Genomic DNA, 72,089 nt, shown 5'->3' with positions numbered 1-72,089 from the left:
CGAGTTCACAGACTAGCGGCACGCTCAAAACGGACATCCGGTTAAAAAGTTATGGACGTTTGAAGTTTACCGGATACTGTATTATTTTAATGTTTTTGGGTCGGTGAACAGTGAAATGCCACGTGTCAGCTTCTGAGTGGTCCACGTGGCATGAACAGTGTCATGCAGGGTTTTAATTTTGAAAAACTCTCGGGGAAGAGAGAGAAAGAGAGAGAAGAGAGAGAAAGAGAGAGAGGAGAGAGAAAGAGAGAGAGAGGACCCGCCGGCCGCTGGTCATTTTCACGTTTTCCCGGCCGAGTTACTGTACACGCGCCGGACAGAAAGCTTGCCCACCTCATTTCCGGCAAAACCTCCAAAGTTTGGCGGCGATTTTTCCCCCTCCACCGCCGGCCACTGCGAATCGGCACTATTCCGGCCGATATACAGTACACGCGCCATACACCCAGCATCCTCTCCTCAAGTCCGGCCTACCCACCAAAAATCACGGCCATCGGACCACCGACGCGCCGGGATCGGAGCGTTTTCCGGCGAGGGGTCGAAAATCTTCAAACGGTGATTTCTCCGCCGTCCGACCTCCGTTTTGCTCACCGTCGGTCCCGTTGGATTGCTCTCCTCACGATCTACAAATCTGCAAAATTTCACAGCAAACGGCCACCGTCGGAAATTACTGTTCCGGCGACGGTTGCCGGTGACGTGGCGGCCGGCCGGAAATTACTGTTCCGGCGAGTACCCGAAAATTCCGGCCAGCTCCAGTCCGCAGTGTTCGACCTCCTGAACCCAAATCCGACTTCCGTTTCCACCAATTCGCGACGGTTTGGGAGAATTGCAGAGCCGAAACCCGAAAAGCTTCCCGATAAAATTCCGACCCCGTCGGGTACGATCATCGGAAATTAAGACCGGATCTGTGATTAGCATCACTCGAGCTTCGATTCGGTATATAATTCGTAAATTTTAGTTATCGTTTGTGTTTTGACCCCCCGGGTACCGGGTATTATTTACCCGAATAAAATATTAATTTATTTGACTGTCTGTGAATTTTGTTCTAGGAGCACCGGTGAGTCGTAGAATTGATCCCGTAGTGGATCATGGGTTAATTGCGTGCTCCAGGTGAGTGACCCACCTTCAAATTAATTTTGGGGAATTTAATTGATGAATATATTTATGTCCAAATAATTATTATTTATACTTATTACTGTGATAATATATGGTATAGTAGTAGGGTCGCTCACTGAGATGATTAGCATCTCACACTCTTAAATTCCGTTCCTCTAGGTACCAGGTTGTCGGTGTTCACTCGGAGCGGACTTGATCTTCCTCGCTGTTTTAGTTCGGCAGTACCCTGTTATTCTTTTATTGCTTGTTGTATTTATTTTGCACTGGATTACCGTATTTATTTTTTTTAAGTACTGCAATTTGTGGAACCAATTTGTAGTTTGTGGGAGGAATAAGGGGATATTTTTGAAGTGTGTTTTCAGTGCAGGTAAATTTGTGGTAAGTAAATCCCTTAGGGGAGGTGCTGCCAGATTTTCCGTTGGAAGGTTCGGTGGTATTTCCCTGGGATCAGGGCTGTCTAGGGTTCCGGGGAAGGAATTCTGGACGGGTCCTGACAGTTGGTATCAGAGCTCTAGGTTCTAGTATTCCTAAGGGACTGTGCATTGTTGTGCATCCCATCCGTGTCTATTCTCTCGTGTTACCCGTCTTGAAGCGTTCCTTCTGTTGTCTTGAAGTAAATTCGTTGCCCGAGTTTGAATAACTCTAATTTTCGAGAGTGTCAAAATATTTTTTCCGATCGATTATTACAACTCAAATGCTTTTCAAAGTGGTATTTGAAATTAAAGGTGTTTTATTCAAGTATTTTTGGTTTGTGTTCGTACATGTATTTGTATGTATATTGTTTGTTATTATACTGCACCATATGGAGGCGGCGAACTAATGTGGTCCATGTAGAGCTAGCCCCATGATCATGTTGCCTACGAGCCCGGGGAATTGGACGGCCAATATAGGCAACCACCCTGGTTTGTATTGGTAGCAGAGTGTCGGTGACAGTTGGAATCATGGATTACGTAACATGTAGAAGGTGTCGTACGTACCTCCATTACAAGCGTGCATATTTTATTTTATGCTATGGATTTTAAGATATGATTTTCAATGTGGAGTTTTAACAATTGCCTATGCAAGTTAGGTATATTTGAAAAATATATTTTATTATTTGTTTTATGTTATGTTTTTTTTCCAAGAGCGACTTAAGGGTTAAGTATCGCCAGTCGAGAATCCAAAGCAGGGTATCGTTGAGTTCAAAAAGGAGATCCTAAAGGAAGCACGCGATTCAAGGTATGCGATACACCCCAAGGGTACCAAGACGTATGGAATGCTCACTAGATGACATTGTGGTTTGGCACGATAAAGGAAGTTGCAAGATCCGAATAAAGGTACTTAGGTCACCGATAAGTAAAAGTAGGGAGATGTAAACATGGATTTCGTGCTTAAACTATCATTCACAAAGAGAAGGTACGACAGCGTTTAGAGAATCAAGCAAGATCCGGATAGCGACTAAAGTTCTACTTGGTGGTTGATGAGGTTAATGAGATGAGGATGATTCCTTAGGCATGGTTGGATGTTTAAGCATGGTTATTTTTCATTCTAGAAGCTAAGATCTTGATATCTTATTTCCTTGGAGATTTAAGGTTCGTATTGATGGTGCTTCATCGATTCAAGGTGGTTGATATTGTTGGTGATAATTTAAAATGATAAGGAGTATGATTTTTGGGACGGAGTTAGAATTTAAGAAGTGTGGAATACTTTATTGGGTTAAGGATCTAGTGATTGTTCATAGTATTGGTGGTGATGCTAGAATTAAGATTTAAATTTCTTATTGCTTGAGGTGTGGATTCATGGAATCTATTTGAAATGGGGGAAACTTAGGGTTTTCAAGAATGGTATTTGGATGTTGAGAATTTTATTCATGACCTTGATGAATTTAGTTAAAAGAAAGATTGATGTTTGTCGAGGTTAAGACTATTGGTTAATCAATGAGGAGCAAGGGTTTTATAATTGTAAGTACTAGGAGGGTAATCGAAGACAAGTGAATTAATCTCAACCTTAACTTGGTGATACCAGTATTTGAGGAAATTAGACTTAAGTTCTAATCTAACCTTTTAAAGTGCTGATCGAGTCACGAGAGTTGGTTGTTGGTTTAAGGATGCATGCTTTAGAAGCACCTTATGGTTAGCGTTCGACTATGACCAAGACTTGTAGATCGTGTTCTCGTGGACCAATTTGACTATCCTTAATTAGTGGGCATGAGAAGGAAAGTTGCACAAGAGGGAAGTTAAAGTCACTATTAGGCGAATGTAGTGGCAGATGCTTTGAGTAGGAAGGCTACTGGATCCCTTGCTCACATCCAAGTCATCCAACTACCTCTCATGGTGGAGTTGAAGAAGATGGGGGTGTTAATGCATATGCATCCTTCAGGAGTTCTCATGGCTAGCTTCCAGGTACGACCGGTGTTGGTGGATCGTATAGTAGAGACCCAAATGGAAGATCCTAAGTTGAGGACAATTAAGGGCAAGGTACAAGAAGGTCTTGATCCGGAATTTTCCATAAGGAGGGATGGAGCCCTCGTGTATAAAGGACGACTTTGTGTTCCGGATATTCCAGGACTCAAGAAGGAGATTTTAGAGGAGGCGCATAGCTCGATGTATGCGATGCATCCGGGAAGTACCAAGATGTACCGGACGCTTGTTAAGTATTATTGGTGGATTGGTATGAAGAGAGAAGTGGCAGACTTCGTATTAAAGTGTTTGATTTGTCAACAAGTGAAAGCAGAAAGACAGAAGCCTTCGGGACTACTCCAACCTTTACCGATTCCCGTGTGGAAGTGGGAAGAACTCAATATGGACTTCGTATTCAAGCTTCCTTCCACACCTAGAAGGTACGACGGCATTTGGGTAATCATTGATCGTCTCACCAAGTCGGCACACTTCCTACCGGTACGAGAACATTTTTCACCCGAGAAGTTAGCCCAGTTGTTCGTGCAAGGCATACGTGGGATCAGTTCAAGATGGCCTTCTCTACTGAGTTTTGTCCTCCTACCTACCGTGAAGCAAGAAGGAGAGAGTTCGAGGAACTACGACAGGGGAACATGACGGTGACAGAGTATGAGAGGAGATTCCGAGAACTATCAGAATTCTACATACACCTAATTCCCGACGATCACACGAAGAAGGTGAGGTTCATAGACGGATTGAAAGAGAGTATCGGCTACACCCTTTCTGGATCAGTACATCCCACCTATCAGTCCGCCAGGGATGCAGCGCTCGAGCTAGAGAGACAGGAGGAGATACACAGACCCGCGAGGCGCAGATCATTCGAAGGTTCGTATAGCGGAGTACCTCGACAGGGGGCAGCTAAGAAGAGCCATAGCTCAGGCTCAGACAGTGATGGGTTAAGCCCACGAGGCAGATTCCAGAGGAGAGATAGTTATCGCATGCCCCAGCCAGCTCGCCATTCGATCAGTGTGGAAGCAAGCTCGTATCAGCAGTCACGCATTGGTTCTCCGCGGATTTGTCCACTTTGTAGGGGGAATCATTCTGGGCAGTGTCAGATGGATGGTTTATGCTTTCGGTGTGGGCAGCCAGGCCACATAAGGAGGGATTGCCCTTATGGTAGCAGCAGTGTGCTAGAAGCAGGTCGACGGACACAGCATACGGGGATATTTCCAGGACAGAGTTCCCAGGGGAGTCAGCCAGTAGGAGTTTCTTCGGGATCAGTCCAGCCGTCTGCAGGATCGAGTCGAGGTAGAGGACGGAGACCCCAGCAGACAAGTCAAGGCCGGGTGTTTGCTATGACGCAGCAGGGAGCCAGGACTACGCCCGACGATTTCACAGATCAAGTGATGGAAGCAGACCTGATCCTGTTGGATCTATCCGGACTTGAAGTAGTGTTGGGCATGGATTGGTTGGCAAGGAACTACTTAGTCGAGGAAGCGGCATGGGAGCCCGAAGCGCAGGTGCGTGATCAGAACCCTTGTTTGTTCCAGTGACGCGCGGAAATTTCGAGGACGAAATTTTTGTAAGGGGGGAAGGCTGTAACACCCCGTCCCAAATCGCACCGGAATCCGTGCACGTTGACCGAAGTTGACCGTTGACCGAAGGGGGTCAAAAGTTGACTTTTTGACTCGGTGAGAATTTTGAGTTTACTAGGGTACCGTGGCGAAGTGCACGATGCCACGAGTTCGTAGACTGGTAGCACGTCGAAAATGGAGCTACGGTTTGAAAGTTATGGACGAAACAAGTTGCGGTCCAAACTGTCCAAGGGGTGCCGGAGTTGACTTTTTGTTTATGGGGAATTGAGCTTTGACTCATGCATGGTTGTGAAGTGCTCGTCGATACGAGTTCACAGACTAGCGGCACGCTCAAAACGGACATCCGGTTAAAAAGTTATGGACGTTTGAAGTTTACCGGATACTGTATTATTTTAATGTTTTTGGGTCGGTGAACAGTGAAATGCCACGTGTCAGCTTCTGAGTGGTCCACGTGGCATGAACAGTATCATGCAGGGTTTTAATTTTGAAAAACTCTCGGGGAAGAGAGAGAAAGAGAGAGAAGAGAGAGAAAGAGAGAGAGGAGAGAGAAAGAGAGAGAGAGGACCCGCCGGCCGCCGGTCATTTTCACGTTTTCCCGGCCGAGTTACTGTACACGCGCCGGACAGAAAGCTTGCCCACCTCATTTCCGGCAAAACCTCCAAATTTCACGGCGAACGGTCGCCGGACGCGCCCGGATCGGACGTCCGAAGTTTGGCGGCTATTTTTCCCCCTCCACCGCCGGCCACCGCGAATCGGCACTATTCCGGCCGATATACAGTACACGCGCCATACACCCAGCATCCTCTCCTCAAGTCCGGCCTACCCACCAAAAATCACGGCCATCGGACCACCGACGCGCCGGGATCGGAGCGTTTTCCGGCGAGGGGTCGAAAATCTTCAAACGGTGATTTCTCCGCCGTCAGACCTCCGTTTTGCTCACCGTCGGTCCCGTTGGATTGCTCTCCTCACGATCTACAAATCTGCAAAATTTCACAGCAAACGGCCACCGTCGGAAATTACTGTTCCGGCGACGGTTGCCGGTGACGTGGCGGCCGGCCGGAAATTACTGTTCCGGTGAGTACCCGAAAATTCCGGCCAGCTCCAGTCCGCAGTGTTCGACCTCCTGAACCCAAATCCGACTTCCGTTTCCACCAATTCGCGACGGTTTGGGAGAATTGCAGAGCCGAAACCCGAAAAGCTTCCCGATAAAATTCCGACCCCGTCGGGTACGATCATCGGAAATTAAGACCGGATCTGTGATTAGCATCACTCGAGCTTCGATTCGGTATATAATTCGTAAATTTTAGTTATCGTTTGTGTTTTGACCCCCCGGGTACCGGGTATTATTTACCCGAATAAAATATTAATTTATTTGACTGTCTGTGAATTTTGTTCTAGGAGCACCGGTGAGTTGTAGAATTGATCCCGTAGTGGATCATGGGTTAATTGCGTGCTCCAGGTGAGTGACCCACCTTCAAATTAATTTTGGGGAATTTAATTGATGAATATATTTATGTGTGAATTAAATATTTGGAATTTAATTTCTATGTGCCAAATATTTATTGGATTTATTGTAGAATTATTTATGAATTTATTGGATTTAAGAAAATGCGAATTCTACAAATTTATGCCGTGTGGAATTATTTTATGATTTTGAGGATTTTGAAATTGGTGTGGTTTTAATGGTAAATTGGGCACGATTTGAATTTCAAATATTTCAAGGAAAATATTTGGTTATGTTGGTGATTTCAATTTTTATAAAATATGCCCATGAAATATTATGAGATTTGATTATGAGATTTTGAGCATTATTTATGCTATTGGGAAAATGTGGATATTTGAATTGATGGATTTGAAAGTTGGTGGATTTGAAAATCATGGAATTTATGGCATTGATTACAAAGAAATTGTGGGAAAATTCCCGGTTCAAGCGGATGGATTATGCCCGCTATGTTTATGAAAAATGTGAAATTTGTTTTATAATTTAAATTGTGGATTTTATGATTTTTAGATGCACCGTGCACGTACTGGTGTTCTGATTATGTGATATGGTATATGTGATATGGATATTGTGCACACGGATATGATTAGCGCGCAGGTGGGTGTGAGTAGCGCGCAGGTGATATTATGAGGGTGTCCTGTGGATGCCATCGGAGAGGGCGGCCACCCCCCTTTGGCCGGGACACCAGGTTAGCAGCGGCGCAGTGGGACGCCACGCGACCGTATGCCGGTTTCTTTCTATAACCTCCTGTCTGGCGGTACCTTGGGACGCTGGGTACTGTTGGCGCCACTGGTATATAGTGGGTGCATCAACTGATTTTTGGAACTGTGTTTTAAAAATAAAATGTTTGGAAACTGTATTGGAAAAATAAAATTAATTATTACTGTTCGGATATTTATTTGATGTCTTGGTTTTCGGGGAATATGGATAAAGGGTTTTGTGAAATTGTTTTAAAAGGGGAACCTTTCCAACTGAGTGAATTGTAAGGGTTTTGAGAGAAAATATTATTTCCAAATAATTATTATTTATACTTATTACTGTGATAATATATGGTATAGTAGTAGGGTCGCTCACTGAGATGATTAGCATCTCACACTCTTAAATTCCGTTCCTCTAGGTACCAGGTTGTCGGTGTTCACTCGGAGCGGACTTGATCTTCCTCGCTGTTTTAGTTCGGCAGTACCCTGTTATTCTTTTATTGCTTGTTGTATTTATTTTGCACTGGATTACCGTATTTATTTTTTTTAAGTACTGCAATTTGTGGAACCAATTTGTAGTTTGTGGGAGGAATAAGGGGATATTTTTGAAGTGTGTTTTCAGTGCAGGTAAATTTGTGGTAAGTAAATCCCTTAGGGGAGGTGCTGCCGGATTTTCCGTTGGAAGGTTCGGTGGTATTTCCCTGGGATCAAGGCTGTCTAGGGTTCCGGGGAAGGAATTCTGGACGGGTCCTGACAAATCACATCTTGAATCTCCTCCATTTCGCAGCATAATCTGTGAGAGTTCACTTCTTGGAACTCTCATCTTTATTGGAAGATTTTTGCAAATGACAAAAGAAAAAAAACTTCCAGGGTATAAATATAGAATGAACAAAACCAATTCATAAGTAAGTTACAAAACTGCTCATTAATATTAATGAAGTGGACGATTTTTCCATTCAAAGGTTTCTCTAATATTTACATGTTAATAATTTGTTAGGCGCGGTTTTTCCGAGCAACAATAATTTAAGAAGGAAAGAAGATCTGAAAAAAAGAAAAAGAAAAAAAGGGGGCAAAGCCAACGAGACGTGACTATGTACGCCTTGCATCGGCTTTGCTTTGGTATACTTTTGACAAGCTTGGATAATTTGCTAAATTTTGTCTTTGATTTTGCATCTTTTATGAAAAATCCTTCGTCCTTATTTTGGTAAAATCAGTATAAAAGTTTACAAGCATAAAAGCGACTTACAATGCTTAGGGAAAACACGAAAACCAAAAAAATAAAATTTAAAATAAAATAACAGACCAAAGCCGACACATCTGAATTTCTTTAGCGTCAGCTTAGGTGGAATAAAATTTTGTTTGATTTTTTGTAATGATGTTGTAACTTTTGTTTAAATACCTTTGCACTTATTTTGTCCAAAATCTTTAGAACAATTTACATAGGTACTCTTGCCAGTGCCAGTAGTAGCACCCACGCTTCAACTCCTTGGTAGTCGTAGACTGATTCCAAAGCGGCATAATTGTCACTATACATGAACAGATGGTAGATGCGAAGAATAATATTGGGTTATTATTATTTTTCCTTATTATCCTTCACTATTTAGTTAGACTAGACGCGTGTGCTTAGATGGGACATAATATTTGGTTTTTGAGCAAATCAATCAACAGTCTCAACTACTCTATTTAATGGTAAAACTTATATTAAAGTTTATATGAATTTGTCATTGTTTATTTCATTTTAGAATTTGTGTCCATGGAGGTGAAGAAGGACGTTAAGAATCCTCCTTGTCGAGGCATTGACTCTGCGAAGAAAAACCTCATCATGATTCTCCGAACATCTTTTAGAACCAAGGATTTTGACAGGGTCGAAGGGATTCTAGTGGATAGAGATGCGGAGATGAAGCTAGAAATAGAGATAGTGAAGGAAGATTTATCTGTTCTAGAAAGAAAGGGATTTTCACAGGTTAGAGAATGTGAAATAGGAGATTAAGTTGAAAGTCGTGAATGAGAGAGCAGCTAAAGTGGAGGAAAATTACGAGAAGCTTCTCGAAAAGGTTAATAAGGGAGTCGAAGATGAATAAATCGCCCTTGACGAAATTAGAAACAAGAACGCCAAGTTGGAATTGCGATGAATTTAGTCAAAGAGGAACTGACATTAGATTGGAAAGCAGAAGTGAACTTTAAGACTTAGTTCAAAGATTTGAACAACAGAGCGAAAAAAGGTTAGAGAGAAGCTTTGTCAACTAGTTAAAAGGCGATTCGTGGATTATACAACTACCATTGAAGAGTAGCATAAGAAAAGCTGTGAGTTGGACAAAAGAAAAAAAACTGGGCTTTACAATAGTGAAGAATATCAGGAAAACAGGAAAAAAAAAAAAAAAAAAAACAAAAGGGCTAATGCCAATTTTGTTCCATGGCTCCATAAATTTGGCTTCCATGCATTTTTCAATCTATTTGATTTTTGTTGTGAATATTGTTTATGATGATTTTGTATATTTTGTTTAAAATCCTTTGTCACTATGTTGTTTCAAATAATTAAGAAAGTATTTTGTTTGTATTTTTTTTTTTGTAATGATTTTGCAAAATTTTTTTAAATTACTTTGTAGTTATTTTGTCCAAATTAAGTAGAAAAATTTACAAGCATCAGAGTAAATTAGATTGGTGAGGGAAAACAAGAAAAATAACATCAAAAAAAAAAAAAAAAGACCTACCCCGACAACACGTCACCGTTGTGGCGTCGGGTTTGGTGCATTTTTTATTTTTGATGTAATTTTTCATAAATTTTGTTTGCAATTTTTAAGTGATTTAGTAAATTTTGTTTAAATTCCTCCCTAAATATTTTCTCCAAAATCAGTACAAAAATTCAGAAGCATCAAAGTAAATTACAATGGTGAGGGAAAATAGGAAAAATAACATCAAAAATAAAAAAAGGACCTAACCTGATGCCACGTCACCATTGTAGCATCGGGTTTGGTGCATTTTTTATTTTTGATGTAATTTTTCATAAATTTTGTTTGCATTCTTTAAGTGATTTTGTAAATTTCGTTTAAATTCCTTCCTAATTATTTTGTCAAAAATCAGTACAAAGATTCTGAAGCATCAAAGTAAATTACAACGGTGAGGGAAAACAAGAAAAATAACATAAAAAAAAAAGGACCTGATGTGAATCCGCCCGTGCCCACACAATTGACAACCCGCTGGGGTGCTGATCCGATATGGATGAAGACCGGGCCAATCATTAGGGCCCAAGCCAAGAGATTTAAGGACAACCTGGGAGCATTTATATAGGAAGTAATTAATTCTCAAAAGGGCTTGTCAATATCTGAATATACAAAACCTGTTCTAAGCATTCAAGTGATGGAAGCCGTTACGGACTTGGGTAGCTGTTTTCGTGCAAATATGGACTTCGGGCAGCAATAAATGGTTCTAACACTTTATGGGTTCAATTAATATCACTAAGAGATCATGGACTCAAGTCAAGGCAGCTTCAAAGGCAATCAAAAAGGGCTTGTACGGACAGCATCTACAATTTGGCCGAATTTGTTGTATCACTTGCTGGCTTTACTGCATTTTACTGAGTTAGCATTTTCTCTTTGATCCAAGCAAGGGCAACGTGTGGGACTCCATGATAATCATATTTTGCATCCTACAAGGCATGTGGAAGCTAATTTGGAGCTTAATTGGTTCAAAGAATAGTTAAAGATAGCTTAGTCAAAAAGCTAATATTTTAGTTTCCTAATTTGATTTCTACTTTTTGTTTTAGGAAATTACCTTTAATTTTGGTTTTTATTTGTTTATTTTCTGGAAAAATAACTTTAGGAAAGTTTAAATTTTATTATTTTTGGTTGTAAATTAATTAATTCTTAATTCAAAAAAGAAGGAATTAATTAATCAAATTAAAGATTAGGAAAGGTACAAATTTCGGCCACTTTTAGGAAACTACATTTATGGCTGATTTGGTCTTAGCTATTAGGGTTTTATTTTGTAACTTTTCAGCCTATTTAAAGGCTTGTTTTTATCAATAATATTCAGACATTACTCATATAGAAAATTATTTGTGAAGATTAAATTCTCATTGTTCTCTTTGAACACCTAAAACACCATTAGTGAATGAGTGTTTTAGTTCACTTATCAATGGGACATCCATAACCTATTGTGGTATCTTCATCATATACCAAGATTTTTAATCACAGGTTGGTTAGAGGTTAAGGCAACCATTAGAACTTGAACATAATTAGATTTGAGCTAATATAAAAAAAAAAAAAAAAAAGATGTTCCGGCACTGCTGAATTGTCTTTCATCGTTATTCTCTTTAAATCACAGGTTGCTGTTTTAGTCTTAATTATTTGCATTCAATATATTAAAAAAAAACAAAAAAACAAAAAAAGAAGAGAAGGGTTTGCGGAATTATTAAAAAAAAAAAAATGCAAATTTGGATTTTTTGTTGTTGGAGGCCACGGGATTGGTTGAACTTTAGTGTTGGATTTGCAATTTTATTGTTTATTCTTGCTACTGCAGTGAGTTTATATTTTGTGAGTTGAAAAAAAAAAAAAAAAAAAGAAGAAAAGCCGAAGATTAAAAAAAATAAAAATTACTGCACTTTTTGGAAGTTTGGAAAATTTGCTTGCTGGAAAATTTGTTGAAGCTGCTGAATTGTTGAGTATTTATTCATTATTTGGAGTTGCTGGAAGTTTATTGGCTGCTGGAAATTTTTATTTGTGAGTGCTAAAATTATTTGGATTAAAATCAGTTAAAAGATTTGATACAAAGACTTGAATTACAAGAACAACAACCAACAACTATTCTATATTTTTGTTCGATTTGATTCTTGTTCGTGTTTGAAATTCATTTTCCTAAATTTTATTCTTGAATCCTTACTTTCTTACCATCTGGTCCAGTTCTTCTTAATTCCAAAATTTTCCTTGTTAATTTGCTTTATTTTGTCTAGAAAAGCTGAAGATTAGGTGTTTAAAAATTCATTTGGTATTGCTTGCTTTTTGCTACTGTTTTGTTGATAAGTTTAATTAAAACATACTTGTGATCTAATTGCTGGTTAGTAGATGATTTAATTAGAACTTTGAGATAATTCTTTGAGTGGAAAAAGGCAAAAGAGTGAGCTTAAAAGAGGGTAAAAGCCGAAACTAGTGTGCAAACACGAGTATCAAGACCTTGATTGAGTGAACCACGTGAGGGAGTGATTTTTAGTGAGAATTTATTTTATTTTGTATTATTTATACTAACATGGCAGATTCAAGGGTAAGAAGAGGAGATCCACCTTTAAGAATTAATGAAGAAGAGTCCGTAGGATTCCATGGTGGTTCTCGAGCTACGGGAAGTGGTGAGCAAACGGACATGAGAGATATATTGGAGCAATTGCAACGGATGAATGCCCGGGTTGATAACATAGATTAAAGGATGGACAGGATAGAAACATCACAAGAAGGGCTAAATACAAGATTTGATGCTCATGGAGGCCGAGGTCGAGGTCGACTTAGAGAAGAATTCGGGGAAGGCAATTTTGCAGATGACCTTGATGAGGGGTTTGATGAAATTTTTTAATCTCAAGGAAGGCCAATCCATGGGAGACCAGCAAGGAATGAAGATGATGATCTAGGAAATATCAAGGTAAACATTCCACCTTTCATGGGAAAAAGTGATCCGAAGGCATATTTGGAATGGGAGGAGAGAATGGAGATGATTTTCATTGTCATAGTTATTCAGAGGCCAAGAAGATGAAGTTGGCAGCAATAGAGTTTGGTCATTACATACTCTAATGGTGGACCAATGAGCAAAACACCCGAAGGAGAGTTGGTGATGACTTGATCACTACATGGCGACAAATGAAAGGAGCCATGAAGAAGCAATTCGTACCATCACATTATCATAGGTTGCTGCATCGAAGACTTCAATCTTTATCTTAAGGAAGTAGGCCCGTGGAGGATTATTACAAGGAGATGGAGATGCTTATGATAAGTTTAAACATGAATGAGGATAAAGAAGCAACCATGGCAAGATTCTTTGGTGGTTTGAATCATGAGATAACCAATCAACTAGAATTGGAACAATATGTGGAATTGGAGGAGATGTTGCATGTGGCTATTAAATTAGAGCATCAATTCAAGAGGACACATCGTTTGGGGGTGTTTCCAACAGCGGAAGATCAAATCCAAGTGCTTGGAGAAGCAATCCCATCTATGATTCAAAGCCAAAACCGAAACTTGGTGAAGAAAGTTCCAATTGGCCAAAAAGGGAGTCCAAAACTAAATCTGTCCAAGCACCAAAGAATGAGGTAAGATCTGATCCTAAACCTTCAAGATCATTGTTTTAAGTGCCAAGGACATGGACACATCACTAGCCAATGCTCGAATAGAAGAATCATGATGTTAAATGGTAATGGTGAGCTAGAATTGGAAAGTGAAGATGAAACCGAGCAAGAAGAGGAAGATCTTGAGGGTGAGGCCGAAACTTTGAATGCTTCCCATGCTGAATTATGCTTGGTTTCTAGGAGGATACTGGCTGCAACAAAGATGAGGATCAAATTCAAAAAGAGAACATTTTCCATACCAGATGTGAAATCCAAGGTAAGATTTGTAGCATGATTATTGATAGTGAAAGTTGTACTAATGTGATTACAATGGCTTAATGATAGTGGTAAGATGAAAGTTGATAAGCAAGTCAAAGTAAAATTCAGCATAGATAAATATGTGGATGTGGTTTTATGTGATATTATGTCCATGCATGCCGGACATATTTTGTTAGGTAAACCATGGCAATTTGATAAAGATGCTATTCATTATGGTCGAGAAAATTCTATTGTTTTTAAGTTTAAGGGAAAAAAGGTCAAGCTGAAGCCATTGATTCCCAAGGAAGTATATAGAGATCAACTTCAAATGCAACAAAGGAGGGAGGCCGAAAAGCTTAAAGAAAGAGTTAGTATGGTACCTACGGCTTCTTTACCTTTCCAAAGGAACAAGATCGAACAAGACCAACCAGGTAAGTCTTCCAAACTCAATGGTGAGGGGAAAAATCATGACAAAGCCGAGAAAGAGAAATTAAGAGAAAAAGCCGAGAAAGAGGATAAAAAGAGGGTGTCCGTGAGAAAGAAAAAGAAAGAAAAGAGAAGAAAATTTTTTTTTTTTACCTTGGCTTAGGTGAGTTAAAAATGCATTTATGAGTAAGACACCTATGCTGGTCATGATTTATAAAAATGCTTATTTAAGGATACTTTTGTTGTATATAACCTTATCTGCATTGTTGAGAGCTTTATTTAGTGGAAATTTGAAAATTTGAGAGAGATTCTTTGCTAACTTTAAAAAGTTTGATTTATGTAAAGATAAATTAGTATTTATAAGATTTTTTTGATAGTGTTTGACCCAGGAGATTGGATTTAGCTGCATTTAAGAAAGGAAAGGTTTCCCGAGCAAAAAAAATTCAAGCTTATGCCGTGTAGGGATGGATCTTTTCAAGTCTTGGAACGGGTCAATGAAAATGCCTACAAGCATGACCTACTAGGTGAGTATGGTGTTAGTGCTACCTTTAATTTTGCTTATTTATTACCTTTTGCTGCAGGTGATGACTTTGATTTGAGGATAAATTCTTCTCAAGAGGAGGGGAATGATGCGAATCCGCCCGTGCCCACACAATCGACAACTCTCTGGGGTGCTGACCCGGTACGGATGAAGACTAGGCAAATCATTAGGGCTCAAGCCAAGAGATTTAAGGACAAAATGGGAGCACTTATATATGGAGTAATTAATTCTCAAAAGGGCTTGTCAATATTTGAAGATACAAAGCCTGTTCTAAGCATCCAAGTGGTGGAAGCCATTACGGACTTGGATAGCTGTTTTCGTCCAAATATGGACTTCGGGCAGCAAGAAATGGTTCTAACACTTTATGGGTTCAATGAATATCATTAAAAGGTCATGGAATCAAGTCAAGGTAGCTTCAAAGGCAATCAAAAAGGGCTTGTACGGACAACATCTACAATTTGGCCGAATTTGCTGTATAGCTTGATGTCTTTATTGTATTTTACTGAGTTAATATTTTCTCTTTGATCCAAGCAAGGGAAACGTGTGGGACTCCATGATAATACTATTTGGCATCCTACAAGGCATGTGAAAGCTGATTTGGAGCTTAATTGGGTCAAAGAATAGTCAAAGATAGCTTAGTCAAAAAGCTAGTATTTTAGTTTCCTAATTTGATTTCTACTTTTTGTTGTAGGAAATTACCTTTAATTTTGGTTTTTATTTGTTTATTTTCTGGAAAAATAACTTTAGGAAAGTTTAAATTTTATTATTTTTGGTTGTAAATTAATTAATTCTTAATTCAAAATAGAAGGAATTAATTAATCAAATTAAAGATTAGGAAATGTACAAATTTCGGCCACTTTTAGGAAACTACATGTATGGCTGATTTGGTCTTAGCTATTAGGGTTTTATTTTGTAACTTTTCAGCCTATTTAAAGGCTTGTTTTTATCAATAATATTCAGACATTACTCATATAGAAAATTAGTTATGAAGATTAAACACTTAAAACACCATTAGTGAATGAGTGTTTTAGTTCACTTATCAATGGGACATCCATAACCTATTGTGGCATCTTCATCATATACCAAGATTTTTAATCACAGGTTGGTTAGGGGTTAAGGTGACCATTAGAACTTGAACATAATTAGATCCAGGCTAATATAATATAGATTTAGGAGAAGGTCTTCCTAAGTTCGTATCAGGACCTAACCCGACGCTACGTTACCGCTGTAGCATCGAGTTTGGGGCATTTTTTATTTTCGATGTTATTTTTCGTAAATTTTGTTTGCATTTTTTTAGTGATTTTGTAAATTTTGTTTAAATTCCTTCCTAATTATTTTATCTAAAATCAGTATAAAAATTTACAAGCATCAAAGTAAATTACAATGGTGTGGGAAAACAAGAAAAATAACATCAAAAATTAAAAAAAAAAGGACATAACCCGACACTACGTCATCGCTGTAGCATTGGGTTTGGAGCTTTTTTTTAAATTTTGAAATTTTCGTAAATTTTGTTTGCATGTTTTAAATGATTTTGTACATTTTGTTTAAATTCCTTCATAATTATTTTGTCTAGTATCAGTACAAAAATTCACAAGCATCAAAGTAAATTATAATGGTGTCAAAATTATACTCGTCATTATTTTGTCTAAAATCATTACAAAAAATTTACAACCATTAGTGGAATGAGTGATGGTTAGACACAACATATCTACGTTAAGCTTAGAAACAATGTGTTGTGCTAAACGAGTATAATTGAATGAGCATACTTATTTTGTCCAAAATCAGTAGAAAAATTCAGAAGCATCAAACGGAATTACAATGGTGAGGGGAAACAATCAAAGATAATCAAACGACAAAAAGGGGCCTAAGCCGATGCAGGATCGTTTCCGTAACATTAGTATTCACCCTTTTTTTTTTAAAATTCTGAATAATTGTTTAAATTTGGTTTCATTTTTTATATGATTTTGCAAAATTTGTTTAAATTACTTTGTAATTATTTTGTCTAAATTCAGTAGCAAAAATTTACAAGCATCAAACAGAATTACAATGGTGAGGGGAAACAATTAATACTCTCAAAACAGCTTTTAAAAACAATTTGCAAAATCATATAAAAAATGAAAAAGAATTTGAAAAATTATTAAAAATGTTACAAAAATGGGCCAAAGTTGACGCTGCGTTGATGTTAACGCATTGGCTTACTCGCGTCTTTTTTATCATTTTCATTTTTATTGTTATTCTTCGCTATTGGAGTTTCCATTGATCTTGTAAATTTGTGCAATGATTTTTGACAAAATAATTACAAAGGATTTTAAACAAAAGATGCAAAATCAAAATAAAAAAATTAACATCTTAGAACATATTCAAAAGCATAAAAGCCGATGCTAAGCTTTGAACTTTTTTGTCTCAATTTTTTTTTTTTTTTTGTATCTTTTATTTTACTTAGCAATGCGATAGTGATAATAGTAAAGAGACCATTAAAAATTTGTAGGCCATAATACCCACTCTTCAACTCCTTGGTATATTGCTTCCAATACAAGTTTTACCATTAAATAGAGTAGTTGACATAGTAAGAGATAGTTGATTGAAAAATGTGCCTATTAATGATGATTATTACTTTTTCCCCGCTCAGATTTTCTCAGAAACCAAATATCATGTCCACACGCGTCTATTGATCCCCATGGATCATTTAATTTCAATTATCACCATTGGAGGATAATCATGTCCATGTATGTTTATCTAGATACGGAAAGATATGAGTAAATCAGAATACAAAAGGGTGTTACTCACGTGTACGGCGCAATTGGCTTCTCTAATTCCAAGGTGTATGTTGAGCCGTAGATTGCAAGAAAGCGTAAAAATAAGGTGAGCCCATTTTGCTAATGTTCTATAAGTATGTCATAGCTTTTTCCTCCTCTTTTGCGTAAAAAAAATAGTTCAATGCCTATCTCCCTCGTTTGTTCTGTTCTCTTTCTTCTTTCCTCACATTACAAAGGTCGTTGCACTGGTTGCTTTTTGCTCGACTAGGCAATGAGATCATCATTGCTAGCATCTTCGACGTTTTCACTGGACTGTGGGAATGTTTGGAGGATGCTGGCACTGATGATCTTATTCTCTCGATGATAGCCATAGGGTATTGGCAATGTTGATCTCCATGATCGGAGACTCGTAACAGAGTCTCTGATCTTCTTGGGTGGACACATATTTTAGTGGGAAGTGTGGGAAATTTCTTTTCCAAATCAATGAAATTTTGGACACTTTCCTTCTAAGGCAGAACCACCCATCCATCTCTTGCATCCCAGCATGACTATTGGTGGAGTTCGAGAGATATATCTAAAAAATATTCCCCAGTCCTCATAGTTGTTATGGAGGAATGTTTTTGATTATCAGGGGGATGGGATCATCACGGATCCTCGGCTTTCATCTTCTGAGGGATTTCTACTCTACTCTTTTTCCACATCTCGTCTGAAGGAGAATGAACGCCGTAGAAGACATGGTGTTCCTCCTTTCTCTTTTTTCCCTAACTCGTCCAAGAGAGAATGAAGACTGTAGCAGACATGGTGTTCCACTAGAAGGAGAAGAACATAAATTTGGAACCATTTTTTTTTAAATTTTTTTGGCTTACATGTCGAATAAATTTGCTGCTTGTAAATTTTTCTATGATTTCGGATAATATAATTACAACAAAATTTAAACAAAATTTGCAAAATCATTCAAAAAATGCAAATATAAATTATGAAACATTTAAAAAATTTAATGGTGCACAAAGCCAACGCTACTGTCAATATAGAAAGGATTTTAAACAAAAGATACAAAATCATTTTTTCTTTTAAACAAGATACAAAATCATTATTAAAAAAAATTAAGATTAACCAAAAATTTCAAATATCAAATTAAAAACATTAAATTGACACTATGGACATTTACAACGTCGGCTTTGGCCCCAGTTAAAAACATTAAACTGACACTATGGATATTTACAACGTCAGCTTTGGCCCCAATTTTCTTTTAAATTTTTTTTGATAATGATTTTGTATCTTTTGTTTAAAATCTTTTGTAATTATTTTTTCAAAAATCATTGAACAAATTTACAAGATCAATGGAAACTCCAATAATGAAGAATAAAAATTTTAAAAAAAAAAGGTGCCAAAGCCTACATGATACATGTACCTTGCATTGGTTTAGGTCTTTTCTAAAATATTTTAAATTTTTTATAAAAAAGGGGCCAAAGCCGAAGTGATACATGTCCCTTGCGTCGGTTTAGGTCTTTTTTAAAATCTTTTTTAATTTTTTATTTATAATGATTTTGTATCTTTTGTTTATAATGCTTTGTAATTATTTTGTCAAAAATCATTAGACAAATTTACAAGATCAATGGAAACTCCAATAGTGAAGAATAACATTAAAAATAAAAATAAAATAAAAAAGGGGGCAAAGCCGACATGGTAAATCTCCCCTGCGTCGACACATTCAGTTTTTTAAAATCTTTTTAATTTTTTAGTGAATTTTTAATTTTTTTATAATGATTTTGGATCTTTCGTTTATAATTCTTTATAATTATTTTTTCAAAAATCATTGGGCAAATTTACAAGATCAATGGAAACTCCAATAATGAAAAGTAACATTAAAAATAAAATTTAAATAAAAAAGGAACCAAAGCCGACGTGATACATGTCCCTTGCGTCGATTTAGGTCTTTTTTAAAATCTTTTTAATTTTTTAGTAAATTTTTAATTTTTTTTTTAATAATGATTTTGTATCTTTTTTTTTATAATGCTTTGTAATTATTTTGTCAAAAATTATTAGACAAATTTACAAGATCAATGGAAACTCCAATAATGAAGAATAAAAATAAAATAAAAAATTTTAAAAAAAGGTTCCAAAGCTGACGTGATACATGTCCCTTGCGTCGGTTTAGGCCTTTTTTAAAATATTTTTAATTTTTCAGTAAATTTTTATTTTTTATTTTATAATGATTTTGTATCTTTTTGTTTTATAATGCTTTGTAATTATTTTGTCAAAAATCATTAGACAAATTTACAAGATCGATGGAAACTCCAATAGTGAAGAATAACATTAAAAATAAATTTGTTTTTTTCAAAAAAGGGGGCCAAAGACGACGTGGCAAATCTCCCCTGCGTCGGAACATTCGGTTTTCTAAAACCTTTTTAATTTTTTAGTAAATTTTTAATTTTCTTTATAATGATTTTGTATCTTTTGTTTATAATGCTTTGTAATTATTTTTTCAAAAATCATTGGACAAATTTACAAGATCAATGGAAACTCCAATAATGAAGAGTAACATTAAAAATAAAATTTAAAAAAAAAAGGGCCAAAGCCAATGTGGTAAATCTCCCTTGCGTCGGTATATTCGGTTTTTTAAAATCTTTTTAATTTTTCAGTAAATTTTAATTTTTTTTTATAATGATTTTGTACCTTTTTTTTTTTATAATGCTTTGTAATTATTTTGTCAAAAATCATTAAACAAATTTACAAGATCAACGGAAACTCCAATAGTGAAGAATAACATTAAAAATAAAATTTAAAAAAAAAAGGGGCCAAAGCCAACGTGGCAAATCTCCCCTGCGTCGGCACATTCGGTTTTCTAAAACCTTTTTATTTTTTTTATAATGATTTTGTATCTTTTGTTTATAATGCTTTGTAATTATTTTTTCAAAAATCATTGGACAAATTTACAAGATCAATGGAAACTCCAATAATGAAGAGTAACATTAAAAATAAAATTTAAAAAAAAAAGGGGCCAAAGCCGACATGATAAATCTCCCTTGCGTCGGCATATTTGGTTTTTTAAAATCTTTTTATTTTTTTTGTAAATTTTTAATTTTTTTTATAATGATTTTGTATCTTTTGTTTAAAATCCTTCGTAATTATTTTTTCAAAAATCATTGGACAAATTTACAAGATCAATGGAAACTCCAATGATAAAGAATAAAAATTAAAAAAAATTTATTAAAAAAAAGGGGGAAAAGCCGACGTGAGACATGTCCCTTATGTCGGCTTAGATGTTTTTTAAAATCTTTTTAATTTTTTTAGCAAATTTTTATATTTTTTTATAATGATTTTTTATCTTTTGTTTAAAATCCTTCATAATTATTTTGTCAAAAATCATTAAACAAATTTACAAGATCAATGGAAACTCTAATAGTGAAGAATAACAATAAAAATAATTTTTTTAAAAAAAAAGGGGGCCAAAGCTTACGTGGTAAATCTCCCTTCCATCGGCTTAGGTGTTTTTTGAAATCTTTTTAATTTTTAATAAATTTTTGCTTTTTTTTTTATAATGATTTTATATTTTTTGTTTAAAATCCTTTGTAATTATTTTGTCAAAAATCATTAAACAAATTTACAGGATTAATGGAAACTCCAATAGTTAAGAATAACAATACAAAGAAAGTTTTTTTAAAAAAAATGGGGCAAAGCCGACATGGTATATGTCCCTTGCATCGGCTTAGTTATTTTTTAAAATCTTGTTACTAAGCTATGCCAAACTAGGAAAACAATTATTTCCATAAAGGATTTGCAAGATCGTTTTTCACGCTCAGGGGGTCATCCTTAAGCTACTATTGCAGACCTGTAAAACAAAACGTTGAAGACTATAAGGACTACTTTTGAGAAAGCATCTGGGACAACATATTTCACAGGCATATAGCAGTTATAACTTAGTTTTATACATGTAGAATTAAAAGAATTAAAACTGTCAGATTCAGATTCAAATTCCAATGCTTGTTGAGGATTATTTTCTTGTTGTGAGGACCAACGTAGAAATCATAATAGTTTGTACATGATATTATTGTTCCAATTGCATAAAATTAATAAATAATAAAGTTTCTTTTCTTACCGATTGTTAAGGACTGGACAATTTCTTTTGTCATGTGATTGGTCAATTTTTCTACATCCATTGCAACATCGACCTCTATACTTAGCAGCATTTGTTGCCTTCTCTTTCCCCTCTTTTAATCTTCTTCCACATCCATTTTCCCTCACTTGAGATGGGTCTTTCAAAGTTGTGTCATTAACATTACTGCCTTTTTCAGAAATGCCTCCACTTTTTGTGCTACCAGCTACAGATTTAATCTTATCAATCATACTTTGCAGACCATCATTCACAATTATAGCTGCCTCTTCATTTGTTATGGCATTATCAAGGAGTTCTGAGAAAATTTTGAACACTTTACTTCACCACGTTAACATTGAACCACCTTTTCTAGTTATCTCTACACCTTCCTTGTCGTATATTATTTGAATTTTGCAACTCTAGTCCAAATTTTCATTATATATTCATTTGGCAAAGGAATATTACCAAAGAGTCGTAAAAATGCCAAAATATGTCTACATGGAATTTCTACACTCTCAAACTTTTTACAACTACAAGATGCATAGTCCAAAACTTTATCATAAGCAATTTGCCGAACCTTTGGAACACCTCCATTTGGACAACTCTGGACTGTATACATTTTATGTGTATCATTTTCACTAAAAATTTGTGGCATTATTACTAAGCTATGCCACAACTCATCTTGAAAATTATAAAAAATCTTGCGTGTGTATATCTCAGCCATTTGCTTTTACATTTCCCATTGCAGTTTCAAAACATGCTTCTGATTAATATCAACATGATTAGCACTTAAGTCTTCGTGACGCTGATGTGCAAATGCCATATTAAATCGAAGTATAAAATCCATCAATAAATTTTTCTTTGAAAAATACTTCTTGAAAAATGCATGAGAGCTTTCTGCACATTGGCTACTTGACAGTCCAGCTGAAAATACATGATTAACATATGCCAGCACCCATCTTGAACGTAGTTCAAATATTGACTTTAACCATTCATTGTCATATAGGTTCATCTTTTCGATGAAAGAAGCCCTTTTCTTTCAAACTCTTCCAGACATTCTGATTCTGAAATGCAGTGTTGGAAGTCCTTGTAAAAATCCCTGCAAGTGATTGCATTTAAATATGTAGAAAACTTATCAAGTATGTGCCAACTACAATACCTATGAAATGTATTCGATAACCTCTGAGCTACAGCCTTTGTCATTGCAAGATCTTGATCGGTGATAATCATCTTTGGGTTGTTTGTAGGCATGCTCTTCTTTAATAGCTCAAATAACCAAACAAAAGATTCAGTTCTTTCATCATTTAAGAATGCACATGCAAATATCATTGTTTGACCATGATTGTTAACCCCAAGCAAAGGCGCAAATATCATACCATACTGATTAGTGTTGTAAGTCATATCAAATACCACTATATCACCAAAACATCCATAAGCTCTTCTACAAACCGAATCAGCCCAAAAACAACGCTTCAATTTACAATCATCATCTGCATCTATTTCTAACATAAATGATGGATCCCTTTCTTACTCTGTTAAGAAATATTCCTTCAATAGTTCTGTATCTTGGTCTTGCATTTCATTACGCAACTTACCTTCATAGTTATAAATATCCTTCTTCGTACACCCAATATTCTCTATACCCCCAGCTTCATATTTAAGAATACTTATTTGTTAATGAGTTGGCACGTTTGCTGTTGAAAACTGCTGGGTTAGTGATTTTTTGGTTTCAGACACATTACGATGTGACCTCAATAAATGTACATTTTTAAGGCTTGATAATGGATGGCTGTGTTCTTCAACAAATACATTAATGACATATCTCCCCATTTTTGACATAACGGCTAGTTTTGCCTTCCAACTATCTCTTATTATCCCCTGACACGTTTTTTTCTCACCGCCCTTTTTAGAAGATTTTCCTTCTTTATAACAAATGAATTCCTTCCTTATAACTTCATTGGTACATTTACATATTTTACTGGAATTGCTACGAACACTGAATCCCGCCTCTTTTGAATAATTAATGTAAAAATCAAGTGCCCCATCTATTGATAGAAACTCCTGTCCAACCTTTGGTTTTAAGTTGTCCGACACTTAGGGAATGTAAACATCATCAACGGCATTTGAACATGACAGCAAGGATATGTCTACATCTCTAAGATGATTATTATTTACTTCAAACTGTACATCATTCACGTTGCCATCTAAGATAATAAAATCAACATATGATCATTATTAATTTCCATATAATACATTTCAATCCACTTCAAAATCATATATTTTACAAAAATGAAGCTCACAGGGAAGGGATGGAAGCAATCAAAATTAAAAGATGCATGACAAGAACATGTATAAAAAGGGTGAAACCTGGGCTTGCCGCAATTAGAGCTTCCTCTTCTCCTTTGTCCATGTTTCGTATGGTACTGAAGGCAGCGATGCGGTGTTTGGAATAGTGGCCAATTGGGAAGGATTTGGGATTTTTGAAATGGTCAATGGATTTTTGAAATGGTCAAGTCGGGCCGCTCGCTGAGCTAGAACATTTGGTGAAAAATTTATGATGATGGGTTGGAAATTTTAAACGGTGAGATCTGTGTGAAAAGATGGTGGGAACGGGGCATGAAATGAATAGTAATAATGTTAAAGGAATGTAAAATTTTTCGCAATTTTTTCTCACGTGTGACAAGGAGTAATCTGAGCCGTTCGTGAGACTACTTGAAATCCAATGTATGGGCATTTCCCCATGTTTTTGGACCGAACCATTATGGTCAGGACCGTCCTAACTATAGAAGGACTCTATGTGTGTATATATATATATATATATTATCTAAAATCAGGACCGGTCGGATGGTTAATATCCGAACCAAAAACATGCCAAAATGCTATAACCGTTGGATTGTCTACCATGGGCATGGATGGTTGAGATTGAATTGCAAAAAAAATCCCAAAATTCCTTTTCATCCCGCTCACACAGACCCATTTCAAAATTCCCAAATTCTCTTCTCCTCCCAACCTACCTTTCTAGGTAAACGGACTTGTCCACAAGGGTATGCCCCACAAGGGTATGCCCCGCAAGTTCTACCATGGCTACACTGGTCGTATCTAGAACGCACCAAGCGCGCCATCGACGTAGAGGTCAACAAGCAGGTATATTTCCCATCAGGGTTTTTCTTTTCCTACTAACAACTGTAGCTCAGGTTCCTTTCCTTTTTGGTTCGTACTTTGAAAGGTCTCAGCCTTGGTTGGTTAACTGGCTTCAAACAGAGACTAGTACTTCAGCGCAAGTAGTGCACTAAATTGGGCTGTTGAAGATTTCAAATGAAGACAGTCATGCTTCTTCCAACAAAGCAGATTATTGTAATAAACTTCTACTTAAAAATAATAATAATAAAAACCCAGGTATTTTAAATTTCAAAGATAGGGGTGTTATTGATCGTAGCCCCAGAAATCTATTCCTCAGCATGAGCAAATTTGGATAATGAGGGACGTGTGATGATAGAATGAGAGGTTTTGAAAAAAGTATTTCATGTCTAATTTTGTTTTCTTTTCTTTTAGCAAAGATTTTTTAATAAAAACATGAAGCATGTTGAGTACATTAATTGCTTAACCCAGTTTTAAAATGCATGTTAGTTTCCTGGTTTACGATATAGTAGGATCTTGTTGTATAAATCATAAATGCTTGAGATTTATAACTGAGGTTCTAACTCTTTGTTTTTGTTTCAATTTTTACCCCCAAAATTCCAGGTATGATCAATTCTCACTTTATTATTAAAAAAGAAAAAAAGAAAAAAAGAAAAAAAGAAAAAAAAAAACAAATTTAGTCGATCATATTTTCTCAAATGTGGAACTATTTTTCTTAAGAAAGAGAAACATGTTTCCTAAAACAGTTTTCAATGTATAATTCTGCAAGAACCCTGTATCATTTGGTAATAAACTCCATAATTTCTTTTTCACGTGGAGAAAATAGATAAGGCCAACTTTTGAGCACTCTCTTGTTAATTTCGGCCATCATATGGCCTATGCTATCATTTGCAGAACTAGCATCTATAATCGAGACTGTAATAGAGTTTACTAAAGAAAAATATTCTATAAAACAACCTCCCAACTTTGAAGTTTTGCTAGGAGTACTTTGTATTTTGAAAAAATAAGAGAGACATGTATAAATTGTATATCATGGTAACCTCAGAATTGAACAGCCAAAACACCCTTTGGGCGAATGACTAATTTAAAACTCAACTGCATAGGGCAAAAAAGAAACAAATTTATAATTTAATTTTTCCATAGCAACCATATTGCTAAGTTTTAAAATTAACAGTATGAAACAAAAATGTACCTCCAAAGATTATCAATTCCATATTCAAATGAAATTGTAGTCAAAATAAAAACATGTCCAATAATCTAATAGAGCTTACAGATCAGTTGCAAAAATAGGGAGATGTAAAAGAAAAATGAAGGGAAAAAAAGGGGGAAAAAAAAAAGAACAACTCTAATAGCCACCCATGAGATCGTTAACAACATCATAGGGAATGGGAGTAACTGTTTCCAATTTAGCTCCTTCCACCTTGAAGCCAAGCTTAGGACCTTCGGGCTGCCTGTTTGTGCTAATGACCTCTCCTCTAATCTTGGCCTTTGCCTTTATTTGATCGTTCTTCACCTTCCTCAACTGAAATTCCTCAGTGCACCTAGATGGCTGAACATGCTCAACGCAACATGGATGCTCTTCTTGATTTTCCTATTCCCAACCTGTTTCCAAATAAAGACTTAAAATAAAGGCCTGAATTCATTCATCACAAAACCTAAACTGATTATAGATGGATTTATGAATTATAGATGGATTCATGACCTCAGGCATGGTGCAAAGGACAGTCACAGAGAAGATTGGAAAATATATTGTGCCAAAGAAAAATACTTAGCAACAACAACAATCAAAGAACGATTTAAGAACAAGAATTTTAATGGATCAAAGTTCATAATCTTCAAATGCATTGAAGAGTATCTATACAAATAAAGTATGCCACACCATATAAAGGTTGCTTTGAAATAGAGAGCATTGATTGGTAAAGATATTCAGCAAAAGAAAACTGCTTTTTGACAAAAATATAATACTCAGTTTTTAGTCAGTAATAAACCAAGCTTTGACAGTTTAAACAATGCAACAATCATAGTCACCGAATCACACTGCATTGCATACTCCCTAAACTATAAGACATCACGTGCAAACCTTTAATATAGATTTTACAAACAAGATAAATAATAACATAACTTTATAACTACTATTCAAGTTCCCAAATAGCAGCAAATAACGGTATTAGGGCTTTAAAGCTGAAAATAAATAGAAATATACCCCAGTAGATGTTTAGAAATAAAATACTATCCACACTCACGAGCTTGATACCCAACTGATCCATCTAATCCATCAAAGCTTGTGAAACAATAAAATACATAAAAACCAATCAATAACAAAACTTGTGCCAAGCCTGTGAAAGCTTTGGTGGTGTATAAAATCTTGAAATTGATTAAAAAGATTATAAATTTATTCAGGACAAATGGTAAACCCAAAAGCTTATACAATGGACAAATTCACAAAACAATTTCATTTCATTTCATTAAAAAAAAAAAGTGTACAAAATTTATTTGCTTAATCCATTATAGTTTCCAAACAAGAAATTTCACTACATAAACATATCAAACACTAGCATAAATATACGGCCTCTCAGGAAAAGCTAATCAACAGTCAGTCAATCTATAAGATAATTTTTACTGAAAAAAGAGAAAAACCAACGAAAAACCCGGGTGGGAAATATACTTGCTTGTTGACCTCGATGCAGATGGCGCACTTCACCTTTGTCCCGCTCCGAACGATAAGCACATCGCAGAACGAGATCTTGGTGCAGAGCTCTTTGGGGCTCAAATTATACGACCAATCAACATTCATAAAGAGGAGAAGAGGAAGGAAGGTAGGTTGGGAGGAGAAAAGGATTTGGTAATTTTGAAACAGGTCTGTGTGAGTAGGACGAAAGGGAAATTTGGGTTTTTTTTTTTGCAATTCAATCTCAGCCGTCCATGCCCATGGTAGACAATCCAACGGCTATAGCATTTTGGCATGTTTTTGGTCTGGATATTAACCATCTGGCCGGTCCTACAATCCCTATATATATATACAGAGTGATTCTATGGCCAGATCATCAAAATGGTGCGGTCCAAAAACGTGAAAAAATGACTAGCCATTAGATTTCAACTTATCAAATGAACGACTTAGATATTTCCCTATCACAAGTTAGAAGATTGCAACCCGCTTCAAAATATCATTTCCTTTCCCACTCGCACTACTATTTCACACAAACTTTACCATTTCAAAATTCCCAAATAAAATCCACCATCTCCACCATTCCAACTCCAAATATCCTTCTATTGCTTCCACTGCCTGGGCCTTCTCTTCGACAATCCAAAATCCATTTAAAGCTTGGGTTAAAGATTAGTATCTTTAAGGCATCGGCTTTTTTTTTTTTTTTTTTTTGTGTGAGCCTTTGATTTTTTTTTTTTTTAAAGTGTGAAGAAAAAACCAAAAAAAAAAAAACAATGACATCGATAACTTGCAAAATGCCACCAGCTTATGTTCCAAACAAGCGGGCATTTTCCTTCAAATTAAAAACTGCTCTTTCTCGGTGGTCCAGAGTAGTCTCAACGTGGCCGAGAAGGAAGTCCCGATGGTGAATGTATTGCTGTCCAAAATAGAAAGGGCATCTATGGCCTTGATAATCGAGTCTCATTTGGCTTTTGAGTTTTAAATCCTCGACCTTGATCGAATATAAGGTTGAGGAGTTACTTGGAGAGTTTCGATTGAGCTGTGAGGGATTAGCCGGCGATCATAGAGGAGTTAGAGTGGTGGGGTTTCAAAGAACAAGAATTGAAATGGTGGTGTTGTAGGTTGAATTGAATATTGGAAAGAATGAGGTTTGAGGACATAGAGTTCTGGAAATTTTCTTTTTTTTTTAATATTTTTGCAAGTATCATTCAAAATAATAAAATTCAAACTTAACAAAAGAAATTGAACACCAATTAAAAATTATAAAATTGAAAAGATAATTAAAAAAAATTGGAGGATCAAAGCCAACGCTATTACATCCCAACAGTGTTGGCTTTGGTCCCTTAATTTTTTAAATTTTTTTATTATTTTCATTTTTATTTTCTTTTTTAATTCCTTTATAATTTTTTTTTATATTTTTGCGACTATCATTCAAAATAATAAAATTCAAACTTAACAAAAAAAAATTGAGCACCAATTGAAAATTACAAAATTAAAAAGATAATTAAAAAAAATTAGGGGACTAAAGCCAACGCTATTACATCCCAGCATCATTGGCTTTGGTCCCCCAATTTTTTTAAATTTTTTATTATTATTATTTTTTAATTCCTTTGTAATTTTTTTATATTTTTGCAAGTATCACTTAAAATAATAAAATTCAAACTTAACGAAAAAATTGAACACCAATTGAAAATTATAAAATTGAAAAGATAATAAAAAAATAAATTGGGGGACCAAAGCCAACACTATTCATCCTAGCAGCGCTGGCTTTGGTCCCCCAATTTCTTAAAATTTTTATTTTTTTTTAATTTCTTTGTGATTTTTTTTATATTTTTGCAAGTATCATTCAAAATAATAAAATTCAAAATTAACAAAAAAAATTTAGGACCAATTGATAATTACAAAATTGAAAAGATAATAAAAAAAAATTGGGGGACCAAAACCAATGCTATTACATCCCAGCAGCATTGGCTTTGCTTCCTAAATTTTTTATTATTTTCTTTCTTTTAATTTCTTTGTAATTTTTTTATATTTTTGCAAGTATCATTCAAGATAATAAAATTCAAACTTAACAAAAAACATTGAGAACAAATTCAAAGTTATAAAATTGAAAAATAACAAAAATAAAATTGGGGGACCAAAGCTTAGGCTTTTAGTAAAAGCCTTGGCTTTGGTCTTCCAATTTTTAAACTTTTTAATTATTTTTTTTTAAAATTTTTTTGATGAAAATATGATAATGAATAAAAAAAAAAAAAAGGGTTTGTGTTTAAAATTGGACAAAAAAAAAGATGAAAAAATTTGTTTTGATCAAAATCTGATAATGAACAAAAAACAAAAAGAGGGTTTGTCTTTAAAATTGGACCAAAAAAAAAAGAAAAATTTTTTTTTGATGAAAATATGATAATGAACAAAAAAAAAAGAGGATTTGTGTTTAAAATTGAACTAGAAAAGAAGAAAAAAAGGGAAGAAAAAGAAAACTATCACAAAAGGGAGCAAAGCCGAAGCTCCTTTTAGAAAAAGCATCGGTGTTGTACAGGTTTAAATAGCGTGGCTAAAAACCAAGTATATCAAAAAGAAGACAAAAATCTCCCTTTTGTGACAGTTTTCGTTTTCTTTCATTTTTTTTCTTCTTTTCTAATCCAATTTTAAACACGAACCTTCTTTTTTTTTTTTGTCATTATCATATTTTAATCAAAAAAAATTTCCTCTTTTTTTTGGGTCCAATTTTAAAGACAAACTCTTTTTTTTTTTTTTTTTTTTTGTTCATTATCATATTTTCATCAAAAGTTTTTTCCTTTTTTCTTTTAGTCCAATTTTCATCAAAGGAATTAAAAAATAATAATAATAAAAAAAATTTAAAAAATTGGGGGACCAAAGTCAGGGCTTTTAGGATGTAAAAACGTTGGCTTTGGTTCTCCAATTTTTTTTTTTTTTTTGGTTATCTTTCTATTTTGTAATTTTCAATTGGTCCTTAATTTTTTTTGTTAAATTTGAATTTTATTATTTTGAATGATACTTGTAAAAATATAAAAAAAATTACAAACGAATTAAAAAAATAATAATAAAGAAAATAATAAAAAAAATTTAAAAATTGGGGGACCAAAGCCAACGCTGCCAGTATGTAATAGCTTTGGGTTTGGTCCCCCAATTTTTTTAATTTTGTAATTTTCAATTGGCTTTCAATTTTTTTTGTTAAGTTTAAATTTTATTATTTTGAACGATACTTGTAAAAATATAAAAAAAATTGCAAAAGAATTAAAAAAAGAAAATAATAAAAAAATTTAAAAAATTGGGGGACCAAAGCCAATGCTGGTGGGATGTAATAGCATTGGCTTTGGTCCCCTAATTTTTTTTTTATTATCTTTTCAATTGGTTGTCAATTTTTTATTTTTTTTGGTTAAGTTTGAATTTTATTATTTTGAATGATACTTGCAAAAATATAAAAAAAAATTATAAAAGAATTAAAAAAACAATTCTAAAAAATTGAAGTACCAAAGCCAACGCTGCTGGGATGTAATAGCATTGGCTTTAGTCTCCTAATTTTTTTTATTATCTTCTTAATTTTGTAATTTTCAATTGGTCCTCAATTTTTTTTATTATGTTTGAATTTTATTATTTTGAATGATACTTCCAAAAATATAAAAAAATTACAAAGGAATTAAAAAAAAAAGTAAAAAAGAAAATAATAAAAAATTTCAAAAAATTTTGGGACCAAAACTAATGCTGTTGGGATGTAAAAGCGTTGGCTTTAGTCTCATAAATTTTTTTTTTTTTTGGTTATCTTTTCAATTTTGTAATTTTCAATTGGTGCTTACTTTTTTTTGTTAAGTTTGAATTTTATTATTTTGAATGCTAGTTGTAAAAATATGAAAAAATTACAAAGGAATTTTAAAAAAAAGAAAATAACATAAAAATTAAAAAAATTTACAAAAACGTCGAAGCTTCGAGAACTCTACGTCCTCAAACCTCATTCTTTCCAATATTCAATTCAACCCACAACACCACCATTTCAATTGTTGTTCTTTGAAACCCCACCACTCTAACTCCTCTATGATCGCCTGCTCGTCCCTCACAGCTCAATCGAAACTCTCCGATTAGGAACTTCTCAACCTCATATCCGATCAAGATCGGGGCCTTAAGACTCAAAAGAACCCAACCAAATGAGACTTAATTATTAAGGTCATAGACGCCCTTTCTACTCTGGGTACAGTCACCATCGGGACTTCGCTCTCGGCCACGTCAAGACTACTCTGGACCACCAAGAAAGAGCAGCCCTTAATCTGGAGGAAAATGCCCACTTGCTTGGTACCTAAGCCGGTGACGTTTTACAGATCATCGATGTCATTGTTTTTTTTTTTTTTTTTTGGTTTTTTGTTCACACTAAAAAAAAAAAAAGGCTCAAAAAAAAAAAAAAAAAACCAATGGCTCACAAATACTAACCTTTAACCCAAGCTCTAAATGGATTTTGGATTGTCGAGAAGAAAGCCTGGGCGGTGAAAGCAGTAAAAGAATATCTGGGACTGGAATGGTGGAGATGGTGGATTTTATTTGGGAATTTTGAAACGGTCAGAGATGATGGATTTTATTTGGGAATTTTGAAATGGTAAAATCTGTGTGAAATAGTAGTGCTAGCGGGAAAGAAAATGATATTTTGAAGTGGGAAGGTTAAAGAAAAATTTTTTGAAGTTGCAATCTTCTCACGTGTGATAAAGAAATATCAGAACCGTTCACTGGATAAGTTGAAATCTAATAGCTAATCATTTTTTCACACTTTTGAACCGCACTATTTTCATCAGGTCGGTCCTGACCATAGAAGGACTCTATATATACATATACATATATTTTTGGAATATTTGTAATATAACCCTCTCTAAAAATAATAATAATTATTATTTTTGCGATATGAACTTTGCATATATGTCTACATGATATGATGCACGGGAAAACATAACAAAAATCTACAAACTAATTTTTTATGTTTTGGGGTCTTAATTACATGTATAGAACTTGATTAGCCCATTACTTTTCTTTGCTTTTATATGATTTTGGTTTAATAATCCGAGGGAGAAGAAGGTGGTCTGAAACTGTTATTCAAATACTCTCTTGACTGTTTTTATTTCCCTCCTCAACAAGTTCATTTTCTTTCTTCTTGTTCTTCTTGTTCTTTTTGTTATTTTTTTTTTTTTTTTGGGACTCATACAGAGAATTCAAAGGATTAAAGAGTGACTGAACAGGAAATGAAAACTTGAGGATGCAGATTACAATTATCTTAGTCCACCTCTCAGTGGTGAGGCAGAGGCCCTGATCTTGGCTAGAGTTCCCAGATCAGAGTACCTGAGGTTTACTTTAATCAACAAACGGTTTCTATCATTCATAAGGTGCGGTGGAATCTTCTGGATAAGAAAGGAAATTGGGATTAAAGAACCATCTGTCTTTATATTGGCAGCTAGGGAGGAAAATTGGTTAGTCTTTGATCAGAAATTCAAGTCCCATAGAAAGCTCCCGATTTTACCATCAGATTTTTGTTTCACTGCAATAGGCAAACAGTCAATTTTTGCAGGAACCCATTTGCTTCTTTCAGGCAAAGAGCTTGGTGGCTTTGTCATATGGATATGTAAACTGGAATCAAACAAATGGTGCAAAAGTTTCCCCATGGTCAACCCCTGATGCAAATTTGCATCAGCAATCAATGGTACTTTTGGATATGTAGCTGGCGGAATTGGTTTGGAAAATGGAAGAAAATCTTGGGTCCTGCAGAAAAATGCAACTCAACTCAGAGACTGAAAATCGGGAAACTCTTCCAAAAATGCACAAAAATAGATGTCGTTGCTCTGGTTGTTTCATGGACAACAAGCTCTATATCATTGGAGATAAGAATGATGAGGAAGGAATTGGTACCAAACATGTTGGGAAACGTCACCCTTTTAGAAGCTCAATCTCCTCCACTTGTTGCTGTGGTGAACAATGAGCTTCGCTGTCTTGAAGCTTGTACCAATGAGCTAATGGTGTTCATGAGGAAGAAAAAGACATGGAAGAAATTAGGAAGTGTTCCAGTGAGAGCTGATTGCAATAGAGGCTGGGGAGTAGCTTTTAAGTCCTTGGGAAAGGAGCTACTTTTTTGATTGGTAGCGCTTCCTTGGGCCAAAGAATTGCAGTGGAGGCCTCCTGAATGTGGTCTAAACCAGATTAGAAATTTCATTAAGATTGTTGTGTAATGATAGCATGGATCTAATTAGGTCCTAATGAAAGCACCTTTTTTATTCTAAGTTGGCGTGAAGAAATGTCTAATAAAAAGTGTTTTCATTTTTGTTTTGTTTTGTTTTGTTTTTTTTTTTTTTTTTTTTTTGTTGCTAATGTTCACAAGTGACTAGGTAGTGACACTTATCTATAACATTATTGTAATAGTATCTTGCTATTAGGTTGAAGTAAATAATAGGTAAAAATCCTGCAAAGCAATCATGACCAATAACATATGGTTTTGTTGAAATGTGTTGAAATTAAATGACATTTCAACTCGTGGCCTCCCATATGAAAGAGTTATTGGTTCTATGCTTGGATTTTGTTGAAATGTGTTGAAATTAAATGACATTTCAACTCGTGGCCTCCCATATGAAAGAGTTATTGGTTCTATGCTTGGATGCTAGTCAATTTCTTTCAAAACAAAACAAAAAATGAGAGTCATGTTTTTGTCAGAATTGAGTTGGAACTACTTTTTTTGGTAATAGAGTTGGAACTACTTGGATTCGAGTCTTGTAAAAGTCTTTTTAGGTGTGAGTGTTGTAACTTTATAGATAATTTTATAGATAGTTGGAGTGAATTTACATTTTAAGAGAAAACAGAGTATTCATTTTGATTTGCAATTAAATCATAAAAGTTAAGGTCAACTGTTTCCCCTATGTGAGACAATTTTTTTTTCCCAGAATCTTTCTTTGTTTCTCATTTATTATTTCTGTAGTCAGATTCTTAAGATATTTTCTTACATACAATAGTTATAAACCCATTACTTTTATTTAAAATTTAAAATTATTTTGAGCTATTTTAATTTAAAATTCTCCTCAGTTATTTTAGATTCGTTATTTTTTTCACTGTCAATAAATCTGTATAATATATCAAAGTAAGATAGTGAACAAAAATTTTTACCACATGTCATCATTATATTTATTCTTTTCCCTCTGAAAATATTACCCAAAAAAAAAAAAAACTAAAATATAAAAATAAAGTTGTCTTAAAAATTTCACAATCTTAAAATCTTTACCATATATAATCTCTATATTCATTTTATTTCATTGCAAAGGCATTACAAAAAAATTAAAATCTAAAATTAACATTCTTTGAAAATTTTCACAATCTTAATAAAACTTGAAAGAAATAATTTAATCTTGACTTTTGAAAATTTCCATAACATATGGGTATTATTAAGATTTGGCTATAAATCTTTGTAATAATCTGTAAAATGGTTTTAACATAATTTATATAAAAAAATAGCTCCACAAATAATTTACATAAATAATAGTTCCACAAATAAAAATTCAACAATCTTTTTATGTTTGGAAGGAAAACTTTGATCTTGATTTTTGAAAATTTCCATAATATGTGGATACAACGATTTTATTTTTGATGATGGGACAAAGCTTGGCAAGAGGATTTTTTTTTTTAATGATTATTTGATTTCTTTTCAAATTTTTTTAAAGATGAGATAAAAAAACTTGTATATAATAAAAGATATTTTTATTATTAAAGATATTTTATACAAAAATTTCATATACTAATACATATTTATATAGGGATATGCAATAAATATAATTTTATTGTAAAATAATAAGATTAATATATGGTAATTAATAATAAAATTGACCTTTTTATCAGAAATTTAAAGTGAATAATTTATTTTTTTCTATATTTTTCAAAAAGTGCTCAAAATGTACTTATATATATATATATACATGTATATATATATATATATATATATATACATGTATATATATATATATATATATGACAAGATTTCAATAATGTGGAGCAATATAAAATCGATTTTATATAAAATGTGGATTTTGTATTTAAAAGTATAATTGAGTATTTTTGGTTTTGGATGTAGGGTTTAGGGTTTAAGATAATGTAAATCTTTTTTTTTTTTTTTGGATAACTATACAATGTAATGAAAATTGTATAATACTAATAACCATCAATTTGATTTGTAATTATGACTGAGTTGATTTTTATGATTTTATTCAATCTCGAATTTTGATTGCTATCTCGTGCTAATTTTATTTTATTGACAAGAATGAAAATATTATTAAATAATTATTTTACTATTTAATTATTTTTAATACTATATTATTACATTCTTGAATACAAAAATGGATAAAATTGAATCATAATGATATGTATTAAATTCAAATTTAAATTGAAAAATTGATAATTATCTATAATTTTAATATTTAATATTTAATATTAAATTATCTAATATTTAATATTTAATATAAAAGATAATTGAAGATTTTTTAAGAAAATATGTCAAGGTATAGTTTTTATTAATCATAAATATAATATTCATGCATAAGGCAAAATATTCTATACATGGTACAAATAATTATAAATAGAAACAATGAGCTATAAATTTAATGAAAATAATTGTTTTGTTAAGAACATTTTAAAATATATATAAAAAAAATGTCCCTAAAATTAAAAGAAAAAATATATTAGATAATGGAATACAGTTATTCCATTTAAATCAGATTCTTCATGGAATCAAATTAAGTCTTTTACATGAAAAAATAAGGTATATTTTAAATTTATATTTTGATGAAGAAATAAAGATATATTTTAGATTTATATTTCAAAATATAAATATCAAGAACCAAAATTTAAAAGTCAAAAATTAAATAAAAAATAAATTAAAATTCAAAATCATGTTTTATTGAAAGTCTTACAACCCTTTGAATAGAGGCAGAAACCAAAAAAGAAAAAAATGTTGAAAAAATAGTAGAAATAAAAAATACAAAGAATAGAGAAAGTGGGAAAATAAAAAAAGGAAGATGATGATATAAAATTTTATTTTCAAATTGTTTGTTGATATTTTAAGTACGATTGAACATGATAAATACGAATTGTTTGATAAGTATAAAGTTGATTATGCAATAATTTATGTTTTTTATAATTGATATTTTTTGTCAATTTTCTTGAAAATATAATCGAAGAGGTTATTGTTAAAATTAATTTTAAGTGCTAAGAATCTTATAAAAAGGCAAGTAAATTCATTGATATTGTGCTTTAAAGTTAGGAGTTATTTTATCCATAATTATTTTAAATGTTAAATTAGAATCTTATTTGCATTTATCATTGGATGATTTTTGATATATATTTTTTTATTTTTTCAAATAAAACAAACTTTGAGTATATTTTATAGGTGAATTTTTATGTGAGATTAATAGTTATCTAGAAATAATTATCATACTAAAAGATTCAAAAAGTTACATTAATTTATAATTTTTAAAATTTATATATATTCCAATTAAAATATTTATGTGTGCTTTAATATTTGATTCAATTATAATTAATAAATTTTTATTGATAATTATCATAATTATCTATTACGATTTTATTTCTTATGTATCGCATGGACTTAACATTAGTATAGATATATATACATATATAGAACGTGATTGTGGTGTGGATCTATATGCGAATAGACCACACCATAACATTAGCTTATATATATATTTTACTTTCTTTCAAACCTCCTTTTTAATTTAATAAATTTTAAAATTCATTTATAATTTATTTTTTTAAAAACACCACTCATATTATTTTACTATTACTTTTCAAATTGAGCAATGTTCGCGCCATAAATTTTTATTAGCAATGTTCCTGCCATAATTTTTTCTTAATTGTGTATTTATATATATATTTGTATAATGGATATGTGTTTTTAATTTTAAATAATTATGTCAAATCCATTAAAAAAGATTTCTGCAAACAAAAAGAAAAGGTTAACAATGATTAATTGAAAAAGACCCCTATTCTGAAAAAAAAAAAAAAAAAAAAAAAGAGAGAAGCCGTTGCCATTTCAATAAGCCTGTGAGCTGGGTTCGAGCCCTCAGCCAAAAAAAGAAGAAAAATTACAAATGTGCCTCGCTCGTCGGCGTCAGGTGGAGGGAAGCAAAAGAGCCTGAAAACCTCAAAAAGCTTGGACTTTTTCACACTCTCTGTAAGCATATTATATTCCTTTTTACTTTCTTTCACTTTCTTTTCCACTCTCTCAATTTTCAAACTTTCCACCCCTAAATTTCACCTATTTTCGCTTTCTCTAATTCGCACCAATTCGGGGACAACAAACAAAGAAGAAGAAGAAGAAAATTAGAGCTTGTTCACGATCTGGGTCTTCTTTCAAATCCTCTAATTCTGCTTATTCAGGTCCTGATTCGAAGTGTCTTCCACAAGCTCGAACTGTGTCAAAATTAGGGTTTAATACCCACTTCATGAATTAGGGTTCTCTTTGCTACCAACTATGCGTTTCCAATAGATTTGAGCTTTCTAAAGAATTGGGTCTGTTCTTTTCTTCCTCTCTGTCTTTTCTTGGGGAAGTTCCTTAAGAGGTTTGAATTTTCAGCTCCTGCTGTTGCCTGGTTCTTTGTTCTTGGTTGATATATTGCATAAAGTTGCAGTCTTTTGTTTTCTGATTTTTGAGTTTAGGGTTTCTTTTACGGCCTTTGGTTTATGAAAGTAGATTGTTAGACTTTTGGTGGTTTTAGATTTTGTTTGTGGTTTTAGAGAATAGAGATATTATGTCTGTGAACAGTAATAATCAACCTAAGAACCTTGGGGGTGGTTCTTCATCCCCATTTGGTAATGCTGGGATGGTAGCCCCATCTATGGGTGGAAACCCCACATTTTCACAATCACAAGCTCAAGTTCATATTGCTGCTGGCTTTCAAAACCAGTTTCAGCTGTCCCAAGCTCAAGCCATTGCCCAGGCACAGTCAAAAGCTCAAGCTCAGGTTCAAGCTGCTCATGCTCAATTCCAACCTCAGTTGCAAGCACAGGGTCTCACTCTTAACCAGAACCAAGGCATCGCATATCTTGGTTCTTCTTCACCCTGACACCCGGTAATTCAGGCTTGAAGCGATTTCCTCAAAAACCTCCTATGCGGCCACCTGGTATTTCCCCTACGAACATGCTCTCACCTTTGAGAACAATGGAACTTACACCTGCTGCTTGTAGAAAGAAGCAGAAGCTCCCAGAGAAGCAGCTGCAAGATAAAGTTTCTGCAATTCTGCCTGAATCTGCTCTGTACACACAGCTTCTTGAGTTTGAGGCTCGTGTTGATGCTGCTCTTTTTAGAAAGAAGGTTGATATTCAGGAAGCCCTTAAAAGCCCACCTTGCATTCAGAAAACCCTTCGCATTTATGTGTTTAACACTTTTGCTAATCAGATTCGTACAATACCAAAGAAGCCCAATGCCGAGCCCCCTACATGGACTCTTAAGATATAGTTGGGAGGATCTTGGAAGATGGGATAGATCCGGATCAGCCTGGAGTTGTACAGAAAACAAACCCCTTATACCCGAAGTGCTCTTCTTTCTTCAAGAGAGTAACCATTTCCTTGGACCAGAGACTATACCCTGATAACCACATCATTATCTGGTAAAATGCACGGTCACCTGCACCACATGAGGGCTTTGAGGTCAAGAGAAAAGGGGATAAAGAATTTACTGTGAATATTCCCTTGGAAATGAATTACATGCCAGAGAAATTTAAGCTTTCACAGCCCCTAATGGAAGTTCTTGGAATTGAGGTTGATACCCGACCAAGAATAATGGCTGCGATCTGGCAGTATGTGCAGGCTATGAAGTTGCAGAACCCGAATGATCCTTCTTTCTTTCACTGTGATCCACCTCCTCAAAAGGTATTTGGGGAAGATAGGATGAAATTTACGATGGTCTCTCAGAAGATTTCTGAACATTTGTTCCCTCCTCAACCCATATATTTGGAGCATAAGATCAAGCTTTCAGGAAACAGTCCGGTGGGAACTGCTTGTTACGATGTATTGGTTGATGTTCCTTTTCCAATTCTGAGGGGGTTGTCAGTTCAGAGAAGAACAAAGAGATTGATGCTTGCGATGAAGCAATTTGCTCAGCAATAAGAAAAATCCATGGGCACTGTCGAAGGCGGGCCTTTTTCCTTGGGTTCAGTCAATCACCAGTTGAATTTATCAATGCTTTGATTGAATCTCAAAGCAAGGATCTGAAGCTTGTATCTGGAGAAGCAAGCTGCAGTGCTGAAAAGGAGCATCGGTCAGATTTCTTCAGCCAACCGTGGTAAGCTATCCATTGTTATGTTGATAATTGCCCCCTTGGTTTCTGCATTTAAAATATCTACCTTTGCCTTTTTTTCATAAATGTGTACATTTAATATCTGCTGGTCGTTATGTACTAAATGGAAGCCAAATTTATAACTAGTTATTTCATTATCAAAGGGTAGTTTTTCATTATCAAAAGGTAGTTTTTCTTCCCTGTCTAATATGTTGATCTTATTTGAATATGTTGGATGGCGAAGTGGACTCATTTATTTTGGACATGCTGTTTTCATGACTCCCTTTAGACCGAGACATACCATGTATAGTAGAATTCTTATGGCTGTGATTTTATATGTTACTTTGATTTTTTATCCAAACACTTAATCTATTATCCGTATTGCGAACTTTGATGAGTGTGATTGCCTTTTTGTGTGCGTTATTAATTTTAGTGTTCATTCTATCAGGGTTGAAGATGCAGTTATCTGATATCTAAACTGCAAGCCAGTTGCAGGAAGTGATGCTTCTGGAAGTACACGAGAGAAGTGTGGAGCTATTTCTAGGGCAGATAGCTGTGGTTTTCCTTTCAATTTTGGAGTCAAATATGGAAAAATTCAGATGTAACATGTATATCTTGATTGGAGTTAATACTAAGAGAAGGGAGGAAGCTACTTGAGGGGTAAAATGAAACACGACATGTTTTGTAACTCTTTTAACTATTAATTATCAGTGGATTTGTTATGCTAATTATGCTTTGTGCTTAATTTTCGTGTACAAAAATTGTATTATAAGTCTACGGTGCTTGATTTGTAATTTTAAAGATGTAGTTGATGTCGCTGAGGGCTTCTTTTGCTCTCCGCAAGTGTGATTGTGTGGTATTGTTTATGTTATGCACTTTCAAGGACTTCAGTTGATACTTTGCCTTGAAGTTTTGAAAGGTGGTCTTGCCTTCCCAAACATGAGGAGCAAATTGAGAGACGAAGAATTTTCATTTGCAATATCTTATGCGAGACTTTTTGAATTTTAACTTGTGTTAATAAATAGGTTTAATAAAATAATAAACCTGACGTGGATAGAGAAAAACTATGCTATGTTTTTATTTTAGAATTTATTATTAATTTATAGAAATTATATTGGTAATTATTTAAATTTAAAATTAGTATTTATCATTCTTGATTTTCATAGAATACATCGCACAACTAGTAGAAATACTGACTTTCCATTCTAAGTTTGTTTGTTCTTGACAAATGGATATAATAGAGAATATTATTTATGAGAGTGGTACTAGTTTAATTTAAATGCATCTTATTACAAAGAAAATAAAAAACAGAAAATTTAAACTATCATCCTTATTGTTTTGTGAATTTTTCATATGCTACACTACGAAACGTCCTTTTTCATTATATTTCTGCTGCAAGATCACATTGCATGAAATTTTCATTGCAAAAAAATTAAAATGTCCAGGAAAAATGTTTGTCTTCAATATAATTTATCAATTTTTTTTTTTTTGGTTCACATAAACCAAATGATTTGCAAATTAAAATTTGAAAAATTCATGTAGAAAGAGGTAAAAAAAAAAAAGAAAAAGAACCATGTAAGAAACGTGACAATGCGAAAAATGAAAATTAAAGAGGGATTTTTATAATTTATCAAAAATACAAAAGCATGTCCCAAAAAATGCAAATTTTTGTAATAATTATAATAATATATTTTTTAATCTTTTTTTAAAAGAGCCCAATATGCAACAAATCAACAAAATCGGTGTGTTTAAAAGAAATAAGCGGTTGTTCAAAAAAAAAAAAAAAAAAAAGAAATAAGTGGGACAGAAAGGAGGGAGAGCGAAAACGAATGGGAATAAAATGGCGGTGGGTGGTCGGAATTTGCCGGTGGTGGTCGGAATTGGCCCGGGAAATACCGGCCGAACTTCACCTCCTCATAACTCGCGACCCACTTCGAATTTAAACAATTAGAAACCATATTTGAACTCAGAAGAACCAAAATATTGGGAAAAGGGATGGAAGATTGGACTGGGCTGGCCGGAAACGGTGAGAATTGCCGGAAAACTCAAACCCACTGCCACCGACTTCACCGGCCCGATCTGGGCGCGTCCGGTGGCGTTTGGCTGGGAAAATTGGAGGTTGGCGTCGCTGGGGAATGGGCTCCTTCCTTGGCTGGCGCGTGTGGCCGTTCGGTGGCCAGAAATTGAGAAACTTCAAGGACCCAAGAGGAGGAAAAGAAAGAAGAAGAAAGAAAGGTTCGGGGGGCTGGGGGGTGTTTTTCCCACGTGGGGGAAGGAAAAAAAGAAAAGAAAATAAAAAAAAGAAAGAAAAAGAAAATAAAAGAAAATAATTAAATAATATTAAAATAATATTATTGTATAGAATAATAATAAAATATTATGATATTTAATCATGATTGACATGTGGCATTTCACCGTTGTGACACATGGTACCCTTTATTAAGTATTGTTCACATATTAAAAATAATATTAAAATAATACTGTATTTGAAAAATTCTACAGGTCCATAACTTTCAAACCACATGTCTAAATCGGACGTACCGCTAGTCTATGAACTCGTATCGAAGAGTACTTCAAAACCATGTATGAGTCAAAGCTCAACTTTGCATGAACAAAAAGTTAACTCGGGCACCTCTTGGACAGTTTGGACCTCAACTTATTTTGCTTATAACTTATTTTGCTCATAACTTTCAAACTGTAACTCCGTCTTCAATGTGCTACTAGTCTATAGACTCGTGGCAATGTGTAGTTCGTAACGTTACCTCGGTCAATGTGAAATTCCATCAAGAGCAAAAGTCAACATTTGATCCCTTTCCGGTCAATGACGGTCAAATCTGGTCAACCTTGGTCAAATTTGAAAAATTTTCGGTATATTTCGGGACGGAGTGTTAGATATTTCCTTTGAATAAATGCCATTTTCTTCCCAATACAGATCCTTAGACCTGCCTGGAAAATTGGAAACTTATAAGGATATACATTCTTTTGTTCTCCTCTTTCCTTGTCCAGTTCAAGGAACCATCTATCCGGCTTGAACTCTAACCAATTTTTCCCCCACAGTGCTTCCATTCTCCCCATCCCATAGGGGAAGTAGGTCACCCTGTCTCTGGCCCGTACGTGAGTACTATCCGGCAACAAATCATCGGCCATGGCATGCTTTGAATCCCATGCTACTGGCGGGTAAAGCCTCATTGACTCACAAAGGCATGCCTTTAACATCTTCAACTCATTCAGAGATTCGTAACTTAACATTCTTTCTTGCTTCACAACCTTGATCTCATTCACAACTTCCTTCTCCGCGTCTGGATGGCAAGAAAGTAGCCAGAATAGCCATGTCATTGCTGCTGAAGTTGTGTCCCTCCCTGCCATGATAAAGCTTATAACCATGTCCCTAATCACCTCCTCATCATGCCCGGCTGTTATTAGCCTTGTTAAGAGATCTTCACCAACGAATTCTCCTTCTTCGATCTTCTTCTTCCTGGTATGAATTATTTCCATAACATAGGCATGGATTCTTCAACGGCAGCTTTTAGCTTTCTCTCTGATCCAATTCCAAGCCATCTCTTAGTCTTCCAAATTATAAACAAAGGTGCAGCACCACGCTGAGCAGATATAACCGACGCAGCATCGAAAGCTCTAGCAATCGGCGAGGCAGGTTCAGAAGGATCCAAGCAGCAGCGATCAATCCCCAAAGAAACCTTACAAATCACATTGAATGCAAATCTTCTTAGGAGGTCTTGTAACTCTACTTCTTGAGCTGCAGCTGCCAGGGATTCCATGACACACATGATATCAAATTTGCTGCAAACCATCATCACTACGTGCGATCACATGTTAAAATTGCTCATATTCTGGAAACTTTTAATGCGTGTTTCGGAATATGCTTTTTCATTTACACTTTTTTTTATTTTTTTTTATATGTAATTTATTTTTCATAATATTTTTGTCCCAAAAAAAAAAAATGCTTGTAGAAGGAAATAGCGAATATTTGTTCACACAATAACCAAAAAAAAAAAAAAAAAATTTATAATTGTTATGGTATTATCCCTTTAGTATTGCCCAACAGGTAATGTCCGGTGATGATAACTTGGAATCTTGAAAGTCTACAATTAAAAGTCTCGCATCCCAATTGATCAGAAAGCTCTTTATGGTATTTTGGTACTTTAATTAATGCAATGCTTCTTATTTTTCAAGAAATTAGTAGCCATATGCCTGTTTGTTTTCTTATTTAAATTTCATATTTAAAAAAAAATTATCATTAACTTTTTTTTTAATTTTCTATATACATCAAACAAGTTTTTATTAATTATTTGAACTGGTAAAGTTCAATGGAAAGTTAAAAATCTGTAATTTTTGATTGAATAACATTATAAAAATATAATTTTGATTTTTAAAAATTAAAATTAATTGATAAAAATTGATTAAAAAAACTAACATATTAGTTTATTTTGATAGTTTAACTAACTAAAAGGAAGCAAAAATAATTTTAAAAAACCATGAAATTTGAATGAAATAATGATAAAACTAAAAAAAGGTATAAATAAAATTTTTTATCTATTTTAAAAATAAATAAAAAGTATTTCCTTCATGACAACTATTTCTTCTCATAAAAGAAAGAAATTACTAAAAAAAAATAAAAAATGAAAAATTGATCAAATTATAATTACTGAAAAAAATGTGCAGATTCTTTTTCAAATGAGAAAAGAAATAACTCAAATAGTATAAACATCAAATACAAACAGCCAGTAATAAATCAAATACATGATCAAAAGTACTTTCATACCAAAAAAACAAAAAACAAAAACAAATACATAAAAAATAGGTTCGAAATTCTTTTACATCTAGTTTCTTTCAAACACGGCAATGACTTCCGTTTCTCTTTCACCTTTTCTAATTTTCTTTTATTTACTTAATAAAATATATATATATATATATATATATATATATATATATATATATATCTGGATGTGATTTCCTTCCCCTAGCATCCGTACGTGATATATATATATATATGACGTCACAGACTTTGAGTCCAAAAATGACGTCACTGATGATGTGTGCAAAATCATGCTCAGATTTCAGACCCTTCTTTTTTGGTGAATCATGCTCATGCCCTTGAATCCTTCTTAGTTTGTACGGCCGAGGCCACGTCTGCCATGTAGGAGAAGATCTGAATAATTCAGTGTAATTGGACAATCATATCCTCACACCGTGTTTGGTTTTACATCGCACTTAAAAAGATTCTAAAAGCTCCATTGCGTCAAATAAAATTGAAATTGGGTTTTTAAAGGTGTGGTTCTAAACTTCTAATAGCAAAAAGCGAAAACATTTGGTAGAATGGAATTCTAAAATGCTGTGAGAAAATGAAAAAGGAAAAGGGTTTTTTAGTAATTAAAGTGAATACCCTCATACGGGTTTTAATTTATAAAACAATTTTTTGTTATTTCTGTTTAAAGAGCTATGGTAAATGATGATATTATTTTAATATTCTTTTATTTGTTTACTAAGCATAAATATAAAACACTTATTTTTTTATTTCAGTTAAAATAGTTATTTAAATTAAAATTTTTACTATCTTATACCAAACACCTTTTTGTTTTTATGTTAAAATTATACCAAATGCCAATTCATTTTTTTATTATTATTAAATATCTACCAAACCGCTCTACATATGTATGCGGGGAGCTCTTTTTCATTTCTCTCTAAGCCATCTCAAACACTTTCTAAATGCATCAACCAAAGCATCTTTCCGGTACCAATGCATTGCATAAAGTGTTTCCGTTGGTCTCTGAAAGAAAAAGATCATCTAGTATAGTAATGCCAGCAAAATAATCCACAGGAAAGCCATTAATATTTTCCCTATTTAATTGCTTTGAATTAGGGAAAGGGAAAAAACAATAAGATAGTGTGGCTTTTGGGAAGCCATGGGAGAGGTGGGAATAGAAGTGCGCTGTGTTTCAAATTCTTCAATTCGACACGATTCGATGTTGAAGATGATGAAAAGCTTTGATTCTTCGTCTTCTGTACAAGTCCTTCCCATAACTGATAGTCCCACATTAGTCTTCTTTTCCGTCATCTCCGCCTTTAAATCCAATTGAAGCTTGGCTTCCAATCACTGAGTCTAGGAATGGCAACACTTTCTCTGCTATGTTTCATCTTCTTTGTTCAGGAATTGGAATTCAAGCACTTTCGCTTCCCTTTGCTTTTGCATCTCTTGGATGGTAATAAGTAATTTTGTTCTATTTGGATCTTTTTTATGCGATTATTTTCTTTTTTTACCCATAAATGCAATCAATTTGGCTCACAGATTCAATCCAATTGTTAATCTTGTTTTAGATTATTATCCAAGAGTGTTTCAGTTAGATTTCTGAAGTAGTTTGATTTTGTTTAACACAAATCCAAAACTGACCGAATCTCTGAATCTTCCGGAGTTGTGGTGGGGTCATGGAGGGTTTCCTGGCGAGTTCTGGGCAGTGCGTGATGTAGATTCCTAGGTTGGATCCAAGACTTAAAAGAGTCAACTTTTTATATGTGGTTAATTTGTCGATTTGTTTCTTTTGTTTTTCTTTTTTTTGATAATATTGTTGGTTAATCTTACGTTCATTAATTATATGATTTGGAATGGAAAGTTCACATTTAAATGCTCTAAGAATATTGTTTTTGACATAAGACAGTATTATTGACAAAATAATAGGAACTTGATGATATAAATATTTCAAAATATTTTTAATTTTATAAAATTAGAAAGGTACAAATTAATTATGACAAATTGATTATTTTCATTTTAATTTGATTTTTGGTACTTTATCATAACTTATAAAATTAAGATATTATTCATGTATGTATGTAGGAATGTTTTGTAGAATGGCAAGTTCAAATTTAAATGCTTTAAAAATATTGTTTTTGATATAAGACAATATTATTGAGAAAATAATACAAACTTGATAATATATATATATATATATATAGATATTAAAATATTTTAATTTTATAAAATTAAATAGTACAAAGTAATAATGACAAAGCGATTATTTTTAATTTAATTTGATTTTTTGACATTAACTTATAAAATCATTATATTATCCATACATATATGTAGGATCGTTTTATGATAAAAATAGATAATTTTTTTTTTTAAATCATCGTTATTACACAAAGATGATAGCTTTAAAAAAAAAAACTGTCATTTTTTTATAACGTCTGCACAATCAAAAAATATGAACATTCCCATAATACAATTTTATTATATATATATATATATATATATATATATATATATATATATGTATATGTATGATATATGATAGCATATACCATTTACTAATAATTACTTCCAAAAAAAAAAAAAAATTCATTTGGCTATACGTGAACTCGGCTATTTATTATATTTACCATAATACTATTATTGTTTTCTATTTTATTGATACATTGCTTTGATCGAATAATCCACAATTTTTTTTTCACCTTTTTTTTTCCTTTTAATTTCCATTAAGATAAAATAACGTTCTCAGCTACCATCTTTAAGTTTTGGGACCCAGACCCAACCAAAAACTAGGCCGGTGCACATTGAAACCTGGATTTGGACATATATATTATTGAACAAAGTCCAAAACCTATTTAGTTACTTACCTAAATTCATTCATATAAGATTCCCCATCTTCTCCCAATCCAAGTACCATATAAGATAATCTCGAGTTGATTAGAGTCCTCACAGCTGAGGAAATCAAGGATGTTATCTGGAGCCTTCATCCTCTCAAAAGTCCTGGTTCAGATGGTTTTTCATGCATATTTTTAAGGAGGTATTGGAGAACGGTGTAGGAGAAAGTTGTGAGATTCACACAAGAATGCTTCAGAATCAAAAGAATCCCTCAACCAGCCAATGAAACCTTCATAGTCTTTATCCCCAAGACCGATTAACCGCAGAATTTTAACCAATTCAGATCGATCAGTTTGTGCAACTTCGTTTATAAAATTGAAGCAAAATTTCTAGCTAGATGACTCAGTTTCTTGATAGACAAGATCATTTCCTCCAACCAAGGAGCCTTCGTTAAAGGCAGGTAGATTACCGAAAACACAGTTATTGCACAGGAAGTTGTCTTCTAGATCAAAACTCATAAGGGAAAGAAGGGTCTGATGATTATCAAAATTGACTTAAAGAAAGCCTACGATCGTTTAGAATGGAGTTTTATTGACAAGGCTCTCGTGGTGTGGGGCTTTTCTTTGTACTTTCGATGGATGATCATAAGTTCGGTTAATTTTTCCTTACTTTTGAATGGAAGCATATGTAGATCTTTTAAGCCAGAGAGAGGCCTTCTACAAGGCGATCCACTGTCACCTTTTCTTTTCATATTGAGCTCGAAATTTCTTACAAGAATGCTTGCAAAAGAGGAGGAACATGGAAGGCTAAATGGCATCAAAATTGCCTAAAATGCTCCTGCCATATCACATTTGATGTATGCAGATGACCTCCTGATCATGTGTCGGGCAGATCCTCAAGAAGCCATGGTTGTTAACAAATGTTTAAGTAAGTATTGCAGCTAGACGGGGCAGAGGGTTAATACTAAAAAATCCAATATTCTCTTCTCAAAACATACCCCTAGGCAAGACAAAAAAGCAATAAAAGATATCCTGGCTTTCAAGGAAATGGGGAGCAATGCCATCTACTTGGGAAACTCCTTAGTTATGGGAAGAAACAAATTGAAGGAGTTCTTCTAACTCAAAGAAAAAGTTAGGAGTAGACTGAAAGGATGGAACAAAAATCTCCTCTCCAAGGTGGGCAAAGCCACTCTAATCAAATCAGTTGTCTAGGCCATTCCAACCTACACCATGTCTAACCATCTTGTGACGTCAGGAGCTTGTGAGGAACTTGATGGTTTAGTGCACAAATTCTGGTGGGAGTCCAAGCCTAAGTCCTCAGGATACCTTGCACTAAAAGCATGGGAAGATATTTGTAAACCAAAAGAATTAGGAGGGCTGGGTTTCAGGAGATTTAAAGACATGAACCTATCATTTATTACTAAACTTGGTTGGAAGATGGCAAGTGGAGAAGATAGCATTTGGACAAGGTTGCTGAGAGCAAAATACCTCTCTAACACAACTTTTTCTGGTTACACACTAAAAATAGGGACTTCCAGCGTTTGGCAAAGAATAGTTAAAACAAGGAAGATCCTCCGCAAAGGTCTTACTCTCATTTTGGTGATGGAGCGAGCATCCATTGATCTTTGGAAAGACCCATGGCTTTCCGGACTCCCAAATAAGAATCCGATAGCAAAAGAGGATATAATTACTTCCAACTAGAGAAGGATTTATGAACTATGTGATGAGAGCTCACAATCTTGGAATGAGGCTTTGATTCATAATATATGCAGCATGGAATCGGTAGAAGCTATTCTTCAACTAGAGTTGCTGCGAACCCAATATGAAGACAAGCTGATTTGGCAATGCAATAAAGAAGGAAAGTTTTCAGTCAAGAGCTATTATGGTATGTTGTTTGAAGAAGAATCGCAGAGAGGGGGTAACAAAATTTGGAGGAAGCTTTGGAAACTTAAAATCCATGAGCGGCTGAAAATTTTTCTTTGGAGAATTTTAGCTAATGCCATTCCCACTCATGAGGTTCTTTTTAGTAAAACTGAGAAGGGAGAGCAATGTTGTATTTTGTGTGAAGCAAAGGTTAGAAATAGCTTTCCACATCTTCAAAGAATGCCATTGTATAAGATGGATTGCCTTTGCAAGCTTTTAGACTTGATAATTGGAAGGTCTCTAATATTGGGGAGCTCATGGACTTTTGCATTAACCCTAAGCCATAAGCCTGTTTCCAAAGCATGGAGGGATGAACTATATCTATTTTTCTATCATCACTCATGTATTTTGCATGGATTTGTAGGAATGAGAAATTCTTCTCCAACGTCACACCAAATATGGAAGTGGTCTTTCGATTCAATCGCCTTGTGGATGAATTCATATATGTTGAGAAAGCTGACAAGAATATCTCAAAAAAGCTCAAGGACTATTGGGAAGCACCTTCGGAAGGCTGGTGGAAAATCAATATTGATGTAGCCTTTGTTAATGGCAAGGCAGGTTTAGCTTTCGTTGCTAGAGATAACATAGGGAATCTTCTTCAGCTTGCATCGAATCTGGATGCTGTGGTTCTCTTTAGGAAGCTGAACTTAAGACGCTAGTTTGGATTGCAAAAGTGGTCGCAGATTTGAAATGGGACAAGATTTACTAGTCTTCAAACTTGACAATGGTTGTTAACGGAATCAATGACCAAGAGGACCCCTCATCTTGGATGACCAAATACGACTTCATTTATCTTAGATCCTTATTTACTAGTTTTGATTGGTTTATCTCATGGAATTCCAGGGAGTCTAATAGATTGGCAGATTTTGCTTGCCAAAAAAGCTTTGTATGATAGTTTGTTATTTAACATTGGTTGTAATTTATCTTCCCTCCCTGGAGACATTTTGAAAATCCAGGCATTTGATATGCTTGACTGTGGTGCTTCTGTGTAATTCCTTCGTTTAGGAGGCTTTTTGTGCGCTTCTGTAATGAATTCAGTATTTATCAAAAAAATACCACAAAATAAAAAAGGATAAATCTAGAATGATCAAATTTTTTTACTAAAATTTTGGTATCTATGATTTGACATTTTTTGAGTGATTTATCTTCCCATGAAAATAGAATAAATTAATTTAACACTATTAAAAAATTGCCATGTAATTAGTTATCAAAATTTTGGTAAAAAAAATTTGATACCTGTAGGCTTGCTTAATAAAAGAGTACCAACGATATTGGTTCTCAATGACTCACTCTCAAAGGTGTACATATATATATATATATATATATTTTTTTTTTTTTACCAAAATAAACTCTCTAATGTAATTTTTGTTTTTTAATTTTTGGTAAATAACTCTCAAATGAATTTATTCACCAAAAATAAAACTCTAATGTATTTTTGTACTATGTTACAACTATTAGTTTTTTTTTCACCTACTAGGAGTATAATAATGTAGAAAAAAATCGTATAATAAAAAAATTATAATTTATCTCCACTATCATTTTTGAGAAGTAGCAACTTTATCATTAAGAATCATGGTGTTTCCATAGTAGATATACTTACAAAAGACGAGTACTCCCAGTATGATTTTGGATCATGTAATAAATTTTAAAAAAAATTCTGATGACACGAAAATTACTATTCAATTCAGTATATGAAGCATCCAGGAGTTAATTAATTTCTTAATTGTTATTTCTGAAGCCAAAGAGAAGACAAAAGAAAAAAAAAAAAAAAAAAAAAAAAAAGAAGAAGGGAATCAAATAAGCATGAGTGTAACATATGAGTTGCATTATTGAATGAGTGCAGGGCATGGGGGATGATAAGCATTTCGGTGACATTTATGTGGCTGCTTTACACCACATCACTTCTCAGAACTTCATGAATCTCCCTCTAGACCTCGCTGCAGCAGATACTTCCTCCTCGCAATAACTGCTTTTGATTGGTACAACCACTTCTTTCGATCATACTTTCTATTCATTTAGAAGGGTCTAATTTATTAAACTATTAATCCGACAGTAACAGCCACCGTGTTTTCTTGGACAATCATTTGAATTTAAGTCTTTTCATTTTAACATAAAAATATAATAAAAGAGATTTTGTTTTTAATCAAACCGCTGCTGCCGTATCTGACAAAATTATGCCTTAACCAACAAACTGTTAAAACCAAATTGGTACATATTTTTTCATGCACAAAGTTGGGGAAACTGCTATCCATATTCCCAGTAATGTACCTATCAGGGGGAACATGTGTGATGCTGAGCATCACAGGAGGTGGGACCATGCAGCTTCCGTTTAAAACCGTATGTGGCGAAGTAGAAGATTGCGATGCCAAGTCATTGAGCGGTGCAGAGTGGCCTTTGGTGTTCACCTGCTTGGCTATATCCATGGCTCAGCTTCCCAACTTGAATTCTATAGCCGAAACGTCTTTGATCGTTGCCATCATGGCTTTGGGCTATTGTACGGTTCTTTGGGCCTTTTCTATCGGCATGGATAGGCCCACATACATTTCACGAACCACTTGTAAAGAAAGAATCTGGTGTGGAGATGTTTGGTGGAATTTTGAGTGCAATTGGGATCATTGTTCTTTGCTTCAGAGGGCACAATGTTGTGCTTGAGAATCAGGTCAGCAGAATTAATCTTTTTTTGGCTTTGTTTATTCATTCGGAATTTGAATTTGAGAAATGGGTTTTGAGTCTAGATTTTGGCATCTGCTCAGACTTTCACCTTGTTTGTTGCCTGTGGCACAATTTGAGTATCAAAAAAAAAAAAAAAAAAAAACCAAACTTGTATATATACCAAAAGTTAGCATGTCACATTATAAAAAATTTCCTTTGTTTTTCTAATTTTTCAAATTGTTTTTGTCATTTTTTTTTTTTTTTTTTTTTACGATTTAAACTTTATCGTTTCCATCAAAGTTTCATAAATTTTAAAATACTTATTTTACTATGTTAAATGAAAAGTTTAAGGATAACGATGAAAACGATTTATGATATTTAATACTTATTTTTGAACTCCACAAAACTATGTGCAAATTGACAATAGCTGAGTAGTAAGTTTTAATTGTTATTACATTTGTATATCAAATAAGCCAATAATATCCCAATGACTCAGGGGACATTGCCTTGAGATTCAAAACAACTATCCCGCAAGACAATGTGGAGAGCAGTCAAAATCTCATATACACTATAGCCATGTGCTTGTTTTTCCCTAGCAATAGCAGGATTTTGGGCTTATGGAGACGAGGTAAACAAAAAAAAAAATCAACCATCATAAATGCTTTCTTGTCCCATTATTTACATTAACATATATTTACAAACATATTTCAAATGAATTATTGTCATAGATACCCTTCAATGGAACAATACTGACTGCTATTTTGAAATGTACGCCATGGTCGTTTACGACAACTTGGAGTTTAGGTATATCAGCAGCAAGAAAAAGAAGTGCCCAAGGTGGGTTAGAAATTATATTCGGCTTTTCTTTGGAGGGCTGGCTTTCTTCATAGCTGCGACTTTTCCATTTTTGGGTAGCTTGGCTCCTCTTATTGAAGGCATGACAATGCCTTTGACTTATGTTTATCCATGTTTCATATGGATAGCAATAAAGAGACCAAGCTCCAAGAGTGCATTGTGGTGGGTTAATATGGTTTTGGGTTGCTTGGGAGTAATTTTGAGTGTTTTATTAGTTGCTGCAGCCATTTGGAATTTGGCGGATAAAGGCTTAAATGCCAATTTTTTTTACCCTTAATATTAGTGGTATTTGGTTATAAAAAAATATCACTAACAAGTAAGGTTCAAAATATCTTGTATAGATGAACTTATTGAATGTCGAAATATTATTAAAAAAAAAAAAAAAAAACCTTTTAGAAATGTGAAAGTATCAAATAATATTTTATAATTGACCTTTCAAAAATAGAAAATTTTTGTAGAAATATAAAAAAAAGAATGGGTATTTCAAAACTTGCTAATAATTGGAATTACGCACATATATATATATATATATATATATATAGTGGTCAAAATTTTGGAAAGGCCATGATGTATCAAATAGTCGCAGCTTATGTGGCTGCCATTTTGAAGATCATTTTGCAGCTAATTATTTTCTTTATTTTTTTTTTTGTCTATATTGTTTTTATCAAGTTAATTTTATTACATATAACATCTTTGATAATATTTATGGTTCTTTTTTTTTTTTTTTTGGAGACTAAGAATACATGAATGATAAATAACTATTCTAATTTTGTAATGGTAATAAAAAAATTAAACAAAAATCTATCAAATTGAAACTTGCTTTATACGCATGTGCCACTTGGTAATATGTCATTAGCTTTTATTTTAATTTGTTTATGTAAAATATTAGCGTAAAATATTAGCTAATAGTCATTATAGTTTGTTAGTCATATTAAACAGCTATTAATTAGAAATTAAGAAAGAAAAAAATAAAAAAAATAAAACTAAAAACAAACACAATTTGAAAGCCCATTTAATTTGGTATTTAAGTATTTTTCTTTTTCAATTTTATAGTTTATTTAGATCCTTAGCAAAATCTAACCATCACTAATTAATTTTGATATAAATACATTACATACAATTAGATAAAAATAAATTAAAATAAAACTAAAACTAAAAATCAACCACGTTACCAAACTGTACCTTAAATTTAATTTTTTTATTTTCTGTTTTATCTTTTTTTTTTTTTTTTTTGAAACTTGTAACTAGTTTTTTTGTAGCTAGCTAAATAAAAAACCCCTTCTCCTTCACTTTGGTCCTTATTTTTTGTACTTTTGCAAAAACGTATATTTGCATTGGAAAAATTCAATATAGTCCCTCATTTTCATTTTTGTTTCAGTTTAGTTTCAATGTGAATCAAATTATTAAAAAGCTTATAATGTTATTTAGATCAAGATTTAAATTCTGGATGCGAAGACGTATTCTCTATTATTTTACCGCTACAAAAACAGTAATAGTTTGAACAACAGTGAATAAAAAATTTTAAAAAAATATATAAGAGGCTAAAATTATACAGAAATGAAAAATAAAAGGACTACAATGGAATTTTGCAAAATATAATGAAAATCTATAAAAAAGAATTAAAAAAAAATTGGCTATATTGAACTTGGATAGGTTAAAGGTTTTTGTTTCTACCATGAAAATATGACTCATTTTTTAATGCCAAAAATACATTCATTTTCAATTAAACTGTTGATATGTACTAAATACATGAATAAATACTTGAATATTATTTAGTTGGGATCCGCCAAACATTTAAATAATATTTGGAAATTTGAAACTAAATATTTTCTCAAATGCATAGGGATTTTTTTAAAAATTTACGCAAATTGCAATAGTAGTAGAAAAGATGGTCGTGTATAAGGAATGTCATTTTCAAAAATAATAAAAGAATATAATGTATTTGTTTACTTTATATTCTCTGTGTATCTTAGATATATCCTGGCAGAGACCTAACTCGTACTAATACACTGTTAAGATAAATACATTCCAAATGTAAAAAGATAAGCTCAAAACTATTAAATGGGATACAAGAGTGTGCATTGATATAATGCTCTTGGCACATGGTAAGAGGCCTTAACCCTTTCCTTTTTTAAGGTTAATTTCACATAAGTCTCTTTAAATTTGGTTTAATTACAAAAATATTATTGAATTTCAAAAATCACTTCCATCATCCGTTGTTTACTCAATTTTTTTATTGCTAAAATTCTATTAGGAATAACATTGTCATAATGCACGCCCTTAGAATAACACCTAATAGGGGCCCATTTAAAATGGAAGTCTGGTTTGTGTTGGATTAGAGTTATTTAAGTTCAGCCCAACCAAATTGAGGCTATTTTAAGTTAGGAGATTTTGATCCGTTGTCCCTTTTGCAAGAGAAAATTTTGCGTACCACCATGATACCATATCAGAATATGCTACTTTCATTAGTTTTTTTGCCACATGTTAAGATTATTTGACATCTGTTTTTTTATTTGCCTCATCATTTAAAATTTTCCAAACTCACAATTTTTTATTTTTTTGAAAAGGTAACATAATTATATATATATATATATATATATATTTTTACAATGGCTCTTTTTTCTTTCGTAGTGACACTATATGTGCAGTTTCACAAGTAACTCCGACCGTAGTTGGAGAAAATAATAGCAAACATGTTAGCCGGATTTTACACGCATAAACCTCCCATGGAGAAACCAAAGTGTGGCTCTCCCATTTGCTTCTCCATTTTCTTAAGCTTTTGGGTTATTTTTTTTTTTTATTTTAGTATATTTTTTTCAATATATAGGTGGTGAATTAAAAATAGGAGCAGATTTGGAATATTGACGCTTTGTTGTGGCTATACTTCGCCATTTTTCTGAACTTTGAGCCATTTTTCTAAACTTTGAGGGTTTTTTTTTTTTTGTTATTATTATTATTATTTTATCTGCAAAAGTGAATGAAATGTTGCTTCAGGTTTGAGATCTCTAGAGGATAAGTTTTATTTTATTACTTTTGTAAGAATTATCAATTAAAATTGAAATTAGACAAATGAAATATTGGATATGATGCTTGTTCGGTTTTTTTCTTTTACCGGTAAAAAATTTCATCAAACTTTCTAGGAAAAAAAAAAAATCCTTCATCAAACTTAGATGAAGACTTTTTGTGTTTGGATCTGGCCATCTATCAGTAGATGAAGAACCTCCAAAATAACTAACTTCAACATACCTATTTGATGTATTTTGTGATCTGCTTCATAATATAGAGCAGGTTTAGTAGTCTATCTAGTATAATATTCAAGCTCTATCACTTAACGATTGCGAAACCATGGAGGAAGCCAGATCTGGAATATGAAAGATCGTTCTTCAAAACGTACGAGTAATTTTTTTAAAAATTTTTAAAACTTTACTTTTTTTTTATTAAAAAAATGGTGAGCTGGATATTTTTGAATGACAAAATAAATGAAGGAACAGGTGTCAAAAATATTAACACGTGGCAATAAACTAATGAAAGTGGCATAATCTGATATGGTACCATGGTGATATGCAAGATTTTCTCCACTTGGAAGGGCTTTTAGGATAGATATCCCGTCTTATCTTATTTTTGTTTTGTTTTATCCTCTCATTTTTTAATATTTCTAAACACCATTGAAGTCAAAATTAAAGGAAAAGGAGCTCATGGGTTCTTCTTTTTTATTTTTCTGTTTTTTCTTTCTTTCACTTCCAGAAACTCCTCTTCTCCCATGCTGTGCAGGTTCTTCTTCTATTTATTTTTTTGTGTTTTCTTTCTTTTACTTCCCGAAACTCCTTCAAAGTGCACTCCCATGCTGTGCGGGTTCTTTTTTTTTTTTTTTTTTTCACTTCCAGAAACTCCTCTTCTCCCATGCTGTGCGGGTTCTTCTTCATTTTTTTTTTCTTTCTTCCTTCCAGAAACTCCTTCAAACTGCTTGTATTGAATCAAAAACTTAGAATGGATGAAAAAGTGATTTTTTGTTTTTTTGGGTTGAAAAAGGTTAAGAAAATTACGGGTGGTCGTGTTTTGTGGAAAAATTGGACAAAGGGAGAGATAAGGATATCCATGTCTTTTGAATGTTTTTTAAATGCATAATAGATATTAAAGGGTAAAACAAAAAAAAATGAGATAGGAGAGGATATCTATCCTTAAAGCCCTTCCAATAGGGGGAAACGGGCCAAATTACCCTTTAAATTTGGCTAAATTTAATTGATGGATCCTCCTATGTATACGAATATGCATTCCAAGAAACAGCCGTCGAAAAAAATAATAATGTAATATTTAATCAAAGATGAAATAGTTAATACAAGAAGAAGAGGAATGAACTATGGAAATGACATAAATTTTAGGATTTCAGCAATCTCTAAAAATTTTACTGGTTTGAACTGTTTATATTTCTACTCCATAATACTCTGAATTTCAAGCCACAGATTCATTGACAGCTCCAAATAAATGTTGCTCATTAGGATCTCAACCATTTAAAATAAATAAGGCTTTGCTTACAAATATAGAAGGGGTTTTTTGGCCCATTAACCAATATTTGGGCCAATATGTCTCAAATATTTAATTTCTTTTAGTGAAATTTTCAATATCCAATTGCATTTGTAGAGTTCTTTTAAGGGGAATTTGGTCCAATGTCCCTTTTAGATGGACTATGATGATATATATCCTTTAATTAGTCAATTTTTTTTTTGTCCTTTAATATCCATTATATTTTTAAAAATATTTAAAAAAATCTGTATGTCCTTTATTTTAGATTTAATATAAGAAAACTTTTTGTGGCTCCCCCGATTTGGCTTCTGGGTTCTTATCAAAAGCCAATGCTGAAATTAGAAAGAGGACCAAATCTAAAGACAACAAGTTTGAGTTCGAAGAAAGCAATGCTCAAATCTTCTGGCTAATGCTTGATGATACCCATCTTCAATCCCGCCTTTATTTCTACGACTATCGGAATGCTTTTACCTTCTCACTTGTAGTTGTTTCTTCTCTGCTACTTCAGAAATACTTGAATGGTGGATTGGAAGAATCCGGATCTTTAGCAAATGGTGGTTTTGTTCCGGTTCTACTAGGATTTATGGGTGTTTTTAAGTTTTTTACATTGCTCGCCAAGATGTCTTTTAAAAAAACAGCGTCAAGGAGGCTGGAGAAGCCGTGAATAGAATCACCAAAAATTCGAAAAACTTTATCAAATTGGCAAAAAAATTTGATTACCGTAGGGCATTTGGTAATTACCAATGAAACCTATGGTAATCAATTTGTCCTTACTGAAAAAATTATCATAGGTTTCATTGGTAATTACCGAAATCCCTGTGGTTATCACATTTTACCAATTTTTTTGCCCCCACAAGTCCCCTAATATGTGTTAAATGCAGCAACATGAAAAATATACATTCTTCAATGATCCTAAGGAGAAAAAATCCCAAAAGTTTGGAAAAAGTTCTCAAATTGCCAAAAAAAATTTATTACTGTAGGGTCTTCGGTAATTACCGTTGTAATCTACGATGATCAATTTGTCCTTGTTGGAAAAATTACAGTAGGTTTCATCGGTAATTACCGAAGCCTCTGTGTTAATCACATTTTACCATTTTTTAGCGCCCACAAGTCCCCTAATGCGTGTTAAATGAAACAACATGCAAAATATACTTTCTTCAATGATCCTAAAGAGAAAAAAACCCCAAAAGTTCTGAAAAAGTTCTCAAATGGGCACAAAAATTTGATTATCATAGGGCCTTCAGTAATTAGCGATGAAACCTACGACAATCAATTTGTAGTTGTTGGAAAAATTATCGTAGGTTTCATCGGTAATTACCGAAACCCCTATGGTTATCACATTTTACCAATTTTTTGGCCCCCACAAGTCCCCTAATGTGTGTTAAATGCAACAACATGCAAAATATATATTTTTCAATTATCCTAAGGAGAAAAAACCCCAAAAGTTCTGAAAAAGTTCTCAAATTGGCACAAAAATTTGATTGTTGTACGGCCTTCGGTAATTACCAATGAAACATATGGTAATCAATTTGTAGTTGTTGGAAAAATTACCGTAGTTTTCATCGGTAATTACCGAAACCCCTATGGTTATCACATTTTACCAATTTTTTAGCTCCCACAAGTCCCCTAATGTGTGTTAAATGCAACAACATGCAAAATGTTTTCCACTTTATTAGACAGTTAATGAGAATGAGGGTAGATGAGAAATGGAAGATGGTTCCATTTATTCAACACTTTCATATCCATTTATTTAAATATTTTCTGCACAATTAATTCCCTCCTGACTACTCTCTTTTGGACATACTACTATGGAGCCGCATTTTAAAAGAGATTGGAAGAAGCTTTTAAGCTGGGAGTAGTCTCCAATTTAAAACTAACTAAATTTTAATGCATACCATTCAAACAAGTTCAAATGGTCCCAAACTAGAGAGCCAATATTTGAGAACTCAATTACCATCCATTTAAATTCTCATCCTTCTTATTTCTTGCTTTTCCACATCTCAAACAATATGAAGAATTTAATAATGAAATTGGATTCGTACACTTCATCTTGACATGAGAATCATGTAGAAAAACTAAAAACTAAATCTGAATTAGCAAGAGAAAAATGTACAAGTGTTTTATGAATAAAATCTAGAGAATATTACAACTCCTACAAACGAATCTATTCGTATCAATCATAATTTGACTCAAAGTTCCCCATCAATGTCAAAATCTCAAATACCAACTGGCACCACAATTGGTATAATGCCAAACTTTAGTGATAGCATTAAAAGCATACGGGGCACCTCCACTATAACGGAGACTGATTTGATACCTGGATGAAATCGAACGAAATATCTACGTTTCAAAGAAAATAATTAAATACCTAGAGTATCCATAAAGAAGTATAAAGGTTCAAATCTAACAATTGAGGCAATAGCTCATACCCAGTAATAATAGAGGAAAGTAGTAAAACACACTTGCCTTCATGAGCATTAAGGTAAGACCCAATTCCATGGCCTGTACCATGCCGATAATCAATACCATTTTTCTGTAGTGGAACTCAAGCAAGAATGTCTAGGGCATTACCTGTAGGAAAATGAACATGTATCTTCCTATCACACAATCTTATAAGAATATAGTCAATACATTTCACTTAAAATGAAATACATAATTTAAAAAATAAAATAAAATACCGTTGGTTCCATTAGGAAATTAAGCATTCCCAAGTGCGATATGACCCTTGAGGACCTGCAAAATGAAGCAAGCAAAATTACTTTTCAAGACTTATAATGATAATAAAAAGGAAAAATAAAATAGATTAGCACTTACTGTAGTATAGCATGCTTTAAATAGATTAGCACTTACTGCAGTATAGCGTTTTCAACTATATCACTTTTTAACAAGAACATTTGAAAGTAGTTGATAAAGTAGGAATTAACATATCCATGTCAAAGTTCATTTTAAAAGTGGAAAACCCTTTATTTCTCTTGATATATTGGAATTTGTTATGCATAGAATGTCATGATAGCTTTGTAAAGTGTTTGCTAAAGTAGGAGTTAGCATATCCATGTCAAAGTTCATTTGAAATTGGAAAACACTTTATTTATCTTTATATGGTGAAATTTGCCATGCTTGCTTCAGAAGCAGGTTGTGCCCATGCAATACAACTTAAGAACCATTACCACTCATGTGCACAAATGACAATGTTAGAGATACTTCTTTTGAAGTTCACAGATATCATATAAAATTTTCAACCATTGCCACTTATTATCATATAGAATTTTCATTTGAAGTTCACAGTACCTTTTTTACTGCATAAAAACTCTCCAGCTTATCGCTTGCAGTCACCTCTGTCAGTTTAAGTGTTTGCCTGCAATCATTGCATCATTATTTGATTAGTGTGTATTGAAACTACACACACAGAGCATTGCATGCAGACACATAGAAATATACACAAGCTGTGTACTGACAAGTTGTTTGATACGGTTTATGTCCTTTTACATTCCTCTTTCAGGCAATATTTAGGCCACAATACATCTTAACTAGTATTTCAATCAAAAAAACAACCTAAAAAAACAAAACAAAAAAACAAAAAACAAAAAATGAACTTACAATTGTTTTTTCTTAGTCACTTCGTCCCCCTCCAAGAAGTAACCAGAAACCCCATATATCTCCTGCATCTATATATGCACTAAAAGCTTCGACAAATGTCCAAGTTTGTCCAACTGTACACACCAATCAAAATATGTATCTTAAATATGAACATAAATCCATGACAAGAAATGCACGGTTAAGTTTAACATACCTATCAAACATGCTCTGTAGTATGCACCAATTTAAGGTCCACTCAAGGGTTTTAGTCAGTATCAAACGATGGCGCTTTCCCTTTGAACCGGATTTGACAGTTGGACCAGCCCCAGGAGTATAGAAGAAAAACAACCTCAAATTTTCCTTGTTTTTGAAAAATTGAACACATGGTGTACCCATAATACCAGCTGCTTCTGCTATTTCCAGATTTTCCTCAATATCAGTTTCAACAAAATGTACATTTTAATCAAACTTGTCAATCACATGCCATAAAAGAAAGTTATTAAAAAGAGGTTACTGCATTCTATATGAGGCATCAACGCTAAAATAGACAGATACAGTAAAGCATGTGTTTCTTCACACAATGAGATGTTACCACATAAACTTGGTTTTTCATCATGTCATCCCAAATATTTCTGGCCACCTCCAAATCACATTAGACATCAATCATTGTAAGAGTTGATAGTGGCATTGAGATTGAACGTCATGCAAAAGTGAAACATTTTTTTATTTGCATACCTTACTAAGAATTGGCTTCAAAGTCCTACATGGACCATATGTTGGAGCTGTATATAGTACGCATATAAGCCTTGGACTTTCATGGTATAACTTACTTAAAAAAAGAAAAAAAAAAAAAGGAAAGAAATTTTACAAGATTTGAACTAATAAAATATATCAAACTCTCAATAAATAATAGAACACAATATTCATTATATAAATGTAACATCAAGGACAAAGAAAATACACCTGCCCCTTATTTTTTGTAAGAGTAATGTCAAAACCCTCCTGAACGTCCCTGTCTGTGAGTTCCTTCTTAACCTCCTGAGTTTTGGGCTGTCAAAAGTAAAACTTATGAGGCCAAATTTTAAGGACATTCATAGAGCTCGGAATATAACACAACTGTGAATTGAAACTAAACAATAAAATTTCTATAATGATTCATATGCATTTAACATTATTGGAGGAGAATAATTGAAAACCAATTCAGTGCATTATAATTTTTCAAATAATAATAAATTTTTTTGAGAAAATGAGATTTGCACTCTTCATGTTATTTAGTTGTCAAAATTTTGTCTTACAACCATAGCAACATTAATGCAGCTGTAAATCGGACTTATTATTATCATATAGCAAATACACCTTCCTTTCACAAATTTGTTTTAGGTAGATTACCACCAAGAAATATAACTGCTATCAGAATTCTTATGGTGAATTACCTGCTCTATGTAGAATTCAAATAATCAACTCACAGAGTTTACTGTCGTTGATAGAAGATCTTCAAAACTCTTCAACTGAGGTGCAACCATTATGCAAAATTTGTTAGGAGTCAAATTTCAAATGTACAAAACTAGTATCTCAACCTAACCACAAAAATTAAATGTTTTTCAATGTAGAAAACATATGAATATTAATTTGAGCAACAAATGAAATATAATGTCCGACTCTTATCCAATATCACAAGGCAAAGAATATTAACTCCAAAATATATAATCTTCTTGATGATTATTGGAGAAATTTCCAATTGGATCATCAAAATTTGCAAGTGGGATAGTCTGAGGGAGCTTAATATAGAAAAATAGAATAGGCCTTAAAATTTTCTAATATGTGATCATCACATTCTCCCATCGATATGTATTTGTAGCAACCTAAGAACTAAAATTATGATTTAATATATACCTTTTTTTCTTGAATGAATCATGACTAAAAACTTTGTAAAGGTAAATGAAATAGAAATATATTCCAAATATTTATGTCTTTCATTGATAATAAAGTTGTGTAAAGTTCATTTAAATATACTTTTGGTTTAATATTATACCTCCTTTTTTGAGCCACCAATCTCCACAATAACTTATTATCTCTAGGCAAGATGAAAAATGCAATCCTAAGATAAACTAAGCCCATGAGTTATCCTTTGAAAAAAACATTATAACCCATCGTTACCAATGCGTGTAATATATATATATATATATATAATAGTTTGTGCATGAAAGAAATAAAAAATAGGGGTGTAAATTTACTTTTTGACTAATTAAAATAGAAGATGAAAGAATGGATTTATATATTGCCTTTAGGCAATCCTATCCATAAATGTTAGAAACATTTTCTTTCAACTATTAAAAAGTCCATTTATTTTTCCAAAAATACCAACGCATAAAATAGAAATTTCACATAAAAATTAAAAGTCATTCTTCCTCTGTTTCCAATGGTACATTTCGAGAACCTAACATCCCATTATTTTCAATCAACATCTCCAAGTAGATAAAAAAAGTAGTGGTTTATCTCCAGTTGATCATAAAACATATTGAAATTACATAAGAATTCATAATTCATATTAAAAATATATATATATATATATATATATATATATATATATATATATATATATATATATATATATAGTTTACAATCAAGTACCTTGATGCATGTTTGGAGTTGAGGCAATGGATTCAGAAAGCCATTGGCCTTAGATGTTGGAATTGTTTCATAGACAGACTTGAAGAGGCAAGATTTGAGGTAGAGAGGAAATGAAAGAGAGTCAAACTAAGATTGAAAACTGTTGAAAGTACATATACATGAAAATCTTGCTAATCATAATAGTCTGCCTCAAAACTATATCTTCTTCAATATATATATATATTTATATATTCATCATAGTCAATATTCTCATACAAACAAATAATCGTTGAAACTAAATTTAGAATCTTATTCAATCTAAATTTGTTTTAATTTTGAAGATCTTAAAAAGCTAATAGAAAAATTATGACCAGATTCAACAATCTCATTATGATCATATAAGAACCATTGCTTCCCCTCTAAAAAATTCCCAAAACTATGTTTTACTTTTTCCATAAAAATCATAAAATAAAACTGATACTCTAAAAAAATTCCCAAAACTATGTTTTACTTTTTCCACAAAGATCACAAAATAAAAATGATATTTCCTATCAAACAGCCCTTTGTTCTTAAATCTCATTCATTTTTCATTCAATGTCTCCACCTTGATATAAGGCATTGGGACTATAAATTATATCTCTAAAAATATAACATATCTTTCACATTTTTCAGATAACTTTTAAAGACCATAAAAACCTATAATGAATCAAATGAAAATTAACAATTACCTTTTTCTTCTTCCAATATTGCAATACCTGAAGGGTGGGTCTTGAAAGGATGCTTTATGATGCTATTAATATCTGTGACGTTATTAACTTCCACAGTTGTCTAACCATCTAGTTGTGGTCTATTCAGTTTTGAGGTGCTTATAATACAATGAAAAAAGAAACTCTGCATCTCAAAGCATCCACTCCTTCGCACCTGGTTAACTTGCCCGATCTCCTTGACCCATCCCCCTGATGCCAAAATCCCAAACCCCCATCCAATTATTCCCCAACAGCTGATAAAAACACAATAAAAGCAGACCCAGAAGAAGAGAAGGAGGAAGGATCAAGGGTTTTGTTGTAGATCTGCTTGCCGACCAAGTAGAATGCTAAGGCAGTGAGTCCAAGGCCAAGACCCAGAAGAATGCGGTACAACTAATAGAACTCTCCAGTAGCTACCTCACCATTCTCTCTCACTTTTTATTCCTCTACTCTTCATACCCTGTTAAAGGGAAAAAATGAAATAGCTTTTCTATTTTAAAAGGGCAACTTGGGAATATTAAAAATTAAAAGGGTAAAATGAAAAAATTTGACAGGAGGTGGGTAGATTTCGTTAAGGGCTTTCCAATAGGGGTATAGGGCCAAATCCCCCTTCTTTTAACTCCCCTCCTCCTCATTTTAAACTCCATTCCTTCCCTGAAGTGCAACCATTCTATTTTGCATTTTTTGCAAAAGTACATCTCTATTGGCAAAAAATAAAGTAAAATAAAATTATTATAGTCCTTCATGTTTCAGTTTAGTTTAGGCCTTATGTGAATGTTAAAATATTATTAACTCATGTATTTTACGAAATGATACTTCAACCTTTGTTTTACTACTTATATATACAAACTACCCATTTATTATATTATGCCTATATTTTTTTATTTTTTCCAAACAAAATTTAAATTTTATTATATAATTTTCTTAGCTATATATATATTGCAAGAAAATAAAGGGTTAGGTAATAAATAAATGGCATTATATTTGTCGTTTGCAAATAGGATGTTTGTATATATAAATAAAAGAAAATGCTAAGCACCAAAAAAAGAAAAGAAAAGATTAAAAATATCATTTTAGAAAGAAAAAAAATGTATTAATAGGCTAATAGTTTGACTAAGAGGGAGGGCAAAATTGAAATATATATATATATATATATATATATATATATATATATATATATGAGAAGCTAAATTTAAAAAAATAAAAATAAAAAGGGCTATGATGATTGTTGTCTTTTTGAATGGAGATGAATTTCTATGAAAATTAGAAAATGAAAAGGGCTATTTGGAAATTTAATCTAAATAATTTGATTCCTCTTCATATTTGGATTGTACTAGAATTCACACCATGCAAAAACTCTTTGGATGAGAACAACCATACCATCACAAATGGAACAAACATATATATGTAAACACACACATGGATATACATATGTATATAGTGTCAGTTTTTCATTAGAACATCCTGATAAATTTTTTATCTGGATCTCATTTATTAACTTTTAAATCTCTTCAAAGTATGAGGGATTTAAAACTGCGTTTGTAATTTATATGAGTCTTAACAGGATTCACTTTGCCTTTCTAATGTTTAAAATTTTTTATTCAACTTATATAAAATGCAAATACATTTTAAATATTAACTTTTAAAAAAATCTAAGGACTGATAGGTGAAATACTGGTAAAATATTCATTTGGACGTTCTAATAAAAGACTAACTATACACACACACACACATATATATATATATATATATATGAGAGCCTTATATATAAGGACTAACATGAAGTCTTTCTTTTTCAATTCATTGATATTTAAAATTATAGTTACTAATTACCGAGTTCAATAGGGTTTGTTTTTCCCAAATAAAATTTTAATATATTACTAAACTATATTTGACTGTTTTTTAAATTTTAAATCATAATCCTAAATATCATCTAATAGTCAATAAGGGTATCTCAGATTAATAAAGTAAAATGAATCTTATTAACACTAAAATATATATAACCAATATATGGATTTGTTAATTTTATACTACAAATATAGTATACCAAATTTGTAAATTTAAACTCTAAAAGTTAGGATAGTAAAGTTAAACAATAAATTAAACAGGTAGTAGAAAGTGCAAATCTATTTAGAACTAAATGCTACGACTAAAATAAATCTCAATATATATGCATACTTTATATATATTTCAACAATATATATGTATACATTGTTGAAATATATATAAAGTTTCCGCATGCCAACAATCACTATGAGATGTCTCTTTCAAGCACTTTGTTTTTATTTGAGAGAAATCGAAGGTGTTAGTTGGGAGAAGACAGTGACTAGGCCATAGCCTGCAAGCAAAACCAAGCATTTAACCTTTGACTATATTTGAATATTCTTCACACTTAGCTTTCTACTAATCACAAGGACTCTATTTGTGATTCATGTAATGCTGAGGTTTGTGTTTCAAACTTTCTTGTGTCATGCTGATGGAGATTTGAATATTTTGCTTCTTATTGCTAACTAATATATTTTATATTTAGGTACACTTAAATAAAATTTAAAATATATGAATGTAGATAAATTACATGCAAAAATTGATGCTTTTGTTTAAAAAAGCATTGCCTAATACTTTTTTTTCATAAACAAAATAAAAATATATCATATGCTTTTTAAATATCATTATTCTTCTTTACTTTGCTAAAATTAAATAAAATCACTATAAATTATGAAATAAAATTATAATAGCCAAAGCTTTCATCATAAAATTATAAATTATGAATCATTTTTACCGATGTTTTGTTTGTAAAAGCGCTGACTAATATTTTTATTCGTTGAAAAAATGACACCGTAAAAAAACATCAGCTTATTGTTTTTATTAAGCGAAGCATGTTTTGTGAAAGTGTCGTATATTTTTAAAATTTTAGCCGACGCTTTGTCTTCAATATCGCAGCTTTCTTTTCACAGATGCTTTTTCGTTTTTTTTTTTTTTTTTATTTATTTATAGCGTCGCATAATTAATATCACTAATTTGCTAGTTTTGTATAAAGAATGATGATGGAAAAGAAATATATAAAAAAAAAATTAAAAAAGTATCCCACACTTTTTCTTTTCCTTTTATTTTTTCTAAGAAGTACTGCACTTTTATTTATTTATTTATTTTTTTGTGTGCTTAAAGGAGGAGTTGTAGTAACCAAACGAAGGAAAATATACAGGCAAGTACATTGCCAATGAATTAGGGTGTGGTTATAATACCACGTTCCTGATTCATAATATCTACAAAATTTTTAAAAACAGAAAAGGAAGAAACAAAGCTAGTGTGGTCATTGGAGAGTTCCTAATGCGAAGCTAAATGCGTCAGCTTATTGTTTTGTCTTAGGGTCCAAACAAAAGAGATAGAATCAAAGAGAGGACATAAATCTAATATCTTTTTAATGATTCCTAAAGTAGACCAGTGGCTGAAGCAGTTTACCAGGTCATTAAGGTTTTGGATGACAGTTTTGACATCATTTTCGCAACACAGGTTGAGGTGACCATCTTCAATAGCCAAAGAGACAATTTTAAGAATTGCAGGAGCTTCGGTAGCTTCAGGGATTTCAATTTTTACCCTTAAAAGCTTGGACTTTTAATACTCTTACATAGTGATCATTCCTTACAACCACCCAGGACTCGCAAATCCATTTTCGATGGATGCGTCAGAGTTAATTTTAATGATACTAGTAGAAGGATGGCACCACGAGGTGGCTGCAACCGAGGTGCAGGTAAGAGGGCCTTTGGACGAGAAGTACCGCCCACTTACTCCAGGACAATATTGTCTTGAAATAGTTAACAATTCGAAAATCAAAGCATATTTTGGTTTAAAAATATTTAAATACTTAAGTCTTTCTCGTGTCATTTCCAATATTTATCTTCCTTTTTAATATTTCTCGCATCATTTCTAAATATTTATCTTCTTTTTAATTTTTAATTATTTATATTTATGTCGTTGACATTCAAATTTTTATGATTTTTTCTTTGTTGTTTTCGTTGTTGGTATCATATTTATCTTTTGGATGTTATTTTAATGCTGCTTTCAATTATGTGAAGATCAAAGGAACCCAAAAAAAAAAAAAAAAAAAAAAAAAACTATGTATATTGCATTCCTGTCATTTAAATTTCTATTCCTTTTTTTTAAAAAAAAAAAAAACAAAATTAAACCTATTAAATTTAAAAAGGAGTATGTCTGTCTATGAATAAAAGTTTCACCACTGCTCACTAACAAGCATAAATCATATATCTCTTTATTACCAAAAAAAAAAAAAAAAAACATACAGCTCCTACATCAATTTTTATTTTTATTTGTTTATTTTTATTGTTCCATCCACAGTCAAAATCAAATCTAAATAAAAAAACATAGTAAGAACGATTATTGTCATCTGGACTGCGACCTCGGCGGCTAGCTCTTTCGTAGTCTACCAAAAAGCATTCCCAGGTGTGCTCGTGTGCAGGAAGCATTATACTTGCTTTTAGGTAAATATGGTGAGTATTGTATTGCTGATTGTTGACAGTTTTCCCACGATGAGGATTCCACATTTTTTATCTAAGATAGTCTCACAAAAAATTAATTTATAAATTTAAAGGAATTAATTATTAAATTTTTTTTTTGCAAAATCAATTTTGTAAATTTTTTAATCATTATAATAATTTTTAATATAAAAAGAATGGGACATATCTCGAATCCACATCTTTATGGATGTAGATGTGAAAAACATTGTCAACTGAGTTAACCGTACTTTATAATCAATTACTTAATTTTAGAGAGGAAAAAAATTGACTGATCAAAATTCAAAATTTTTGAGGCTACTAATATTTAATATGTTGCATGATATCATGCCTAGACAATTGGATATATATATATTAAATTTGATGGTAAGAGCTTTCTTCTTTTAATTTTTTTTTCCCAGCATTTCAAGACCTAAAGTTTCATATTACTGATCATTATCTCAATGATATACCAAAACAGTTTAGGAATAGATTTATATTAGTATATATTATCCATATGTTAGAGCAGAGCATTTCCAATAAGCTCTTTAAAAGTTCTTTTTCTCTATTTTAAAAAGTTATACTTCATTTTTATAATTATGGGCTCTTTACATTGAAAAATTAAAATAATATTAGGATTTAACTCTCCAAATATAGAGCTAAACTCAAGAACGTAGCCAGGATGATTTATTTAAGAGGGCCATAATGTAAAAGAAAAAAAGAAAAAAAAATATATAAGTATGGAGTAAAAATACTATTTCAAAAAATTGATGAAAAAAATACATAGGAAAATATATTAAAATTTACAACTAAAATTTGATCAATGGCACGACTATAAAAAAACACGTTAAATTATCAATGAAATATATTATAATTAGGAATTAAATTCATTTTATTTATTTGATTAGGAGTTACTAGAATTATAATTATAAGCAAATATTTTAAGTGTTTCACTTTAAAATCAACTTGATATTTTATTTGGGGGGACCAATTACCTCTTTCCGCAATAATTTTGCACAATTGTATATATAAACTTAAAAGGTCAAAAAAATTGAAAGTGGGAGAGGGCCATGACCAACACAAGCCTCCATGTAGTCCGTCCATGGCTAAATTCATTATTTATATATAAGTTTTAATGAACTCATTTATTGGTGTACAATATCCTATACGAAAATTTAGTTAATTTACTGATTATAATTTCATATCTAGTTTTTTTTTTAAATACTACTTAGGTAGAGAGGAGGGAAAAAAAAAAAAAAAAAAAGAGAATTAGAAAGAGAAAACATGAATCAAAATTTTTTATAAAAAAACTATAAAATAAAGAGTGATTATAAAAAGGAGAAAAATGTAAATCATAATTGTTTACAAAAAATACAAAATAAAGAGTAATAATAAAAAGTACCATTGAAGTTGAATAAAAAATCTCAGTCTTTACTTTTTAAAATTCTTGAAGAAGCTTTTTATTTTAAAAATTATACTCTTTAAAATAAAAAACACTATTAGAGATGTTCTTTAGTTTAGTTTTTTAGACTTATATTATTATACCAAACACCTATGAATTCAATATTTTAAATTTAGTTTTAAAAATAGATCTAACTCAATTAAATGATCCTAGCAAATCCAATGATTCAGGTTTAAAACTTCAGCATATTAGTATTAGGTTTCATATATATATATATATATATATAAAACAAGGTAGGCTTTTGATGGTTTTGCCATCACAATTTTTTCTTTTTTTTTAACTTTAAATCACTTCAAGAATTGAGATAAAAAAAATATTTCTGATTATATTATTACCTACTCATTACAATTTACCTAAATAGAATTTTAATATGTCAATATATTCATATTTGATAAATAATTAAATTTTAAATTTTATCTTTCATATGTTATAAAGGCTAATAATTTAAAATCTGATATTAAAATTAACAAATTGACTTGATGTAAATTTAACTATGTATATTTATATATATTGCAAGTTCCTACCTCTCACTAAATTTGAACCAAAATTATTTTTTGATCATTTAAATTTGAACCAAAATTATATTCTTCTGCTTTTAGCACTTAATTCCTCCACATAAAAAATTAGGTTAAATTACTCTAATATCCCTTTACAATCGTTTCTTCCACTAAATATATGTATATAGATACACCTTAATTTCTGTTAAGAAATTCAAAAATAAACATTTTATCATCATCATTATCATCATCTTCTAGCACTTTCTCGTACACAGGTTTTGATTTTTTTGACGTAGTTACTGTGTATGGAAATTTACAAATTAAATGTTAATTGTATTTTAATTCATTGTATTTTATAATGATGCACGCACATGTGAGTAATAACATTTCTACATTCCAGTAAAATGTGTACAAAAGAGGGGATGATTTTTTGGGAAGAACAAAACTTAAAAAGTGGACATTAATGTAATTTAAAGAATTACAAATATATATATATATATATATATATATATATATATATATATATATAGTGCGGTCCATCCGTGCGGTCCATCCGTATACGCATCCACACAAAAAATGACGTTTTTTTTTCAAAAACATCATTTTTGATGCGGATCCGCGTATAGATGAACCACACCATAGTATTACCCTATATATATATATATATATATATATATATGGATATGTGTATATTTCTATATATTTGCATCCATAAATGGTACGCATATAATATTTGTATGCACATATTTTCAGAAAAAAAAATTTCTGAGCTCCTATCAATTTTAAATGTATGGGAAGATACACATTTTTTAATGGAAAATTTTAAAATACGTAGTAAATGTATTGCTGTATTATACGAGTGAATATATATATATATATATATATATAACTCTTTGAAAAATAAATAATTTTAATTATTTTTTGTCTTTTATGATAGCATAATAAATTGTGTATAAAAAAGATTTTTTATTTGTTATTTTATTCTTTTAATTATTTACTATTTTTATTTTTTAATATATTAACTATTATTACATTACTAATAGTAATATTGTTATCGTATATATTAAAAATAACTAATTTTAATATATATTTAACATCCATATTTTTTGTTCCATATTTTTTTTTAATTTATTTCATATTATGCATATATATACTGAATTTATGAATTTCCCATTTACAATTTGTTTGACTGAATTTTCTTTTAAATAAATAAAATGATGTAGTTATGTATTATTTACATATATTTATCATTGCATATTTAATTAAATATTACTTGCACAACTCACAATAAATAAATAAATAAATAAAGTTTTTCATTAAGTACAATTCATCCACTTTTTTGGTGAAATTACAATTTATCCACTTTG

General features: G+C 32.4%; 4 pseudogenes; 2 read left to right on the top strand and 2 right to left on the bottom strand.

The window, feature by feature from the left end:
- Nucleotides 1-26,144: 26,144 nt before the first annotated feature.
- On the bottom strand, nucleotides 26,145-27,595 carry LOC132799407 (large ribosomal subunit protein eL21z/eL21y-like; annotated as a pseudogene).
- Nucleotides 27,596-37,534: 9,939 nt separating this feature from the next.
- Nucleotides 37,535-40,524, top strand: LOC132799499 (SWI/SNF complex component SNF12 homolog; annotated as a pseudogene).
- Nucleotides 40,525-42,327: 1,803 nt separating this feature from the next.
- LOC132799406 (cytochrome P450 94B3-like) lies at nucleotides 42,328-43,564 on the bottom strand (annotated as a pseudogene).
- Nucleotides 43,565-45,700: 2,136 nt separating this feature from the next.
- LOC132799405 (lysine histidine transporter-like 8) lies at nucleotides 45,701-57,987 on the top strand (annotated as a pseudogene).
- The last annotated feature ends 14,102 nt before the right edge of the window (nucleotides 57,988-72,089 follow it).

This window comes from Ziziphus jujuba, chromosome 9 (assembly GCF_031755915.1).
Source record: "Ziziphus jujuba cultivar Dongzao chromosome 9, ASM3175591v1".
Lineage (NCBI taxonomy): Eukaryota > Viridiplantae > Streptophyta > Magnoliopsida > Rosales > Rhamnaceae > Ziziphus > Ziziphus jujuba.
Note: the sequence above shows the minus strand (reverse complement) of the source record. Positions and strands in the feature narration are given on the sequence as shown.